Raw genomic sequence first — 72,089 nt, 5'->3', positions numbered from 1 at the left:
AAAAGCATCCACATACAAATACACACACACACACACACACACACACACACACACACACACACACACCAAAAATCAAACATATAAAAAAATAAGATTCAGAAATCTGGAAGGAATAGGAATCTACCATCAACCCCTCTTTTATAATGAAGGCAACCTCATGGGCAGTGAAGCATTTAGGGAACATTATGAAATTCAGGGTTCCTTTCAGAACATAAACAAGTGGGGTGTCTACAGTGGGAGAATCCCATAGAATCAGTAGTCTGAGAGCTGCTAAGGCTTTGATAAAGGAGTGAGGTATGGGAGTGAACACACCAGATATGCCATACTGAAAGCCACTCACAACAAGCATGCACATCACCTAGAAACTGGGCGTAGCCATTTGCTATGTAACAATCAAAGTTATACTTTCGTTTTAAAAACTTATGGATACGGGTGTTTTGCCTGCGTGTGTGTAGGTGCTCCACATGTGTGCCTGATGCTCAAATAAGTCAGAGAGGGTATGGGAATCCTTGGAACTGAAATTACAGATGGTTGGGGCTATCAGGTAGTGCTGGGAATTAAACCTAGATTGCCTGGAAGCACAGGTATCTCAGCACCTCCAATACTTTGTTCTGCATGGCTGTGTACATTGATGAAGGCAGATATAAAAGTTTGTCTTTTTAATGTAATAAAATGGGAAGCATGGTTGACCTTGGAAGAACTTGTCCAGTAGCCAAAGGGTAACCCATGCCTCTTGGTTGCTTCACCTAGAGATGAGAGGATTTTAATGTTGCCTTCCCTCACGCACGGCATCCTAAGTCTAGAGGATGACACGCTGGGTTTCATGTAATCCCAGGATGCAGAACATGTATGATCATCAAAGCGTGAGGGAACTCCTTTCCTGGCCTTCTCATCTGGAGGGCGCTCGAGGTTATCATGCACAGGCACTCAACAGATTCGTTTTACTGCCTATCCTTTCACAGACATGTTACTGCTTTGCAAAGGAAAATCCTCTTCCCTCCCTTCATACATCTCACTATGGTGACCCTAGGGGCACAAATCAAATGGATATATCGACAGCTCTTCCTATCACAGGCCACGCATGATTGTCAGAAAACAATTTCAGGTCTTCATGGGCATGCTCCATTTAACTGTGCTGGCTTTCTACTTGAAGGATTTTGTTTTCCCAGCCTCCCTGCTTATCACCAAAGCATGTGTGCCCCACGTAACTAAGACAAACAGAAGCACCAAGGGCAGCCATGGTTTATTTCTTCCTTGCAATATATGCTTGGCAGAGTTCTGTGCCCTCTCTGTCTCCGAGAATTACACACAAAGGGAGGCGGATGACACATGGATGTGTATTAATACATCCATTAGGGTTGGCATATAAGGCCAAAGTGTTTCTACAAAAAAAGTGAGACTGTCAAACCAATCATTTGCCATCAGAGACTAACCTGTTAGTTGTGCATCAAGAACATCCTCCAATCTACAGGATCTGACACCCCAAGATTTTGACAAAAGTGTAATATGTAGAAAATTAGAATGGAAGTTAATGTTCTTTTCAACCATTTCTAAGTAGATACATAAGTGCCTTTAAAAGAAAAAAATGGGCAGAAACGATGTCTTAGTCAGGGTTTCTATTCCTGCACAAACATCAGGACCAAGAAGCAAGTTGGGGAGGAAAGGGTTTATTGAGCTTACACTTCCACACTGCTGTTCATCACTAAAGGAAGTCAGGACTGGAACTCAACAGGTCAGGAAGCAGGAGCTGATGCAGAGGCCATGGAGGGATGTTTCTTACTGGCTTGCTTCCCCTGGCTTGCTCAGCCTGCTCTCTTATAGAACCCAAGAGCACCAGCCCAAAGGTGGAACCACACACAAGGGGCCCTCACCACGTGATCACTAATTGAGAAAATGCCCCACAGCTGGATCTCATGGAGGCACTTCCCCAACTATAGCTCTTTTCTCTATGATAACTCCAGCCTGTGTCAAGTTGACACACAAAATCAGCCAGTACAAACGAATCAAGCATTCTCTCTCTGTCTCTCTGTCTCTCTGTCTCTCTGTCTCTCTGTCTCTCTCTGTCTCTCTCTCTCTCTCTCTCTCTCTCTCTCTCTCTCTCTCTCTCTCTGTATGTGTTTGTACATGTGTGTTGTATATGTGGGATATGTGGGTGGTATATGCACATGTGTGCATGCATGTATGTGTGGAGGCCCAGGGTCAACACTCGGTTTCTTTCCTCTGTTGCTGTGTCTGCCTACTATTTGAGGCAGAGTCTTTCACTAAAGCTGAAATTCACAACTGAGCTGGGCTAATGTACTTCAGGGATCTGCCTGTCTTTAACTCTCCAAGGGATTACCCAAATGTCTCATCATAGCCAGCATTACACACGTGTTCTGTGCATCTGAAGTCATGCCCTAGTGCTTCTGTGGTATCCATTTCACCATCTAAGCCATCTCTTCAGTTCTCTCAAGACCTTTTAAAAAGCAATTTTTATCTTCTGAGGTTAAAGAAGTTAATTGATAAAGTTACCCTTAATCATTAATTTTAATTAGCTAAATATATCTAGCAAAAGTTAAATGGACATTAATTTTATTAAGTAAAATCTTAAGTAATTTCTATACCAATAACATAAATATATCATGTTGATATATGGTACTGCTATTTTAAATCAATAGTTGTATAAATAACTTGAAATAATACATATATTTGTATTTATTCTTGGGAATTTTATATGTGTATCAAATGAAATATGACCACATTCCGCTCTGCTGTTTCCCCCCTCCAAATCCCTGCATATTGCTTTCTCTGCCAACTTCATTATTTCTCATTCTTATCTTCCTCATCATCACGGTCTTTCTTCTTCTTCTCCTCCCCCTCCCCTTCCTTCTCCCCTCCCCCTCCTTCTCCCCTCCCCTCCCCCTCCCCTGCCCCTCCCCCTCTCCTCCCCCCTCCTTCCCCCTCCCCCTCCTCCTCCCCTTCCCCCTTCTCCCCTCCCCCTTCCCCTTCCCCCTCCCTCCCCCTTCCCCTCCTCCTCCCCTCCCCCCTCCCTCCTTCTCCCTTCCCCTCCCCTCCCCCTCCCCCTCCCCCTCTCCTCCCCCCTCCTTCCCTCTCCCCCTCCTCCCCTTCCCCCTTCTCCCCTCCCCCTCCCCCTCCCTCCTCCCCCCTCCTCCCCCTCCTTCTCCCCTCCCCCCTCCCTCCTCCTCCCCCTCCTCCCCTTCCCCCTCCTCCCCCTCCCCCTCCTCCTCTCCCCCCTCCTTCCCCTTCCCCTCCTCCCCCTCCCCCTCCTCTTTTTCCTCCCCCTTCTCCTCCCCCTCCCACTCCTCCTCTTCCTCCCCCTCCTCTTCTTCCTCCTCCTCCTCCTTCTTTGAAGGCCTATGTACAGTTAGTGCAGCCTATACATATATCGGTGTGGGATCACCCACTGGAGCATAGGGAAAGGCCACACCATGAACAACGAATGACTTCCCTCCACTAGCTTTGCTAATAGCTCCTCGGAGATGGGTGGAGCCTAGAGAGCATCCCCCACACCTATACTGTGATTTTGGCTGGATCAATCTTGTGCAGTCTGCTATGTAATTATACCTGCTATAAATATGTAGTGATAGCCATGTTGTGCTCAGAAGACAGGGTTCCAAACAATGTCTCTTCATCCTCTAGGTCTTATATATGTTCTGTTTTCTCTTCCAGAATGTTCTCTAAGCCTTAATGAAAAGGGGTATGTATAATAAAGATGTCCCATTTGGGACCAAAGAGCCTCTTATCCTTAGCATCTTGATCAGCCTTGACTAGCACTCATTGCAAAAAGAAGCCTCTGTGGCCAAGCTTGAGAGCATCCAGGTCTATGAATATAAACATAAATATTTAGAAGGCAATTTAACAACAAGATGTTAGCATAATAAGCAAAGAAGGTTCTTACCACAGGACCTGTGATTTCACCAGCCATTATTTTCAACTGGGATTCCAATATCAGTCATGAAATGCTGTCCTGTGGAACAGGCATCAAATCCAATCAGGAAGACAGTTTTTAGGAGTTGATTTTCCCCTTTCAACATATCTGCTCCTGAGATCAAACCCTTGATGGTAAGTGTCTTTACCCACTGAACTGTTTCAGCCCTTTTACATCTGGTATATAATTAAATATAAATCCTTAGTATTGTTATTTAACAGATCACCATGATTCAGCGAATATAATTTTTAAAATATTCAAGCAATTTTTGGCATCATTATGAAATAGTCATATCTACTTATTCATGTGATCACCAATCTTAGTGCAGGTCTATAAAGGGGGAAATGAGGTGAGCAGATGGTGAACTCTACTCATAAGCAAAGATTACATGAACTTGATGAATCAGAACAAAATGCATTACGATTGGCATTTCCAACAAGGATTTGCTTGAGCTTTTTACAAAATTTATAATCTGCATATGTGATCTTGCTCATTCATGTGCCACTTATGTAGGCATATTGTTAACTATAGTTTACTATTAATAAGTGCAATTTCTAACAGAGAAGAAGAATTTAAACTTTCATAGGCTAATATAATTGGATGTTTTAGAGATGTTTTATTTTTCTTGAAAATTTGATAGGGTACAGAATGAAATGTGGTCAGATCTTTCCCAGCGTTTTCCCTCCACCTCTCCCCAAATATGTCCCTCTCTTGGCCTCATGGCTTTGAGGTGGGAATAACTTACTAAGTCCATTAGTAATGACCTTATGTTGTTTAAATTATCACTTATTATTTTTATGTATTGTTTTGGGGAGCCAATATAAAATGTTCTCAAATGAAAATATATCATATTTAAATAATAGTAGAAGGAGAAGAAGGCATATTAAGGGAGAAAGGCAGTTGGGTAAAAATTCCCATTAAAAAGAATGTAGATCTGGTTTGTTTTGATTTGTTTTGTTTTTGTTTCTTTGTTTTGTTTTGTTTTGTTTTTGCTGTAGTTAGGGATAGTGGGCATCCATTCTGTATAATCTAAGTTCAATTAGGCACATTAAAAAGAATGACAACAGATTTTTATTTTAGAATATTGATGTTTCCTTTGTAATTGATTAAATTTAAAATACAATTTAGGCATTTCCTAGATAAGTAAAGGAGAGGCACAGTAGACCAAAAATAAGGGAAGGAGATGGATGTTTGAGCATAGTAATACTTACTGTTTATCACCTCTCCCAGAAAACTCTCCCTCAGATCCAAATGCTCCCTGGAGATGTGGGACAGCTAGCTTTGCAAAGATGACTGTTAAAAGCTTCCTAAGAATGCCATCCCTGCTGCAGTTGTTCCTGGAAATAATAGTATAATACAGGATTAGAATTGCAGAGAGAATCTTCAGGGAGGGACAGAGGCCCAACAGGGAAGAGTCCTTTGCTTAGTTCCAAAGCATTCACAGGTCATAAATGGGCTAACAAAGGAGAATTGTGAGGAAGGCCAGCCAGAGGAAGATGTGAGCTACTCAGTGAGTGGGGTTGAACTAGTGGGTCAGTTAGCTTTTGACTGGAGAAATTAAGCTCTTAATATTTCTAGATACTTCTGATGTAGTTTCTCTAGTGCTTTGATAGGTATGAATACACACTCAGAATATGATTAAAATTAATTTAGGAGTGGAGGCAGGAAAATAAACACCCTTAAAAAAGAAATGTATTTGTCTGTATAACTTTATCTGACTCAGAGACCTACGATCTCAGAGCTGACTGATATTAGATAGCCAGTTGATATGTTCTTCCTTGGGAAAGACCAATTCTATTCTCTCAGTATCCCCATAGTTGATCATAGTTCTTTGTCTAGGGTCAGGATCCCTTAAGCTTTCCTCCTCCCATGTTAGCATGACCACTTGTTCAGGCACTTCAGAATGTGTGTGTGTGTGTGTGTGTGTGTGTGTGTGTGTGTGTGTGTAAGAGAGAAAGAGAGAGAGAATCAGCAACTGAAAATGGCATGAAACAGAGAGGAAAGGAAGAAAAGAAAGGAAGGTGTAGATATAATGTAATATATTAAATGTGTAGATATAATGTAATAAATGTGTAGATATAATGTAATATATTAAATGTGTAGATATAATGTAATATATTAAAATTTCAAAATATTATTAAAATAAATAAAAGTGGAAAATGAAAGGATGAAAGGAAACTTATCATTTGAAACTGGGAATTGGATTCTTTAACGTTGTATTGACTCTTAATTCCTCAGATTTCTTTCAAAGTATGTAGGTTCTAGGCCTCTCCTAAAGTGTTCTCAATAGTCTTGAATAAACCTCGATCTATTTATTCTTTTTTTTTATTCCCAGGAGTTTGCTTTAAATTTTTTTCATTCATTTTTCCAGTTTAGCTTGTGTTTCAGACAACTAGGAAATTGCAAACCACAAATGCACACACACAGAGACACACAGACACACACTGACAAACACAGAGACACAGAGAGACACACAAACACACAGAAACACACACAGACACATACACATAGAAACATATAGGCACACACAGACACACAGAGAAAGACATACAGACACACTCACACACACACAGATATATGCAGAGACACAGGCACATGCAAAGAGATATGCACACACACACTCAGACACAGACACTTGTATAGACACACACAGAGACATACACACACAGAGATACACGTACTCACGCAGACATACACTCAGACACACATACATACACACACATACACACTCAGATGCACAGACACACACAGAGAGAAAAACATACAGGCATATAGACATATGCACACAGACACACACACACACACACACACACACACACACATACTTCTAGGCTATCTGTTGCAGTGCTGGCTTGCCAGAGAAGCAGAATGAGCCATGACCATATGCATTCTTGTGGGAACAGAGAAGTTGCTGCTGTTGCAACAGTTCCCTCGGCGTGTGCTGGAGAACAGTTCCCATAAAGCTATGGTGGGTGTGCTTGTTTCCCTGGGAAGCCTTCAGTGTGTAAAACACATCTTAAATCGCAATATGCTCCTCACTGCTTTAGTGCCCAAATCCAACAATTTCAAATTGCCCTAAGAAGAGCATCTTTCCTGAAATGCCTGGCTCACATTTCCATTTGTAATTGTGTCGCTCATAATGGAATGCAATGAAGTTAAGCATTAGATCTAAGGTGACCAAGAGCATCACTTTAGACCTATGTAATAACATTTAAGACCCTCCTGAATTTGTGGTTATATGTCAGTTACATAACAGACAGGGTGACCACAAGACTTAAAGAAGAATTAAGTCATTGGACCTTGGGCCCAGTAGTATAGAGGAACTGCCTCCGGGTCACCTTGTGTCTCTTCTTGGGCTTTCTTCCGTGGATGGATGGCTCTGTCTACTTAGTGAATAGCATCACTGTTACACCCAGAGTCACACTTACCATTGTCTTTGCGTACCATTTCTAATACAAGGAAAGCATAGTTCTCTATGAATCTATCCAAGAAAACGTTTCTTTTAGAGCAGTCCCACAGAAGCCCCATTCCCAATTGTCTGATCAGCATCTCACAGTTCTTATTTCACATGAGGAATACCTCAGGTGCTTTTTGAATATGCATGTCCCCAAATAAAACCACTAGGAATTGATATTTAGTAACCAGCAAACCAGACATAATAGGATGAAGTATGGTTTTATAATCAAAGAAAAATATCCAAATTAAAAAATAAGTGCATATAAAAGCTACATTTAGGATTTGTAGTTCTATGAAAATGTCCACTGGTCTTTGTGTGGCGTAGATGTGTTGCTATGATATAAAGGTGGCCAGGATAGTGTGGTTTGTGTGGAAAATATTACAAGGTTCCTATCTCTCTACGTTTCAAGTGATTGGTTCATTAGCTACTTAGATGAATTGTGCCTTTCCGCATGCTTGACCGAGAGCCAGCATCAGCTTGAAAAGAATTTTTTAGGAGACAATGGCAATATCAACCACTAAAGCATATCTCTATGTGACTTTAGCACTTTTATTTTGTATATAAGTGTTTTTGCCAGTGTGGATGTCTGTGTAGCACATGGGTTTAGTGGCCTGCGCGGCCAGAACAGGGGTCCTGAATCCCCTGGAATTGTGAGCTGCCATGTGGATGCTGGAATCTGAACCTGGGTCCTCTGCAAGTGCAGGCAGTGCTCTTAACCACAGAACCACCTTCTGAGCCCTACTTGTGCATTCTTTAAAGCTCTGATGATCAATCATATTGCTAAATGTGAGATATATTGTTTAAACTTTGTTAACAATGCAATTTAAGGCTTTCTAGTGGACTGACAGCACAGGCAAGGGAGCACTTTTGAGATCTAAGATTGCAGGACTTGGTTTGATTTCATGGACCCAGTGCTAATTCCATAAAATTCATATTATTAAAGTCAAAGAATTACTTTTTCCTCAACTGTATCAGATGCCCATTAAGTGATATGAACTGTATCAGTGGTAAGGAGGATTATCTACCCTTGGGAGCTCATGCTGTAGGAAAGAGACAGACAGAACATATACCTAGAATATAAGATGTTGAAGTACAAGTAATGAAACTGAAAGAGTAACAGAAAATGCTTTATAGATGAAGTCATAGGAAGGCAGCAGAAAGTAGATAACCCTGGGCTTAAGTGAGAATTATAGTCTGGGAGACAATCATGGAGGCAAAGTCACTGAGGAAGAAGCAAGAGCAGTGTGTTCACACTGGGGCTGGAGGGTGGATGTGGACCTACTGCAGTAGGTGGTAGACGTGAGATTGGAGTGGTAGACAGGCCGGAACCTACAGGATCTTGTGGTCCATGGCTAGGGCCTGAGTCTCTACTAATTGTGGTGAGATATTATTGGAGGACTTGGTACCTGACTGTGGTGGTAACTGGTTCTCAAAGACCTGCCTGGTCTCTTTGGTGGGTGTGGGCCATGTGGATTGCTGGGTACCTTATAAAACCTTGATCTTAGGTCGTAGAGACAGTGCACATGGTAACACATGAATGCATCTGGGATAAATGTTTAAGGCTAGGGATAGGAACTGATATTAAGAATTTATTTCAGTTATTTTTAAATAGGAAAACTTCCTTAGTGAGCCTTAGAAAGGTGTAGGGAGGGCATTGGGGAGGAGTGAAGCAAGGAAGAAGTGGTAAGGAAGGACATACAACAGACACCAGACCTGAAAGCAAGATGCCATGACATACACTGGTAACCCCAGCCCTCAGGAGGTGGAAGGAGGATTGTGAGTTTGGAGACAGCCTGGCTGACTGCAAGTTACAAGTCAGCCCAGCCAAGACCAGTTAAGACCTGGTCTTAACAAGAAAGAAGCAGGGAAGAAAGAAGGAAGGGAGGAAGTCCCAGTTTCACAATGACCGTGCAGTTCTCTTGGCCATCAGTGAATGAAATTCACTCCTCATTTCAGCTTAGGTACTGCTGCGTCTCATCTGATGGAAGATAGAGCTAAAATAAACAGACAGACAGACAGATGCAAGGGCAGAAACTGTACTTTTAATATGCAAAGGCTATGAGCACATTTATGCAAATGTAAATTTCCAAAACAAGCTTACATATGGTTATTCTTAGAGACATTGATCTCTAGCCTTCCCTATCTCTTGAAAATGGCCATTGCAAATTAATTATACTCTCGGGATGGTACAGTACTGTTGTGTCTTGCATGGGTTTGGTTTTGACCTGACAGAGGTGATGAGAAAATAAAGGCAGGACAGACACACAGATATACTTACAGAAAAGCCAAGATTTTGTGAACAATGCAGTCTTACAGAGACACACCAGCAGCAACATCCACTTTATACATTTGAATGGAAGGTTTATTGTGTACAGCTAAATGAGGGAGAGGCAGGTTTGGCTAATCTCCACAGGGGATTGCTTTCTATACAGGAGCCATCTTAGGTTGTAAACATCAGAGAAGAGGAAGCTGTGTCATACTTTTCAGCATACACTGTCAACATCTGCACAGGGATGAGGAAAAGTGTGTCCATTTCCCTGAGCCCGACACTGAGGGGGCTCTATTGTCCCTCTGGGTCTGATCATTGGGGTCCTTGAAATGGCATTGCTTATGATGATAATACACATTCATGCCCACATAGAACTCATGTAAAAGGATTATGATTAAATTAATAGCTTTTGAATTCTTGTGATACATTTTTCCAAAGGAAACAAGTAAATTTCTTTTACATTAGAGAATCTGTTACTTTGATTATTTCAAAAGGATCGCTGAGTTTCTTTTGGGTACAGTAGTCACCAGGGGCTTTATCAGCATATCTCAAGGCAATTGAGTGAGTTGTCATGATTGGGTGAAACATATATATGAGAGAGATGACTTAGAAGTTATGTAAATAGAGTCATTTAGCTTCCTCTTGGAACATAAACAGTGTTTCGATGAGAGGATTGAAGTTACTCTGGGTAAGTAGTAGTTACAGACTGCAATAAAAGGCTCTTCATTTCCCTTTCCATTTTTTTCTCTTCCCTTGGGCAGATAAACAATTTTAAAATGTTTCCTCTGTGCAGAGGATTGCTCAGAACATTCACACTGATGGGTTTATCCACCAACAATTGCCTAGGTAATTACCAATAGCCAGCACATAAGAACCAGTGACAATAATCTAAAACAATATGTAACTAAGGGTTAAAACATGTTCAACAGACTATGTTAAAAAAAATCGTAGGAAGTTATCATGTTCAACAGACTATGTTAAAAAAAATCGTAGGAAGTTATGTCTCCTTCCTGAACACAGAGCCCTCTTTTAGGACAATAAAAGGTCAAAATGACTTCGGCAGTGATTGAGAGAGTCGTAACTGATGCAGCTTCCTTGTCCTCAAACCACAGCTTCTTATTTTTTAGAGAAGTCCAAATACCTTAGCTTGACATTCAAAATATAAGCTAAAGCATGCAACACATATAAACACACACACACATGCACACACACATACACATATATGCACACATACACATATGAATATATATACATATATATGCCTAAATATAACCTGTTTGGCCAGGATAGTGTTTCTTGTTTTCTTGTGTGTATATATTTTTAGGTTTGACCATTTAACTCTGGACAACCAATTGCTGTGTATTTCCCAGGGGAAGACCATGTCTCCTGGTCCCAGCTTTCCTCAGTGCACTGGGCTCAGGCCTCACAGGCTTTTCCCTGTCCACTGTGGTGTGTCATCAGTGATGTTCTTGTTTAGCTTTCATTTGGACAGTCATGCTGGTGAGACTGCACGAGGATGCCTCTGGTTGTGCTCAGAGACAGTGTCAGGGCACACGCTCTCTCCTCTGGCTCTTACACTCTTCTGCAATGCTCCCTGAACCTTAGATCAGTAAATGATGGTTCTTCCTGTCTCTGAGGCAGACAGAGTAGTCTGTCGTGGTTCTACCATATAACATAAAGATGACAAAGAAAGGACTAAAATGAACATATATTTTTAGTAGTCCTTAGAGAGGAGGGGAATTGAGTTGGTAGTGTCAGTTATGGTAGATGTCACTATTATAATTATAAGTTGACAAGTTTTTTAAAACTGGATCATGTAATATGCCTTAGACTACTTATTAATCAAGATAAGTAAAACCAAAAGAATTTCAGGTGATTACAGCTGAAGAGGAATCTGAATGACTGAAGAACTGATCAGCTTGTACCATTTAAAATAATATATGTATAAAGTTTAATATATTGTAACAAAATACATTTCAATATTAATATAAAGAAAAGATATGATGCATGGTACTTTCATTGGCCAGACCCTATGCAGCCAAACAAAGATAGCGTAAACACCAGAATCGGCATGGTTGCAGCCTAGATTCAGCTTTTGAAACTGCCTGGCCCCTTTGTTCCAATCATATGAAATTCTTTTTATTATTATTATAATTTTCTATATTCTTTGTTTACATTATGAATGCTTTCCCCTTTGCCTGTTCCCCCCTCCCTATCTGTCTCATAAGCCCTCTTCCCTCTGCCCATTTTCCAATCACCCCCCCTCCCATTTCTCTCTCCTGGTATTCCCCTACAATGCTGGATCAAGTCTTTTCAGAACCAGGGCCCTCTCCTTCCTTCTTCTTGGGTATCATTTGATATGCTAATTTTGTCTAGAGAATCCAGAGCTTCTAGGCTAATTAATATCCACTTATCAGTAATTGCATACCATGTATATTCTTTTGTGATTGGGTTACCTCACTAAGGATAATATTTTCCAGTTCCAACCATTTGCCTAAGAATTCATGAATTCATTGTTTTTAGTTGCTGAGTAGTATTCCATTGTGTAAATATACCACATTTTCTGTATCCATTCCTCCATTGAGGGACATCTGGGTTCTTTCCAGCATCTGGCTATTATAAATAAGGCTTCTATGAACATAGTGGAGCATGTGTCCTTATTGTATTCAGGGGAATCCTCTGGGTATATGCCCAGGACAGGTATAGCAGGATCCTCTGGAAGTGTCATGTCCAATTTTCTGAGGAACCACCAGACTGATTTCCATAGTGGTTGTACCATCTTGCAATCCCACCAGCAGTGGAGGAGTGTTCCTCTTTTTCCACATCCTCACCAACACCTGCTGTCTCCTGAGTTTTTAACCTTAGCCATTCTGACTGGTGTGGGGTGAAATCTCAGGGTTGTTTTGATTTGTATTTCCCTAATGATTAATGATGTTGAACATTTCTTAAGGTGCTTCTCAGCCATCCGAAGTTCTTTGGGTAAAACTTCTATGTTTAGCTCTGTACCCCATTTTTTAAAAGGGTTATTTGGTTCTCTGGGGTCTAACTTCTTGAGTTCTTTGCATATATTGGATATTAGCCCTCTGTGGGATTTAGGGTTGGTGAAGATCCTTTCCCAATCTGTTGGTTGCCATTTTGTGCTTTTGACAGTGTCCTTTGCCTTACAGAAACTTTATAATTTTATGAGGTCCCATTTGTCAATTTTTTGATCTTAGAGCCTAAGCTATTGGTGTTCTGTTCAGGAACTTTCCCCCTGTGCCCATGTCCTCAATGGTCTTCCCCAGTTTCTTTTCTCTTAGTTTCAGTGTGTCAGGTTTTATGTGGAGGTCCTTGATCCACTTGGAGTTGAGCTTAGTACAAGAAGATAAGAATGGATCAATTCCCATTTTTCTGCGTGCTGACCTTCAGTTGAGCCAGCACCATTTGTTGAAAAGGCTATCTTTATTCCACTGGATGTTTTAAGCTCCTTTGTCGGAAGATCAAGTGACCATAGGTGGGTGGGTTCATTTCTGGGTCTTCAATTCTATTCCATTGATACACTTGCCTGTCACTGTACCAACACCATGCAGTTTTAAACACTATTGCTCTGTAGTAATGTTTGAGGTCTGGGATACTAATTCCCCCAGAAGTTCTTTTACTGTTGAGAATAGTTTTAGCTATCCTGGGTTTTTTGTCATTCCAGATGAATTTGAGAATTGCTCTTTCTAACTCTTTGAAGAACTGAGTTGAAATTTTGATGGGGATTGCATTGAATCTGTAGATCGATTTTGGCAAGATGGCCATTTTAACTATATTAATCCTGCCAATCCATGAGCATGGAAGATTTTTCCATTTTCTGAGATCTTCTTCAATTTCCTTCTTCAGAGACCTGAAGTTCTTGTCGTATAGATCTTTCACTTCTTTGGTTAGAGTCACCCCAAGGTACTTTATGTTTGTGGTTATTGTGAAGGGTGTCATTTCCCTAATTTCTTTCTCAGCCTGCTTATCCTTTAAGTATAGAAAAACTACTGATTTGCTTGAGTTGATTTTGTAGCCAGTGACTTTGCTGAAGTTGTTTATCAGCTGTAGGAGCTCTCTGGAGTTTTTTGGGTCACTTAAGTATACTATCATATCATCTACAAATAATGATAGTTTGACGTCTTCCTTTCCAATTTGTATCCCTTTGACTTCCTTATGTTGTCTAATTGCTCTAGCTAAGACTTCAATTACTATACTGAAAAGATACGGAGAGAGGGGGCAGCCTTGTCTAGTCCCTGATTTTATGGGATTGCTTCAAGTTTCTCTCCATTTAGTTTGATGTTAGCTACTGGTTTGCTGTATATTGCTTTTATTATGTTTAGGTATGGGCCTTGAATTCCTGTTCTTTCCAAAACCTTTAACATGAATGGATGCTGAATTTTATCAAATGCTTTTTCAGCATCTAATGACATGACCATGTGTTTTTTTTTTCTTTGAGTTTGTTTATGTAGTGGATTGCATTGATGGATTTCCTTATATTGACCCATCCCTGCATCCCTGGGATGAAGCCCACTTGATCATGGTGGATGATGAGTTTTCATGTGTTCTTGGATTCGGAGGGCAAGAACTTTATTGAGTATTTTTGCATCTATATTCCATAAGGGAAATTGGCCTGAAGTTCTCTTTCTTTGTTGGATCTTTGTGTGGTTTTGGTATCAGTGTAATGGTAGCTTCGTAGAACAAGTTGGGTAGTGTTCCTTCTGTTTCTATTTTGTGGAATAGTCTGAAGAGTATTGGTGTTAAGTCTTCTTTGAAGGTCTAATAGAATTTTGCACTAAATCATCTAGTCCTGTGCTTTTTTTTTTTTTTTTTTGATTGGAAGGTTTTCTATGACCCTTTCTATTTCTTTGGGGGTTATGGGACTGTTTAGATGATCTATTTAATCCTGATTTAATTTTGGTATTTGGTATGTCTAAGAAATTGTCCATTTCCTCCAGATTCTGCAGTTGTGTTGAGTACAGGCTTTTGTAGTAGGATCTGATGATTTTTTTTAATTTCCTCAGTTTCTGTTGTTGTATCTCTCTTTTCATTTCAGTTTGTTAATTTGGATACTGTCTCTGTGCCCTTTGGTTAGTCTGGCTAAGAGTTTATCTATCTTATTGATTTTTTTCAAAGAACCAGGTGCAGGTTTTGTTGATTCTTTGTATGGTTTTCTTTGTTTCTACTTGATTGATTTCAGCCCTGAGTTTGATGATTTCCTGTCTTCTCCTCCTCCTGGGTGAATTAGCTTCTTTTTGTTCCAGGGCTTTCAGTTGTGCCATTAAGCTTCTAGTGAATGCTCTCTCCAGTTTCCTTTTGGAGGCACTCAGGGCTATGAGTTTTCCTCTTAGCACTGCTTTCATTGTGCCCCATAGATTTGGGTATGTTTTGCCTTCGTTTTTTGTTAAATTCTAAAATGTCTTTGATTTCTTTCTTTATTTCTTCCTTGACCAAGTCATCATTGAGTAGAGTATTGTTCAGTTTCCATGTGTATGTGGGCTTCCTGTTGTTTTTGTTGCTATTGAAGACCACTTTTACTCAATAGTGATCTGATAGGAGGCATGGGATTAGTTTGAATTTCTTATATTTGTTGAGGTCTGTCTTGTGACAAATTATATGATCAATTTTGGAGAAGGTACCATGAGGTGCTGAGAAAAAAGGTATATTCTTTTGCTTTAGGATGAAAAGTTCTATATATATCTGTTAAGTCCAGTTGGTTCAAAGCTTCAATTAGTTTCACTGCTCCATGTTTAGTTTTTGTTTTCCTGATCTGTCCATTGAGGAAAGTGCAGTGTTGAAGTCACCCACAATTATTGTGTTAGCTGCAATGTGTGCTTTGAACTTTAGTAAAGTTTCATTTACGAATGAGGATGCCCTTGCATTTGGAGCGTAGATGTTCAGAATTGAGAGTTCTACTTGGTCGATTTTTCCTTTGACCAGCAAGAAGTGCCCTTCCATGTCTCTTTTGATGACTTTAGGTTGAAAATCAATTTTATCTGATATTAAAGTGGCTACTCTGGCTTGTTTACTGAGACCATTTGCTTGTAAAATTGTCTTCCAACCTTTTACTCTAAGGTAGTGTTTGTCTTTGACACTTAGGTGTGTTTTTTGTATGCAGCAAAATGTATGGTCCTGTTTACGTATCCAGTCTGTTAGTCTATGTCTTTTTTATTGGGGAATTGAGTCCATTAATGTTAAGAGATATTAAGGAAGAGTGATTATTGCTCCCTGTCATTCTTATGTTAATCTTATATTTGAATGGTTATCTTCTTTTGGGTTTGATGAAAGAAGGTTACTATCTTGCTTTTTCCAGGGTATAGTTTCCCTCCTTGTATTGGTGTTTTCCCCCTATTATTCTTTGTAGGACTGGGTTTGTGGAAAGATATGGTTTTGTCATGGAATATCTTAGTTTCTCCATCTATAGTGATTGAGAATTTTGCTGAGTATAGTAGTCTTGGCTGGCATTTGTGTTCTCTTAGAGTCTTCATGAGATCTGCCCAGGATCTTCTAGCTTTCATGGTCTCTGGTGAGAAGTCTGGTGTAATTCTGATAAGTCTTCCTTTATGTTACTTGGCCTTTTTCTCTTACTGCCTTTAATATTCTTTATTTGTTTAGTACATTTGGGGTTTTGATTATTATGTGACGGGAGGTATTTCTGTTCTGGTCCGGTCTGTTTGGAGTTCTGTAGGCTTCTTTTATAGTCATGGGCATCTCTCTCTTTAGATTAGGGAAGTTTTCTTCCATAATTTTGTTGAAGATATTTTCTGGCCCTTTAAGTTGTAAATTTTCACCCTCATCTATGCCTATAATCCTTAGGTTTGGCTTTCTCATTGTGTCCTGGATTTCCTGGATGTTTTGGGTTACAAGCTTTTTGTATTTTGCATTTTCTTTGATTGTTGACTCCATGGTTTCTATGGTATCTTTGGCATCTGAGATTCTTTCTTCTATCTCTTGTATTATGTTGTTGATATTTGCATCTATGGCCCCTGATTTCTTCTCAAGGTTTTCTATTTCCAAAGTTGTCTCCCTTTGCAATTTCTTAGTTGTTTCTACTTCTGTTTTTAAATCCTGAATGGTTTTGCTCAGTTTCTTCACTTGCTTGTTTGGGTTTTCCTGTAATTCTTTAAGAGATTTTTGTGTTCCTCTTTCATGACTTCTGCCTGTTGACCCAAGTTCTCCTGTATTTCTTTAAGGGATTTTTGCATTTCCTCCTTATTGGCTTCTATCTTTTGACCCATATTCTCCTGAATTTCTTTAAATTATTTTTGTGTTTCCCTTGTAAGGGCTTCTAACTTTTGATCTGTTTTCTCATGAATTTCTTTAAGAGATTTATTTATGTCCTTCATTTGTTCTTGTAACAGCATCATGACCGTTGATTTTAAATCCAAATCTTGTTTTTCTGGTGTGTTGGGGTATCCAGGACTTGCTCTTGTTGGAGAATTGGGTTCAGATGCTGCCATGTTGCCTTGATTTCTGCTAGTAATGTTCCTACATTTGTCTTTTGCCATCTGATTCTCACAGGTGTTAGTTGGTCTTGTCATTGGCTGGTGCTTCAACCTTCTGTGAGCCTGTCCTATTTCCACACCACTGGATGACTGGGTTTCCCCTGGCACAGATTGCTGATATGCTGCCCTCCTCTTATGTGCTGTTGGAATCCTTCTGTGTCTTGCTCCAAGCAATGTTATACTTGGGTTGTCTCAGTGAACCTGGTGCTGCCTGTCTGCTCTGTCATGGAGTGAAGATGGCGGAAGGGAGTCACTCCAAGTGCTGATCATGTAGGGCACAGGATCCATGACTGGCTAGCACACAGATGAACTGCCAATCTGCCCAGGTCCTGGACGCAGGCGGACCCCCCGCGGTTTGAACCCCCAGAGATCTTAAACTAGGGATATCTCAGTACCTGGTGCTGCCTATCTGCTCAGTCAGGGAGCACAGATGGTGGCAGGGAGTAACTCCAAGTGCTGATCACCACATAGGGCACAGGACCCGTGACCGGCTGGCACATAGATGAACCACTGATCTGCCCAGGTTCTGGGCACAGGCAGACAACCCCCCCCCCGGTGGTTTGTGCCCCCAGAGATCTTAAACTCCGGATATCTCAGTACCTGGTGCTGCCCGTCTGCTGCATCAGGGAGCGAAGATGGTGGTGGGGAGTCCACACGGAATTCTCTGGAAAACTTTTACAGGACTATGACATTGAGGCTATGTATTTAGTTCCCACTGCCTATAATATACCTCCTTTTTTTTTTCAAAAAGGTAAGTCCTTTGATTTTTTTTCAGACCCAAGTACCTCCTGATATAAGCTAAGAAATCATCCTCTCAGAAGTGTAGACATCAGTTAGGGAACCCTCATGAGTGAAGAATGTTTTTCTAAAGAAGACAGAAAATCATGTTGAAGAATTACACAGTCTGATAGATGAGTCAAGGAGGTAGCAGGTGTGGGTCAGAATAGAAGTGCAAAGTATTTATTTAGGGCCATTCCAGAAAAGGCTGAATCAGCACAGAAGATGAATGGGGCAAATGGGAGTTCAAGCCAGACAGATGTGACTGAGATGAATTATCAAAGTCAAACCTGAGACTTAAGACTCACAAGTACAACCATCTGAAGTGTGTGGACTTCGGTTAAGAGGAAGAACATCCAGGTGTTGGATACAAGACAAAATTGAACAAGTGTTTCCCATCTGAGAATGTAAAATGTTGTGTTTCTATCTTCCCAACCTAAGTCCTTAGTAAAGCTTCTATTAAAATGCCTAGAGTAACGTAGTAACAGAACAAGGATGCAACATTTTAGAAGTAAGCAGTATAATAACCAGTATGGTTGTAACTCAGAGATTTGACCTTAATTCTAGATCTAAGCCATTTTAGCATTTCTATAGACTTCTTCATGAGTTATTCTACTTTCCAGTGACTCAAATATAGCCAAACATGCTTTGCATGGAGGTTGCAGGCTCCAAATAGCAAGCATATTGCCTAAGAGTGCTTTCTTTCCCCAGCAATCCTACTGTCAATTCACCCAGGGCACAGCACAGCCATAGCTGGAATTGGTGAGCAGAATATAAGGCTGGTTGTCTGCTTGTCCTTGTAAAATGTAGGGTGACAAGCCAATGAGAGGTGGAGTCATGCCTGTTGTTAACACATTTGGAATTCAAGAAAGGCACAATGCAGATTTGAGCATTTGATTTGTGACACTCATAACTGTTCATTCATTTTCTAACCATAGTTCATTAAATTTAACAGTTGTATGACGCTGAGTTCACAAGCAACAACAAGGACATATTTTGTGTAATAAATTACTAGCTGCTTTAAGGAACAGAACTTATTTCACATTGTATTGTGGAATAACAATAGAAGCACTAGAGTCTGTCTTTCTACCTCCAAGGGATTTGTTTTAAAGGTTTAGATTGCAACAATAAACATCCTCTAATCTTTCTCTGTGCATGCAAGTCTACTTTCTGAAGTATCCATTGGCTTGCCTGGTAATAAACAGTAATTTATGGTATGTGACTTACATCTGTGCTTTCTCTCTAGGGCAGAAACATAATGCTCTTTGATTGTTCTAGTGGAAAGTGCTTTACAATTGTCTCACATCTAAAACAAAATATTGCTGGTATTTTAAAAGTAAACAAAGCTCTGCCCGTTGGAGCTGGGCCTGGGATAAACCTGAACTGAGAAGTGCTGGTTAGAACCAAAGGATGCCCACTTAACATTTGCTTCTTCAGCTAAATGCCACCAACATACATTTTTATAATGATTATTGCATCTTTTTCATTTAACATTATTTATATCAGAAATCAGGGGTCTTGCCTTTCTTCCACATCTCTTTTCCTATCCTAAGAGGCATCCAGGAAGATTGGTTTCATTAACTAAAAAGCATAGGATGTAAGCAGCCATTACATGCTGATAATCACAGCTTCTATTAACCCACTAAACAAAATAGGAGTGGGAAAAGCCTACTAGGTCTGAACTGATTATTTTCTTAGCGAGAGGGTTACATTTCTGCTGGTTAACACAATGCAGATTCTGATTAGCTTTCTAGCTTGATGCTTATGTAATTAGGTTATTGATCTTAGAATAATAATCTTTTTGCCAATTATTCTTCAATATGCCATTGTTTTATTTGGTCCTAAGACACCCCACACACACACACACACACAAAGGGAATCTACTGTTTGCAGCACTCTATTTTTTTCAGAATTTCCCCAAGGGTTGCATCCAGGCATATCACAGAGGGATCGTGATGCAGTAATAAGTATACACAAGGAATTATAAACTCAAAAGTACTGGAGGCTTAATATTTCTGTATTTTTTTCTTAACAGTTTACATCCAACTTTGACAGGTTGAAACCATGGTGGTTTTGCTAAGGTTCACTAAGCTGCCTGAACATCATGTATGCATCCTTACATTAAGTCTGTGTCATCAACATGCAGGTTGGTGGCTTCAGGCATACAAGAAGCCATCCCAAAACCAGGAGTTCTAAATAGTTCTTACTCTGGGGTTCTTTCCCTTGCTGCTATCAGCGATGAGCTTATAAACTGAGATGCTCAGGGTCCTCGTGTGCCTGTCCACTCCCAGCTTAGATAACCTGATTTTCCTCTTATCAAATCGGCCCCCTGGATTTTTTCCTCTGTATTTCTGTCAAATGTATGTGCAGAAACCTTTCTGCTTGCACCTTGGGGAAATCCTTTTCTCTCTGTGTGTTTTTTCTTAAGTCTGATGGTCTCTCCAAATGTCATGACTCTGTGTGAGATTTTGCTTCTGAAAAGAAAAGTCAAAAAAGAGAAGTTTCTCTGTCACAACAAATTATCCTAGTATAGACATTTAAATCTATGTCAAAACCAAGAGACTAGGTGATTAATTTTGCACTGGGATTGTGTGAAGGGATAAAACATGTCACCAAAGGGACTGTAGGCCTTGTGCATTGGGTAATTTATGATTTTGACAAATGTCCAAAGTAAAAGAAACTATGTTGAGTTGAGCTTCCTGTGTCAAGGAGAGCATGAGTGAAGAGGAAGTCAGCTTTCTGGGAGTCTTCTAGGGAACCTCGCTCCCCAGATCACATCTACACACATGACTATATAATCTTGTAGCCATCTTTCGTCCATCAACATTAGCCAATGTTCTGCCCCATAATGGCTCTATAGAGACTCGTTTTTATATGAAGAAACAAGAGCACTAGCAGTTACCATTTTGCCCTCTGTCTGCATTATATACTATTGACCTTTTTCTGAAATTCTTTTCTGGATCCACGGAAGTATTCCCTCACTATTATTCTCCAGCCTTTGCTCTCTCCCCTTTGAAATCGTTCTTGGTACCCTTTTCTTTATCTCTATCTGAATATACATCCATATGCAACTACAATCCATTCTTTTTCATCCTTTTCTCTCACAGGGTGACCTTCTCTCTTCTAAGCATTTAACTACCAGCAATCTGTTAATGACTCATTTCTGCCCAACTACCTTAATCTTGAACCCTTATATCCAAATGTGCAGAACTTCTCTCCTTGACTTTCCCACATCCCTCAATTCAAAGGGGGAGTGCTTCAACTTCTGTTCTGTCAATCTGTGCTCCTTCTCTTGGCTCCCTTTACTAATCACAGAGGTGTAATCTCCACCTCACTTCTCAGCCATAATCACCTAGGCACATCAAGATAATATCTATTCTAAGTAGTTGCTTGAATTTCTCTAGATTTATCCCCAGAACAGTTGTGCTTTTGTTTGTTCAGCCATCTCTGAGACTAGAATGACTGACTGTTGTGTTTGTCCCTGACAGCATGGGAATCTTCAGCCTTTCATTTTTTTCTTGGACCTCAGCTTCACTCTCATTGCTTGGCTTTTCCTGTCTCTTTGATTGTATAGTCTCAGGAATTTTTAGAAGAAATCTATCTTGACCATCAAGACTTCTCGGCTGTTCCTGGTGATGGATTCGCTAGACATCCAAAGTCCTACCCTATCAATTTAACATGCAAGTCAACATTGAAACTGCTCATTCTACTCGATACCCATGCAGACATAAATTTAATTTAAGCCCTAATCTTCTCTTTCCTGTATCATTTAAACACTTTCCAAGTGGTCTTTGGTCTACTGCTCTGTTACCCTCTTGGCAGTTAGAATGAGTGTTAAAACATAACACTAATCACTCCTCTGCTTAAAAGCTATCGGTGGGTATCTGCAATCGTGGTATCTCATCAGAAAAAAAATAAAAATTCATGGACTATTTAAAAGATGAGGCAGCTGGTTTTAACTCAAGAGGTACTACTAACTCAAATGAGGTCTCCAGCATTTATAGAAAGAGCTCTTTGGGGATCTGAGATGCAGGTTTGCTCACAGTTCCTGCCTCTACCCACATTTCCATTTCCATCTCCAGGAAAGCCAGAGCTCAATAATATTAAGAGCCACCAGACTCCTAAATTTCAGACACAGAAATGCACCTTTCTGAATCCCCAGGCCTTGATAGTGCCTGATGTTCAATGACATTAACTGGACAGCCACAGGATGACAGGAAGTTTTATCAAAGAGCCAAAGGTGCTTCTGTGATTGTTAAGGGCCCTGGAGGCATAGTTAAAAGAATCCTTTTATGGTTGTTCACAATATAATTCAATGCATTCCTTTTCTTAATTCCCTGTTGCAGCTATTCCCATAAAGTACTAGACAAAATAATTCCTCACCCTACTTGGTTTTTACACCTTTAAAGTATTTATAGATCATGCGTGCAGTCACACTTAGTCATCATTTAACTCAGCAGTATGCAGTCAGCTCCTACACTACTACTTCAGAAGTCTCTCTCTCTCCATAAGGGGAGAATTTTCCCTAAGTTGTTTCCCTTCTTTTATAATAAGGCTCTTAAGGTATAGCCCTACTACTTGGGATAATAAATTGCAAGACCTTTGGAGATAATGTTTTTGACTGAAAATCCTTATTTCTACTATGTTTGACACTGGCACAGATGATTCATGAGGAAGCTATCAATGCTGTGATAAACAATCTCAGTTGCCAAGGTGCTAAGGTCTAGAATCACCAGGTTTCTGGATAGGCCTGTGATGGGTTATTTCCAGTGAATTAATTGAAGTAGAAAGATCTGTGCACTGAAGATGGCACCATTTCCTGATCTAGAATTCTAGATTGTGTTAAAAGGAAAAATAATCTAAGTAAAAACATCTATTGCTCTTTTCTTCTGGCTTCTGATGTAATATGATCAACTGCTTCAGACTTCTGCCATTTTGGTTTGCCCGCAGTGATAGGCATACCCTGGAAATATGAGTCACAATAAACTCCTCCCCCCTCATGTTGCTCATGCCAGAATAGCTAACCACAGCAACAGGAAAAATAACAAAATAGCCAGTAACTTATTACTTCATTTCTGTCTTTTCTTCTTATTATCTTATTAGCCCCTGTAAAACCATCCTTAGTGTTAAACGGATTTTTTTTTAAGATTTATTTATTATTATATGTAAGTACACTGTAGCTGTCTTCAGACACCCCAGAAGAGGGCATCAGGTCTCCTTACGGATGGTTGTGAGCCACCAGGTGGTTCCTGGGATTTGAACTCAGGACCTTCGGAAAAGCAGTCAGTGCTCTTAACCACTCTCTGCATTTCTCTGACTGAATTGCAAATGAGCTTCTTTTGGACACACTAGGAACGTCATGCTAGGGGGAAGAGACATTCTTTGCATTGTTCTACATCCTTGCAAGGGATTGCTCACATCATATAACGTGATGAAAATTTGCCAAAATCCCAAATGACACTTCCATCAGGCTGTGAAAATTCTCCTTCTGGATCTCTATTACAAAAAGTCATATTTGGCTACAATCCAATAAAAAGTATCACAGTACAATTTCCAAGGCTTTCAAAACTGTACCCTTCATTTGATTCTGTGCATTCCCATGTACACTCTAGAAAAAAATGTTCATTAAGTGACTGAATGGCTTAAGTAACTGAATAGAAAACCAAGGATACAGTCCAGGAAATCTTAATAGTCCATATACATTCCTCTTCCTCCTCTCTCAGCAACCCCTCCTCACACAATCATCCAGTTATTTTCAGGCATATTTGAGAACAAAAACATTTTTTGCCAAAAAGAAAGTAAGTTTTGAGCCTAGCAACATTAAATCCCACCGAACGCTAAATTTTAGACACAAAATGTTATAACTAGTTGTTTATGGCCTACAAAGAAAATCACTATTCCAATGGAAGACTAACATTAAGATTAATCTAGTCTTGGGGCTAAGGGCTTGGTGGCTAAAGAACTAAGTTATACCCTAGTTCCTATTTAAGATGCCAGGCATTGTAGCAAGCACTAGAGAAGGGAATTCTTTGGGTTCATTGGCTAGCTAAGTTTAGTGAATTCTGGGAGTGCTGAATTCACTGAGAGACCCTATCTCAAAGAATCAAATGACGAGCAATAGAGAAAGACAAGTGATGTCAACTTCTGGTCTCCTAGTCTTGAGAGTGAAAGACATGGAGAAATGTACACTCCAAAGAAACAAGAAAGACTCTTCACACAAGAAGACAGTGAATAGGAAGAAGAGTCATGAATCTAATGGAAGCCATGGAAGGGCAGAGGGGAGAATGGTTACACCCAGAGAGAGAGAAACATGCGGCATGAGCCCATGGCCTGGCCACGTGTGCAGCCAGGTGAGTGCATGTTCTCACTGCTAGGACTGCTCTGCCACACACTGAAGTAGGACACCCCCTCCCTCCTTTTGTGGCTCAGGCCCTCCACACATGCATCTACAGCTCGAACCCAAGTGCACATCATGAGAAAAACATGTACTTTTTTCCTCTGTGGAATAAAGCAGCAAAGAGTATGCATTAAAGATGTCTAAATTTAGAACATTGAATATAGGCCCTTGACAAAGAAATCAAATTAAACCAACTCTTAGGACCTATAAATTAATGTTCCTCTAGATTAATGCATGTCACAACTCTCATCAGAGGACCTTCTGTTTGTAGTAGATGGCAGTTAACACAGAGACCCACAAGTGGTCAAGGGGCAGAAAATAAGAGACTGTGGAGTACTGACCCCTAAGTGAACTATCTATATATACTTCCTCCTCCCAAGGCTCAGGGATCATTGAAGAAGAGAAAACAGAAAGTGTAAGAGGCAGAGGTAGTGGATAACTACAAGGAAACCCTGTTTTATGCACATGGCTGGGAAGCCACACTTGCAAACTCACAGGCTGTGATACCACACACAGGCCTGTATAATCTCAAGCCAGACAAAATCCCACCAAGGGGGAAATGAACAGACCCATTCCTGTCCAAGGAGCTATTGGTAATCCACAGCTCCTGGGAGGAAGAGAGTCAGTTTTCTAGAACACAGTCCCTGGCATGTTGACTGTGCTCCAGTAGAATGTCACACATCCAAGAATGTATGAGCCACACAAGTGGGAGTCGATGGACTTAAAATCAAAAGGAACAAAAAGTCAGATAGACGAGAGGTTCTGGGGGAAGATGGGGGAGGGATAAATATAATCAAAGCACATTGTACAAAAATTTCAAAGAAATAATACAAATGAAAAACACTAGAGAATCAAAATTGAAACATAACCATTTGATAAAATGTCTATTATCCAAATATGTAAAAATCAAGGATGAAAAGAAGCTTGGGATTTTTTCTATATTCTTTAAATGTTTAATCCAACCCACATTTTTGGAGCATTGTGTCTCCACTTTAATACATATTATTTCATCTCCAGAGACATTTAAAAGCTTTCCTAAGTACAGTTTCCCCAGATCATTACATCGAGTTGTTCTATAAAGCAAGATAAGTGATTGACTCTTTCCCAGTATTCACTAAGCGATAGTTCTATCAGGATGCTGTTGTCCCAGTCTTCTGTCATTGGATCTCACTTGGGCACCAGCAAGTACAGCTTCTGACCCCTGCCTCCCCGTGCTTTGGTCTCAAACCCTCTCTTTTCACTTAATACATTCACAGGGGTGATGTCCCTGTCTTTGCTCACTGGCTACAACTATAACCTGCGGAATTCAAAATACTTATAAATTGAGGTTGCATTTCCTCTATGTACAAAATTCAAGACATAACATTTGTTATAGAACATGACAAAAAATGTCAAAGCTTGTCAATAACAAGCAACAACACTAAGTTTCAATGACCACTGACTTAGTCCTCCTCCTATACGTCACCCTAGTCTTTCTTTACAGAAGCAGTGACTGTTTAATCTCCTCATTCCACTTTAACCTTTTCTATGGTAGCATAAAAGGCATCTGTCACTCCCAACATGAAGAGATTCTAACCAGTAAACCCTTGCAGCTTCTTTAATGAGCCTGGCTGATCTTTAACCCAGGAACTAGGCAATCCATCTGTTCAAGGAAGCTCAGCGCCTGCAAATGGTTAGCTCTTGTCACAGGAGGCATTTCAACACACAGCTTCCATCTGGCCACTGCTGCTTGCTAATCTAAAAAGAGACTTAGGGATATGGGGGAGAGTGACATTTCCAGTTAACAGTAATTATTTCTAGAAACTCCCAGCTTCTTTTCACATTTCCTGCTCTTTCTGACACTTCTGCCTCCCATGGAGGGCTTCAGAAAATGAGGTTATTGGTATAATATTCGGGATATTAATAAATAAGATATTCTGCCAAACCTTGTTTTTGATCGTTCTCCTGTTTATATGTCAATTCTTCCTACTCAGTTGTTTGGTTTTTCTGCCTTAATAGTTTCTGCCTTAATAATATCCTGGTACTTTGCCCCTCTCTGGAGAACATGTGTTGAAATATAGCCTGACTATGACCCATAACTATGTTCCTTATGCTATAGATCCTTAACTAGCACCTGCTCAGATGATAGCTAACAGGTAGAGCATGGAAACCCATGATTTTCATGTCATCTTTACCCAACTTACATACAAGTTGTTGATTTCCTACTTAGTGTAGCTCAGATGGCTCTAAGTATCATGTACAGATGTACTTCATCAATGAGCCTGCCTTGCTAGCTGAATTCAGATGTAGCATTCTTCCCATGGCGGTCTCTAGCCAAATGGATAAAAGAAGTTGAAGAAACCCATCTAGGACAACTTGAACATAGTCCTGCTTATTGACAAATAATTCCTCTCCATTTTAATCTCTCCTTAGGTAGGTAAAGGTGTTCTGAAGGCAAAGGTAGTTTGGGAGACTGTCCAACTATCGAAACAGATTATAGATCAGAGCAAAGACTAGCACAGAAGAGTTCCTCCTCAGACTTGCTAGGAAAAATGGAACTCTAAACTTTGAGTTTCATTTGAAATGAGTGATGAGTTCTTCCACAAACACATACAAAGTACACAAAGTACATAGCACACTATCATGTTAATGTCTTGAAGTCCCCAAGGCCTGAGTAACCACTATATAATCAATTCTAATATTTTAAATAAAATTAGCCCTTTCCATTTTATGTCAGCTTTGTGGATCTGAACAGTGTGATAGCTAAAGAGGGGCTTTAGAGAAGCTTGTACCACAGAAAGCCTGACTTGAAGGACTCAACCTGCTAAAGATACACTGACATGTAGGGATAAGGTCTCCCCAAATCTGCAGAGCTAAAGTATAAAAGCCAGAGCCCAGTTTTGAAGAATCTGCCTTTCATATTCTTTGTGGCTATACACCTTTACTTTGAAGGCATACACCACATGTTGAGTAAAGCATCAATGCATTGTCAAATAACATCAGGAAAGCATCTTAGTGTAGGCTGTTGTCACGGTATCTTTAGCCATTGCACATGGCAGTCAGCCAGTACACAGGGCAAATGTGTTTGCCATTATTTTCTTATAAAAATATTTTTTTTCACAGAACATACATTGATCATATCCTTTCCCTTCTCCCAACCACTCTGAGTTTCTACCTACCTATCCAAGAACAAATTCATGTTCTTTTTTTCTATATACAAAATAAAAAAAACACACACACATACAACAATCAAAAAAGTCAAAACCAAAACAAAAAAAGAGACAAAAAAATTCAAAAGACACACACACAATGTGGAGTTCATTTTGCATTGGCCAATGACTCGTAGTCATAGGGTCTGACATAGAATGTGGTTTATATATCCAGACAGCCTATTGGAGAAAACTGGTTTTCCCATCCCAAAAGCTAGCAGTTGCAAATAGCTTCCCATTTAGCAGTGGAATTTTGTGTCTATAACTCCTCCTTAATGCTAGGATTTGCCTGGTTTGAGCCTACACGGGTTGTATGCATGTTACCACAGCCTCTTTGAGTTCATATATCATATATCATATATCAGTCCTGCATCATAATCTGTAGATTTGAGCTTACATAACATGGCTGCAAAGCTTGAATCTTTCTTTCTTTCTTTCTTTTTTTTTTTGGACTTTGAGTAATTTTCTAATAAGGAATGAAACTCTCAATGAAGATAATGCCTGTATATTAATAAAGAACAGTGAGGGTGGATCAGATAGGCAGATGAATAGTCTTCAGTTGATATCCACAACCTAATCTTCAGAACTGGGAATACTTTAACTTACCTGGTAAACGTAACTTTGTGGATATGATTAAGTGAAGAAGGCAGGGATAGAGGTCATCTTAGACTATTCAGCTGTCTCAGCCTAACCATGCAAGTATAATCAGAGAGCTTTTCTTGTCTGAGTTCACATCAGCTAGAGAGACAACTATGGTCAGAGAAGTGCAGTGTCACTGGCCTTTAAGACGACAGAAGTGGGCCAGAAGCCAACAAATTAAGATGGTTTCTGCAAGATGGAAAGACTGAAGACACAAGTTCTTCCCCAGAGCATCCAAAAATCGATACTGCCCATCCAACACTGCCACCCAACTGACTTAGCTTAGAGAGGCCTGCATCAGATGCATCATATACATAACTGTAGTGTTTAACAACTGAATTTTACTTGAATACGATGACAGCAATAGGAAACAGAGAGAGTATGTATTCCAAGTGACATAAATAGAAAACCTGAGCTCAGAGTCAATTCAACCACTCAACTCAGCAACTGCACTCTTGGGGCCATGGCTACATGGAAGGCTCTTTTTCTGCAAAGGTGGGGAGATGGTGATGGTTGTCACCAGTATAAACGAACAATGGTTAAATTAAGCAACCTTACTAGAGGGAAGAATTGCCTCTGGTTTAGGGCACAAAATTTTTCAGTGCTGACTTAGAAATAAGGAAGAGGTTTCTAGAGAGCAATAAAGAGGGTGAGGGGATTAGGGTGGGAGACTAGAGGACCCTGGGCTGACAGCTGCAGATCAAGGAAGAAAATACCATTGCTAGGTCTGGTTGGGCAGAGTTCCCAAACCCTGCTCTATAATAAAGTCTTCACCAATGGTCCATTCTCAGAAGCAAAGAACAAGAACCAAGTAAAGAATCCTTCTCTAAGGCCAAGTCATTCCACTCATGTTGCTTTCTTTTCTCCTGTAATTAGGTTCTTTTCTACTTTTGGTCTGAAGATTCCCTTTAATTAACAAAGTTATAGAGTGCTATTAGCTATTGTTATTGAAAGGGTCTTACCTGGCAAAATAAAATGTTGCCAACCTGACAAGGGAAGTCCTTGCATGGCTGTGGGTGCCTGGGTGGAGAGAGTCTTGGTTTGTAAAGTATAGAAGTATGAAATAGACTTCCAGATATGTGACAAGCACATGGGATCAGGCTGGAGATACATAGTTGGATCTAGGGTGCTATCAGAATCCAATAAGTAGGGGCCTCAACATAGTTTCATAACAGTCCATCAAATGGAAGTCTATCTAGTCAATAGTACCCAGACTGAGAAATAGGGTCTGCAGTAGGTTTAAGATAGGGTCAGATGCTCAGAACTGCAAAACTGATTGTGTTCAAGAAATGAAATAAATCAACATTTCTCTTATGTATTTCAGTTACTTCCATATGGGAAGTATGTCCTATGTAACTCTTAGAGTGGTGTTGAATGTTATTTTATGTCTTCCTTATAGATGAAAACTGGGGCTTAGGGAAGGTTGTGAATGTATGTTCTGCTTAATCACTTATCAAAACTGGTTAATTATTTATAACTCCTCTTCCATCCATCTCTAAGACCCTGAGCTGAGGTCAACACCATCATCTATTGCCTTGGTTACTAAATGAAATGATGTAGGAGTCTTTCTCTTATCATTTTACCAACTATTGTGTGAGGAAACATTCTGAAAAGTACTTCTGACCTTCCTGCTCTTAAACTTGTAATAGGTTTTCTACTTCATTGTCTGTAGTCAGATTTTTGAGAGTTCTGGAATTTTGGTTTCTTTTTGAAAACACATAAATATTATAAGAATTCCTTTCATTTTAATCCCAAGTGTAGGAATGTAGGACTGCTTTGGACTGTCCACAGCAGCTGACCATGATTTTCCTCGAGCTCTAGCAGAAGCATGGTTTAGGCCAGCTTCAGACAATTTCCAAGAATGTGTGATGTTTGGAATTCCAGGAACTTTTCAGAGAGTACACAAATTTGAGGACCCCAATAGGCCTGGTGGTGGCTACTTGGTCATTAAGGGAGGTTGGTTGCAGTTTGTTGGTAGCAGTAGTCAAACAAGAAACAAAAGAGAAGTTAGATTCTGTGATCTCCTCTATCATTGTTTGTCTCCTATCTAGTGTTATGGGGTAAAACGGGGGATCAAAGGTGGGAAAAAGAAGAACCAACAAAGCAGCAAAGACCAACTACATTGTTCTTGTGCTTGCCTTCCATGTGTTTCACGTCCTCTCACACCACATACACAAATGTGCACATATGGATGTATACGTGCATACCCATACCCCCCCACACATGCCTCTAGCCCTTCTAGTCCCAATACATCAACACAGGCTGGACTAAGCACCTTTCCAATGATCCCATGGTACGGGCACATCATTGCCTTTCCCACCCACTGCATCGGTGGTTCACATTCCTGTCTCCCTTTTCCACTGAAATAGAAGTTACTTGAGAGCAATGATAATGTGACTCTCATTTCAGAACCAGGTACATGGCAAACCATAAGGCTCTTTTTCTCCTCCTTGGCATATAATGAAATAGTGAGATAGTGAGAGTCATGAATAAGGTTTTAACCAAGAGGAAGGACAGGGAAGATATAAAATCGTCTGTGAAAATAAGCCCAGAAGACTTGTTGACAGACTGACAGTATTAGTGCATACAGCAAGTTTATTGAAATAGATTCTATTGTTGTTGTTGTTAATTTTACATTAGCATACAAAGTAATGTTCATCATGGAATTTTTGAGCACATGTGTTCTGATATTCCTCTAACTTACTCCCTTCCCCACCTCCCTCACCAGTGTCTCATGTTCTCTCTTCTCCCTTCTGTGTATGAAGTCCTGGTTTACATTCTATTTGTTTCCATAAGGCAATACAAATAGTGAAAATGTAGCCCTCCATTTATTTTAGTGGTCTTAGAGAGCAAGAGAATAGCACTTCTAACAACCTAAGGGACAGTCAGCAAGGAGCTAACTGATCAAGAGCAAGTCTGAGAGCCGATATTTTTAAGAACCTGAGATTCTATCTCAAGCTGAATCTGTCCTTTGACACTTCTCAACGAACCCTGCTTGGACTCTGACAATGACCATGACACCACCTGTCCAGCATAGAGTTCTGTCTGGTTGAGACAGCATGGTTCTCTGTCAGAAATGACGCTTTCTCCTCTCAGAGGATGGGTTAGGCTATGAAACAATGTGTGACTCTCCCTTCTGCATCTTTTTTCCCAGGGTTAAGGGCCTTTAAACATCAGTTGGTGTCTGAAGTTTAAAATTCATTCAACCTACAGACATATGTATCACATTTTAATTCTGTAGCTAAGCTATGTACCATTCTGAACAACTAGAACTATAGGTAAAATAATTTACATGCTTGGAGTGGGGTGACATAAATCATCTGCAACAACGGGAATTACAATTCCTTTTAGCAATAATTGTAATGGATTTTCTGATCTTATGTTTATAATACGTGATACAAACTCACACTGGTAGATTTGGAGGGAGATTTGTGTGCTGTCTGGCCCATTTGGAATGTAAGCTATGTATCATGCAGCATAAGAGGCCTTTTAATAAATGGTTATTAGGCAAACCATCACAAGATCATAACTGTCCTCCATAAAGACAGGGATTCAGAGCATCGCAGGGTCAGACGCATTTTGATGGGGCATCTGTCATCTACTTCCTTAAGAATGTAGCATCTTCTTTTCCCATTAACCCAGAGCCCTGCATCATCCCTTTCTGCTCTTTCTAGGACAAGCAGGACTTTTAGCTGAGACAGGATGGGGGTGCTTTGGGGAGGAGGTCAGCTCCACTACCTCTCTCAGTCTCTCACACTGGATTCCCAATGAGCCTATAAACATAACTTCAGAAGCAAAGCAATGCAGTTTTTACATGGAAAGTGGGGAAGGACGGAGGCAGCGGAGGATATACAGTTTGGGACACTTTGAAATCACAAATTCTCTTCCGGCTTCTTAGAGGAAGCAAGGCTGATTTAAAACTACCGCAAAAGCAGACTCTAAAACACAAGAAAAGATCCTTCTAGAAGGTGTGTCTGATTTCACAAAGGACAGTAGCATTTATGCCAAATGTAGGATTTCTGAATCAGATAAATTAGATAAAACCGAAGAGTTGGTCCATTGTGAGTTAAACCCCTCACTGCACCTTGAGTCTTTCATGCTCCTTGATCTGCTCTTGAATCATGTTTGCCTTTTAAGGTTATCCACTTTTTTAAGTTTGATTAGTTCCAACTGAATAGTGTGAGAACTGTCTCCCTCTCATTGTTCCTTAAAGACACCCTTACCCATAATCACCACCCTTTTGTCCTTTCCTTTCCCTGGCTTTAGTTGCCTGAACAATAGAAAAGACTGAATACCAATGAGTCTCTCCAGATAGCAAATGCCCAGCGGGGCCCCGTGCAGTAGCCTCAGTGTGGCTTGCTCTAGACCCACAAGCTTCCCTGTCCTTCCCACCCTCCCAAAACACCTCATATTCTTACTTTCACCCACTGGCCTCCACGGACCATTCAAATCTTGTTAATAATCTGTTCAGTTCCTGCTAATCTTTGCCTGCTAATGCCAAAAACAGTATGAAGGAGGGTCCTAAACTTCCAGAGCCTTCACCGAGGTGAATTTGTGCTGAGAGGACCTAGTGGAGTACCATGCAGCCCACCTGTCTCCTCCCACTGCGATGTATGGGTGTGCTGGGAGCAGGGGCTTGGTTTGGGCATTTGATCTTTCCAGCCAGCAGCTCCTGCCCCTTGTCCTTTGATTGCTGTCCAGTGGTACTAAAAACCTAATTGAAACTGTTTCAAAATGAGGAAGCAGTCGGGAGGTGGTGGTACACACCCATAATCCCAGCACTCTGGGAGGCAGAGGCAGGAGGATTTCTGAGTTCGAGGCTAGTCTAGTCTACAGAGTGAGTTCCAGGACAGCCAGGGCTATACAAAGAAACCCTGTCTCGAAAAAACCAAATCCAAAAAACCAAAACAACAACAACAAAACAAAAAACAAAAGAAATGAGGCAAGGTAACGTGGTCCACAGCAAAGCTTTTCTCTTCTGTGGATGGGCAGACATCTTTCCTCTCTGTCTCAGCTCATGTGAAAAAATCTTCAGACATACATATTTAAAGGACCATGGTACCTATGAGTCCTCACAGGCCTTAGTTGCAAACAAAGCAAAAACAGGGAAAAAATCGCCCTGATGCCAGCAAGCTAAGTTTCTATTTCAAAGCTCCTGCTCCACATGATATGGAAATATAAATCTTCTAGCTGTCTTTCTAAAGAATGTATTTAATGGGTTGTTAGTGGGTGTGCACGGTGTAGAGCCTGACTTTGAAAGAAATAATGGGGAAACAACTATGGAATCTGATTTCACACCTCATTTGTAGTTTGTATTTAATTGTCTATTTCAGTAGAAACACAAGGACCCATAAAAATAATATTTAATCTAGCACCCTTGGATCAGTAAGCTAACTTATCTTGCAAAGTTCCTTGGTATATAGCCAAGACAGTTACCAACTGTTTACAGACACATGCTATATAGTGAATACTGCACATATTGTGTGTATATAGTATATGTATATGGTCATATACAGTTGAAGGAAGGAAAAGACAAAAAGATATTTTTAAAAGAGGGGCAAATAATGAAACTCACAACTGTTATGGAGATTGTTTTCTTAACCTGGGGTCAGTCACTGTAATGTGACTATGTAGATTTTTTTTATTGTAGCATAAGTTCTCTCTGTGCTAATGTCTTCAGTAACACATTGAATGCCTAGCATACTGTGAGTGTAGGGAATCATACAGCTAGGTCACCACCTACAGTAAGCATTGGGGTCTTCCAGAGGTGAACTATGAAAGGATGTGCTTTGGAATTGGAAAACCAAGTACAGGTGCAGGCACCACGACATCTTCATGACCACTCTTAGGCAATTGTGTGACCTTGCTCATTACACTGAGCCTTGGTTTCTTTTGTCAAAACTTCATTTCTCCAAGCTATTAAGGGGACATAGTAAGGAAAAATGTCAGGATTTATGGCACATAGGTCAGACAAAGTTCCAACAAATTATGATTTTATGTATAGTCTACATTAGTGAGTCTCCTTGCTTCCTGATGAAATTGACAGTGTAAAAGGCTACATTTGTTCCTTCAAAACACTCTAAGAATGAAGCTTTGTTCCTTTGCAATTGTGTATCTAGAGTTTGGAACTGGCCTTAGAAACATAAGAACTATAAGGAATATGAATTCTCAACTGTGGGTTCTGGGGCTGTCCTTATAAATGTCCCTTAAATCTAAAAGCAGTTCTCACATACCTGCATAAAGTCATGATATCTGGTGATGGTGACACAAGCAGGCTTTCCGCAGGCTTTCCACAGCTGTAGGGCTGTGTGTCTGCTCACCATCCCCGGGTTCATTATGGTACAACAAGCAGATCAACTGAATGACCCTTTTCCACAGCACAGAACATGAGGAAAAGAGCAGAATGAAATGGAGATTTATATGTTGAACTGGCTGGTCTCATGTGTCAACCTGACACAAAGGAAGGAGCCTCAGTTAAGAAAACGCCTCCATGAAATCAAGCTGTAGGCATTTCCTCAACTAGTGATCAGTCAGGGAGGGCCTAGCCCATGCTGGGTGATCACCTCCCCTGGGCTGATGATAGTCCTGGATTCTGTGAGAAATTAGACCAAACAAGTCAGGGAAGCAAGCCAGTAAGCAGATCGCCTCCACGGCCTCTGCATCAGCTCCTGCCTCCTTCCTGCCCCGTGTGAGCTCCCATCCCGACTTCCACTGTGATGAAGATGAACAGCATTTTTTCTCCCAACTTGCTTTTCGGCCATGGCGGTTTCATCACAGCAGTAGAAACCCTAAGACTTATGTTTCGAGATCCAGTAGCCTGAAGGGCCAGCCTTCTGCATATCAAACGTATTTAACCATAGGAAATATGACAGCCATATACATCTAAAAACATATTTTTAAGACAAGAATATGTTTTCTTTGTTCTTACAGTAAATCTCAGTTATTTCAAATCTGGAAAAGTGACACAGAATGACTTTTCAGATGTATGAGATGCAACTAAGCAAATGTAAAATTGAACACGATTCATTAAAGTTTAAAGCTTAAGAGGTTTGTACATTTTAGAGTGATATTTTGGTCCCAGTCTTTTCATTCTACATTTTGATTTAATATATAGTGAAAATCCTAAGCTGATTTATTTATTTTGCAAAATTTTAACTAAAATATAATTGTACCATTTACTCCTCCATTTCTTCTCTTGAATCACCCTTATTCTCCTGTAATTCTTAAATTAATGGCCTCTTTTTTAATGAATATAGACATATGTGCATAAATATATAAATTGAACCTGTTGGACCCATACAGTGTTCCTCATATGTATGTGATTTCAGGGATGATCAATTTATATTGGATAAACAATTAGGAACCCCTCCCTGGGGAAGATCAATTTTCCCTTTTTCAGCAACCATTAGTTGCCGGAAGTTCTTTGTCTAAAGATGAGGACCCGTGTGACCTGCCTCCATGTGAGCAAGGCTACTGCCACCTTTGCTTGGGTCTTGTTTAGGCAGGGACACTGTTGAGAGATCATGGAGGCAACCTTCTACCCTTCCATGGAGACACAGTCTCACAGCACACATCTCGATCCTCTGGCTCTTACAATCTTTCTCCCCCACTTCTTCACACTTCCCGGAGCCTTAGGTGAAGAGATGTGCTGCCTGTATCAGCTGTGGCCGAGCATCCCACCCAAATATGTCTATGTCGGCAAGCTGTGCTCCATGATTTTGTTTTGTTTTATTTTATTTTATTTTTCTTTTAAGACACATGAAGTAGGGTAGGGGAAGGTATAGGAAAGGATCTGAGAAGAAATGGGGAGGAGATGAATATGAGCAAAATATATGACATGAGATTCTTGAATAATAAATAAAAATTGCATCTTTTTTTTAAAAAAAGTATGTGTGTGTATGTGTGTATGTGTGTGGGGGGTGTCTCTGGGTGTGTGTGTGTCTGGGTGTCTGGGTGTGTGTGTTTGGAAGTCATAGGAATCCATGAAGGACATTGCCATCAAAATTTTATATCTAAAATTGTGGAACAATGGGAGGAAGTGGTGAAATTAGGAAATGAAAATGCAGCCTCTTTAATAGTCTTTTGTATCTGTCTGTTACAATATATAACTTTCTTGATTTCTGGATTCCTGTGTCTATGTTGAAACTCAGCTGTTTATATTTCAACAATTTATGCTTGGTGTGCACTGGATGGTATGGGTACCACAGAGATATTGGTAAGAGATCCGAGCCTCCTGAAGCTTACAGAAGGCCAGGAGTGTTTAACAACAGATATGACCAGTCATCTAGATGGTCGACTTTGGGCCCACAAAGGTATCAACAAGATGTCAATTCCACTGGGATCCTCCAAGGAATGGTATGACTGGCTCATGTGGTAGACTTATTTTTAGCTTTTGAGAATTCTCCACACCAATCTCTAGAAACTGCCCCAGTTTGAAATTCTACCAACAGTGAAGGAGGGCTCCCCTTTCCCTACACACTCTCCAGCATTTCTTACTCATTTTTGCTGTTTGGAATAGTAAGACAAAATCTCAAAGTTGTTTTGATTTCCATTTCCCTAATTACTAGGGACAATGAACTTTTTAAAAGATATTTCTCAGACACTTCTTTCTTCTTTCAAAAACATTCCCATTGCAACAGCGATGGTTTCTATAAACTTTCCCATTGTTTCCCTGCCATGATAGTTTCAACCCTCAAATCATCAGTTAAAATTATTCTTTTCTCAAGTTATATCTTGAGAAAAGACTTTTTTTTTAAATCACAGTGAGAGGAAAATCAATACAATTACATTGCTCAAAGCCCGACAATTTAAATTGTCATCTCACCCCACCTCCCTGAAATCGTCACAGAAATATCCAGAATAATATTTGACTGAACATCTGGATACCATTGCCCAGCTAAGCGGACACAAAATTAGCTATCACAGAAATTACTTCTTGCCCCTCTGAGAAGAACAAAGGGTGGGAGAAGGCAATCACGGGTCAGTGTGACTGGAAGTGACAAGTGATCAAGGATGAAGGACAGTCTGCAGGCTTTGTGGGAAAGGACACTGTTGAAGGACATGCCTTGTCACTACAGGTCATGTGAAGGAAAGCAGTAGAAGATGATCCTGTCAAAGACAGAAATGAAAAGCTGCAATTGCGGAGGGGGTTGAATTTTCTCCTAAAAACCACTGTGAATCCTTGGGGACTTTAGCAAAACATATCCTGGTCATCTACGTGTGTTAAGAAGGTCACGCTGACCTCTGTTCTCACAAAACAGCATAAAATTGCCAGCTCTATTGAAACCTGTGAAAATGACTTAAGGCCCTTAGAGAAAAGAGAGAACACTGGAATACAGACAGGATCATTTTTATGATTTATTTTTCAAAAAGGAAGAAATTATTACAGATTTTCCTTTAAAACTACTTGTAAAAGAAGTTAGAGTTGGCCTTGATACCCCCGTGGCTTTTTTCAATTAAACATTTCATAATGAAGAATAAACTCTCTTCCAAAAAATGTCCTTATCTTCAAAACAGTATGAAAGAAAGCCTCCCAGAATTTCCCAGATTTCTCCTTGCTTTCTCCCTCACTGGGCTATATATATATATATATATATATATACATATACATATACACATACACATACACATACACATACACATACACATACACATATACATATACAGTCTTGCTATAGACCTTGACCTTTTCAATAGACTGTAGGGCATGATACACTTGCTAATTGAAGCATTTTTAATAGACTCGAATGAAGCTAGTGGACCCAATCCTAGCCTTGTGTGTATGTACACACACACACACACACATTCACACTTGTATACCTACTCATTCTTGTTTGGAGGCATTCTGGGAAATAATTGTTGAGTTAGAATCCAAAAGAAAACAGATGTTTTATACATATTCAAACAAATTTATTTTTAAAGAAGCTTTTTTTTTTCTGAGCTCAGGGAAAGCATAGATTTGTATTTCTTTCTTTCTTGGGAGGCTTTTCTTCCTGTTTGAATAATACTGGCATTTTTCCAATTGCTGCTAATAGTATGTTGGAAAGCTCTCTGTTGGTTTTCTTTCTCGGCTATGATTTGCTCTACTGGTGGGATCTGTATGCAGAGGCTAGCCCTATAGGGACACAGTGCTCTTCTTAGAAGTGTGAACCCTCCCTCTTTTATGCTCCACAACCAAGCTTCCCCACATCACGTAGGTCTGCTTTGCTTACACAGGCTTCAGTGATGCATCACAATATTTTAATGTAGAATCCAGCACAGTGTACAGTATTTATTATAGAATTAACAATAATACTAGGTACAGCATTGATGTCAGAGTGTAGGCCAGGAAGGCCCTCCATCCCTTGGCAGCATTATTACTCAAAAAGATTATCTTAAAAACCTATTCAGATTACATTTATGGATGATTCTTAGAAGTAAAAATCAAAACCAAGTAACCAGGAGAAACACTATGGCGTCTCCCTGAGAGGAGGGTGAGAAGGAGAGGCAGTTTACTTTGAAGTCCGTTCATCTCCACATTCGTGCTCCTCGTGGCCAGCTGGCCCTTTGCCGCCTCCACCCTCAGTGTGCTCAGCTCCTCAGCCGCCATCTCCTCCACAGAGCTCTGCAGGTCTCCCCACTTCTGTTTGGGTTGGTTTGTTTTTATTATGAATTATAAATTTACTTTTCATCCTGATCAGACCTTCCCCTGCTATCTCTCCTCCCAATGCCTGTCTCTGTCTCCCCTCCCCCCTCCTGGCCCCTCTTCCCTTTCTCCTCAGAGAAAGGGAGGCCTTCCATGGATAGCAACCAGCCTTGTCCATATCAAGTTGCACTAAGACTAAACACATCTTCTCCTGTTAGGCTAGAAGAGGCAGCGAGTTAGGTGAAAGGGCTCCAAAGGCAGGCAACAGAGTCAGAGCCAGCCCCCTGCTCGCACTGTTAGAGGAGTCCTGCTTGGAGACCCAGTGGTGTATCTGTAGGCGGAGGGTCTCTCCCTACCTCTAACCCTGAGTAACTTTTGTTTAGGGAGGGCTCTGCCGTGCTGTGCCTCTTAGCAAGTTACTTATTCTCCCATGCCTCGATATCCCAGAGCAGAGTTAGTAGTTGTAAGAACCGCAGACCCTGATTCCACAGCTGCATCAAAGTTCCATAAGAGACTAGTGAAAAAGACCTGAGGTCCTCCGCCATGCCTGTGTGGAAGACGGACAAGCAGCTCAGGTTGGTCAGAACTATGGACAGCTCTTAGCAAGCTGAGCAATGCTGGTAAAAGACACTTCCTTCTAATTGCTTAGGGTTCCCTGTACTTTCAAGGAGGCCAGAGCATCGCCATGCATGATGCTGAGGTGTTTAGGTCTCCTGATACGACTGAGAAGCAACCAAGGGTTCTGTAAATCCAATGTAGACTTCCTGGAGGTCAAGTAGAGGGGGGAAGTATATCTTTCCCTTCTCAGAACAAATTCAGCTCTTGAACATCGCTATGAAGCCTACACTCCACCTATAATTTATCCCTTTTATGAAATTTGCATACAAGTATTGGAATATTTTAGAAGCATAAGGTTTTTAATCTAATTGCAATGTCATGAGTCCAATGAATAAAATGGCTATCTACCAATTTTCATCTTTTTTAGTCTCTTTTCAAATCACAACTTTTATTATCTAGAAATACAAAGTAGAAATAAAACACCCATTTCATCTCCTTCTCTTGCTTTTCCTTCACTGTGTAGCTGCTGTGAGCACTCCTCTGTGCTCCAGCTTCCTCTGTAGATGGGGGTAAGAATGGTATATGTATTTATAGTGTTACTTTAAAGATTTGGTGGGTTAATACTCCCAATGTACTTTGACTGCTACTTCATTAAATATTAATCTATGTAGGGTTTTGATTATTTATATGTAACATTTCTTTGTTTAAGAAGCCTTCTCACTCTGCCAGCTCAGTACAGTGCTTTTTTTCTTTAATCATGTTGTTTTGATACTGAATCTAAAATAAGAACAGGATCGTGTTTTATAGATGTTTTTGCAATATAATTTCCCAAGAGGAACAACATTTTACATTCTGAGAGTTTACAGCATTTGAATTGAAGCCAGCGTCTGGCCTTTGGGATAGAAGACAGCCACAGAAAATCTACTAAAAACACAAAGACATGTGTTCTCTCTTGCTGTTCTGCCCTTTTTAAAAGTTATAAAATATTTAATGTCTTCAGCCTGAGTAGCATTAAGTCCTTTTGTCATTCCACATGGGAGAAGATGACTTGGAAGCACACCACTTCTTAATCTCTGAGCAACTTTAGAAAAGTTTCTCATTCTAGGCCTCCTGATTGGGTAGAAAATCTCCTCTGGCCCCAGTGCACTTAGGAGTACAAGTCTAGAAGTCCTAAAGCTACCTAGTCTTAATTCTCCTTTTCAGTCAAACTTTCCATCAGCTTGATCATGTCATAACCCTTGGCAGCCTTGAGGCAGCCTACAAATTAAAAGCCCAGAACACTGAAACCATTGCACACTCCAAATGCAGGCAAGTCCATTCTGCTGTGCTTGCGTCTGCTGCCACTGCATGCTGAGGAGTAATCACCAGAGCTTAGCTCCCCAAGCCCATGGGAACCCTCATTTGCAGAAATTGATATTTGGCTGGACTATGGAGTCTGGTGCTGGCTGTGTTTGAGCAAAGTGGTGCTGACTTACTCTCTCCTTCTGGACTCTATCCCAAAGCCCTTCACAGACGACACTGCAATTCCCCATGGTGTGGCATTCTCTGGCTGAAAACAATTACTCTGTAACAAATTTCTGAGTCTTTGCATGCTACTATACTGCCTGTTAATCTTATATCGCTTTGTCACTTTCACCTTAACTACAGTTCAATATTTTGAGAGTGAAGGCTGGTTTTGTTTGACTTTTCTTTTGCTGTTTATTTGTTTATTTGCATCCCAAATGCTGTCTCCATACCCCCTCGGAGAGCCCCTCCCCCACCCAATCCTCTTCTCTGAGAAGGTGAGCTGCCCTCTTCGAATACCCCACCCCCACCCTGTCTCTTCAGGATTGGGTGCATCCTCTCCCACTGAGGCCAGACAAGGCAGCCCTGTTGGGGAATGGGTTCCAGTCAGGTTACAGCTTTAGGGACTGGAGCCCCAGCTCCAGTTGTTGGGGCACCCACATGGAAAATGAGCTGCATGTCTGTTACAAGGTTAGCTGACTGTTCATCTTCCTGGGCAGTTCCTAACCCCTTCAGGGCCTTCAGTCCTTCACCCAACTCTTCCATAACAGTCCCTGACCTCCATCCAATGTTTGGCTGTGGGTCTCTACACCTGTGTCAGTCAGCTGCTGGGTAGAGCCTTTCAGTTACACTAGGTTCCTGTCTTCAAGCAAAACACAGTATCAATACTTACAGGGATTAGTGCTTGACCATGGGATGGGTCTCAAGTTGGGTCAGTTATTGGTTGGCCATTCCTTCAGTTTCTGCTTCATCTTTGTCCCTGCATTTCTTTTACACAAGGCAAATTTTGGGTTGAAAGTTATGTGGGTGGATTGGTGTCCTTATCCCTCCACTGAAGGTTCCTGCCTGGCTATAGGAGGTGACCTCTTCAGGTTTCCATGTCCCCACTGCTAGGCATCTTGGCTAAGGTCACCTGCATTGAGTTCTGGGAGCCTCCCCAATCCCAGGTCTCTGGAACTTCCTAGAGATTCCTCCCACCCTGGCAACTACATATTTCCACTCATTCTCCTCATCCTCTGGGCCTCTCTCCCGTCTCTCTGGACACCTGATTCTGCCCTGTAGTCCCTTCCTCCTCCCCTCTTCTCCTAGTTCCCAGTCTCTCTCTGCCTCCTTTGACTATTTTATTTTTCCTCCTTCTAAGTGAGATTCAAGCACCCTTGCTTGGGCCTTCCTTTCTGTTTAACTTTTTTGGGTCTGTGCGGTGTATTGTGCATTCTTGGGTTTTATTTGGTTGGTTTTGTTTTGTTTTTGTTTTGGAGGGGGAACTTTAGATATTTTTTTTCTAATTTGACTTGATTCATTCTAACTGGATTTCTAGCTAGAAATATGATTGGAGGAGCCTTGGGATGTGTTTCTTCCTTCTGAACATAGCATTGTGTATACAAAACAATCAATATAAATCAATTCAGCTACTGCTGGAAAATGGATGTTTGTCTGCTCCTAAAATTCATATCTTGCAACCCTAACCCCTAATGTATGATTATCAGGTTTCTTCAGAGATAGAGCTAACAAGTTAGACAGTAGATAGACATAAAAACAAAGGAGGAAGAAAAGAAAGAAAGAAGAGGGTAGGGTAGAGGAAGGGAAGGGTAGGTAGGGTAGGGGACAGGAAGGGAAGGGAACTTATTAGGTAATTGTTCATGATTATGGGCATCTCACTGCAGTCTATCTACCAGCTAGAGAACAGGAAAATTTCTGACATGACTTATTCTGCATCCAAAGACCTTGAAACCTAGGAACCAAAGAAAGTAAAATCAGTCCAAGGATAAAAAGCCCAAGAGAACAAGGATGTGAATGTCATAGGCCAAATAGTGATGTCTAAGAGTAGGATGATACAGTGTCTGAGACGTGGGAAGAGAGAGGAGGACAGAATGGACTCCTCTTTCCACTTGGACAGTGGGTGACTGGATGGTTCACAGCCACACTGAGGGTGTCTGACCTGAAATTTCCTCTAGAGATACTCCAACAACTACACCCAGAAGCATGCTTTATTCAGTAGGTACTCTTTGGTCCAGACAAGTTGACATCTAAAATTAGTCCCAGGAGGTGACTAGGTTATGGGCGTGGAGCCCTTTTGAACTGGATTACTACCCTTACCAGAGACTCCAGAAAGCCTCTGCAGGCCTTTTTTCACTAAAGGACATATCAAGAGACTGATATATAATAACCATGATGCTGGGGTTACCTTACACCAAATCTGCCAGTATCTTAATCTTCTACTCTCCAGGTTTCATTTTTTATAAGCCATTCAGTCCATAGGATTCTGCCATAGCAGCTTGAAAAAAAAAAATCAAAGGTAGATGAGTGAATGATAAAATGTTTTTTTTTTTTTTTTTTTTTTTTTTTTTAGTGAAGAAATTTATATGTGGGTGTTAAGAAAATGGAATTACATTGACAGGTTTACTGCCTGGTTTTATGGGTCAACTTGACACAGCTATAGTTATCAGAAAGGAAGGTGCCTCAGTTGAGGAAATGCCTCCATGAGATCCAGCTATAAGGCATTTTCTCCATTAGTGATCAGTGTGGAAGGTCCTAACCCGTTGGGGGTGGTGCCATGCCTGGGCTGGATGTCCTGGGTTCTATAAGAAAGCAGGCTGAGCACATAATCAGACACATAATCAGATCCCCTCCATGGCCTCTGCCTCAGTTCTGGCCTCCAGGTTCTAGCCCTGTTTGGGTTCCTGCTCCTACCTCCTCCTAGGGTAGACTATGATCTGGAATGTGAGCTGAATAAATCCTTTCTTCCACAACTTGCTTTTTGGTCATGATGTCTCATCACAGCAATAGAAACCATAACTAAGACACTGGTCTTCGAGCCACAGAAAATGTTCAGTTATAACGACAACAAATGAATTTGCTTATGTGTCAGGCATACTAAACTCTTAATATATAATATTTTATTTGATCCTTTAAAAACATTATGATGTGACTACTTTTATTTTATAATAGAGAATACTGAATGGTAGGTATTAACTCATCTAAGATAGCATACCTTATAAGATCAGGATTCATAATTACATTAAAATATATATCCACACCACTATCTTATGGGTTCCCAACTGATGCTCAAAGATTTGAGTTATAGCCACAACTTTGCTTATTATGCTGTCAGCTCAGTGATTCTTGAGGAAGTAGAATTCTTCTGTGGACTATAATACCTGCCACTACAGCCAGCAAATAGGAACAGAAAGAATTCAACTTGATTTCATTCAGTTTAACAAATATTTATTGAGGCCCTGTGACTAGTATGATCTAAAGCTGACTATTGCAAAGGATACAAGGTTAAGTGAATAATATAATAAATTGACCTGGAGAACTCATAGAATCTGAACTAAATAAAAGTTGAGTCTTTATATGAGAAGGAAACAAAACAGGCAGGTTTGGATGTAGAGGTTTGGATGTAGAGGTTTGGATGTAGAGGTTTAGATGTAGAGGTTTGGATGTAGAGGTTTAGATGTCGAGGTTTGGATGTAGAGGTTTGGATGTAGAGGTTTGGATGTAGAGGTTTGGATGTAGAGGTTTGGATGTAGAGGTTTGGATGTAGAGGTTTAGATGTAGAGGTTTGGATGTAGAGGTTTGGATGTAGAGGTTTGGATGTAGAGGTTTGGATGTAGAGGTTTGGATGTAGAGGTTTGGATGTAGAGGTTTGGATGTAGAGGTTTGGATGTAGAGGTTTGGATGTAGAGGTTTGGCTGTAGAGTCCGGAGCCCTCTGCGTCATCATCTGGCTGAGGTTCATGGTAGTTGAAGCACCAAGGATGGATGGATACCTAGTCAGCTGCAGAAAGTGTGAAGAAGCTGAGAATAGACATTAATACTGATTTCAAAGCTACAGACCTTTGCTGGGGTGTCTGGTTCTGAGACTTAAGAGTAGCACTCCAAGACACTAGTCATGGCTCTGGGTCAAAAGCATTCCAGGGTTCCCTGAAGTGCAGCAGCCCGGGGAAGGGAACAGAAGGGCAGATGCTGACTGCATATGGCTGACCTGGGTATTACTCCATCAGCACTGACTTTGCACTTGCGATGATGAAATGTGGACAGGTGACTGTCCATGGTGGACTCCTGGGGCCCCGGAATGCTACGTAACCACATGAGGTTTGCATTCATCTGAAAAGTTGTCTGCAAATGACCCAATTTGTTGCTAATAGAAAACACTGACATAAATAGTATTGACCAGTAGTCTTGAGAAAGGTACAGATCTTTGAAATCATTTAAACTTTCAAACACATGAGATGGCAGACACATTGAAAAACATTAAGTCCTGTGGAGATACTTTAGTCAGTGCAGTGGGTCATAGATATTTTGAAAGAAACTGAAGACCTTCAGACAATCATCCACTTGAATCCACTTTGAATTAAGAAATGTGTTTCCCACTGGCGAAGCCCACTGGAAGATCAAACGTAAATAGTCCTGTGACTAAGATCACACCATCGTCCACCCTTGTCTCTGCTGCTCCATACATCTGGCAAAATAACAATAACAGTAATAATAATAATAACAATAATAACAATAATTCTCAAGACAAACTACTTATGTTTAGAAATTGAGCTGTTAAAATAAATATTTATGGATTTATTTTTAATACTAGGAAAGAAACAGGAAAATGGTGGGTTTTGAGGTGAGAACCACAGGTGACTCATGCTGCTAAGACTGGTAGTGTGGAGAAGTCTGTAACACAGGCAGAGTCTCATCCTATCTTCCCATGACTCGGCTCATTTCATGGGGAGTCAAACCTTTCTTTCCCAAAGATGGATCTGATGCATTTGTGTTACTTTTTAATGAAGATTAATTGCATTTCTTAAAGATGCAAAGTCTGAGTAAATGCTACCTAAGCTGATTCAGTCCTTCCGAGCTATTTCTCTGTCTATCCAAGCACCAAAGGAACATATTATTTCTTTCTCAGAGGAAAGCATCCAATCTTTAGCTGTTTTGCACAGGGATTTATAAGGAGAAATGATACAACCTTTCAAATGAACCAAAATGATTCTCACTCACCTTCCGTTAGGATTTTTTTTTCTTTAAGAAATGAATGTGGCTAATTCTTAGATCCTCTCTATTCCTGGTGATTGTTCTAAGTCTCCTCCAACTTGATTTCATTTGCATAGCTTCTTCAGTGTAACTATAATTTTTATGCAAAACAGTCAGCTTTATATCAGGCTAGGTTTGTTGATGATGTCCTTTTTCACTCACATGACTTTTAGGAAAGCAAGTTTCCAAAGCAATTTCTACCAGGCGAGAGACCGCCCATCCTTTAAATGATCCTGCTTTCTTTATCAGTGAACTCAGAGATTAATTCCCACTAATTGTATCTAAAAGGATGCATGTGCCAAGGATGATGTTTATCATAAAGACCTTTGGATCCCACAAACATTGGCCGTTGTCAGGAAATGTTTCTAAGTTAATGAGAGTAATCTCCTCCTCCTCCTCTTCCTCTTCCTCCTTTTCCTCTTCCTTCTCCTATTTCTCTTCCCCCTCCATCTCTCTGTGTGTCTCTCTCTGTCTCAGTCTATCTTTCTGTCTCTGTCTCTCTCTGTCTCTTTATCTCTGTCTCTGTCACTCTGTGTGTGTGTGTGTGTCTGTGTGTGTGTGTGTGTGTGTGTGTGTGCAATCTTTCATTATGTAGTCCTGACTAGCCTGAGACACATTATGTAGCCCAGGCTTTGAACTCACAGAAATCTCCCTGCCCCTGCCTTCCCAGTTGTGGGATTACAGGCGTGTGCCCTTAAGTCCCACAGCTTTTTATTGGAGAATCTTTCTTTAGAAGGTGCTAGGCAGCTTTCATTCGCCTCATTATACCCACATAGTCTGAGATGTACACATTTTTATATTCTTCTCTTTTAATATAGTGGAATCCCCAAAGCAGGTGTGTTAGCCCACTGTGATGTCAAATGAACATCTGGGTGAGCTCTAAGGCCAAAACCAATACCTGATAAGGACACAGGTGTTCTTCTGCTCACAAAGCTCATTAATCCATTTCCTCTTTGTGGAGGCAGTTCCCTTTTAGGTGGTATGAGGCTGTTTTCACTGAATTTTGTGTTTTAAATGGGTGAATTTATGATCTGCTGATTATATATCAATAAAATGGATGTACAAACGAAAGGAAGCAATACAGATACTTTGTTGGGCATACAACCCACCGTGATGAGGAGATGAAGAAAGGAAATAAGGATAAGGAATGTCTCTCGATATTTGTTCGTGGTGTTTACGGTGACTGAGCTCAGCCTTGTACCTGCTGTTTCTGGTCCTGCCGTGTTCTGTAAAGCTCACACCTTCAGCACAGACTAACAAGCCCTGTGCTGAACACAGGCTCTCACAGCACCACTGCCCTGTGTGCCTCCCTCATCTGGAATCCTTCCCCTCTGGCACTCACAGCTTTAGTCTTCAGTCAAGTTGCAAAGCTATGGCTTTCCTAGGAGCTGTGCTTGGCCATTCTATAGGTTTAATGGTCACAGCTGGACCTGAGAGGACACTCTAATTCCTTTCTTAGAATTACCCTCCTCTTCCACCAGATCTTATTACGGACCTTCAAGGAACCTTGGAGACAAGCATTGACAATATGACTCTTAAGTATCCAAGTGTTACCTGGGGAGGTTGTCAGATTCTCCCAATGTAGGCTCCATGTGGAGAAACCAGCTTGCTAATCATGAGAGTGGAATTCCCAGGGTGAGTCTGACATGAGTCCTGATTAGGCATCTTTTATCACCTGCAGTGCCCACCCTCTTCTGCTAAAGTACTTGTGTTACATTCATTTCTCTCCCCAAACTGTGATCTGCTTGAAGGCAGACATCACACTCTTGTCTTTATCGAATCCTAGAACTGTGATCTTATGGTAGCTTCACAATATTTACAGACGAGAGGGGGGTGGCTTCCACTGAGAAGGCAAAGCTGTTGGACAGTAACCAGGCGTACATGGTGGTCACTGGGGCTCAGAGCATCCTGCTGCCAGCTTACTCCTCTCTCTGTTATTCTGAAACAAATCATCCAGCCTCATCCTGAAGCTTTCCTGTATCCGTTCTGCTTCACTCTCTGTCCACAGGAAGATTCATACTGACCATTTGTCTGCTCTCCAATTCTCTGCTTGTGACATAATGAAGATGTTTATCTTCCCCAAATTCGCTGGTAACATTCCTCTCAGAATAAATCAGCATTTATACCCCAAAGTATAAATGACTTTATACTTTGTCATCTAATGATCTTTAAAAACAATAAGTACAACATGGAATATTGATAATAACGGCTAGTATTTTTAGATGTGTCAAACACAATGCTTAGTGGTCTATATTATTTACTTCTAAAAGAAAACCCTAGAGAGTAAATGCTGAAGTTCATTACCCTGTGTACACAATACAAAACTGGACCTTAGTAAACTGAGCCATTTGTTCCAAACCACACATCCTGTTAAGTAACAGAAATAAAATTCAAATTCATCTCTTTTTGTTACCACAGACTATGTTCTCAGCCACTGTGCCAAACTACCACCTCTTCCTTCCCCTAATAGTCTTGATTATCTTCAAAACAAGCCATGGAATCACAAATATTTGATATAACAGAGATATGATTCACTGTGTTTTGGAACACTAGTCATATGAAAATGTTAATTTCTTCCAAATGCAGTTGCTCTTACATATTTTAAAGTACAGGGTTGAGTTAAGTTAGACAGTTTCTATATTGGGAAATCTGTAATTCCACCAGGCATTGGGCAAGTCTGGGGTTGGTGAAATGAAATTTCTCATTAGAGTAAAAAGGCAATCAATATTCATTGATAGACAGAAGGTTTCTCTCTTCCACTCTTTGCCTGATCTTTTCAGGCCTGACATAATCTCAGAAGCCCTTTGTGATGAGCCCATAATTTCTCTAACTACGCCTTGTGTGTCAGCCTTCCATTGGTTGATATGTGTATGTGAGCACTGAACTCAAAAGAATGATTTTGTGCAGGAGAACTTAAGAAGCTCAACTAATGGGCTGAAGAAATGGGTCTGTGATTAAGAGCATCCACTTCCAAGACCTGGGTTTGATTCTAGCACCAACATGGTGGCTAACAACCATTTGTAGCTCCAGTTATAAGGGGATCCAGCACTCCCTTCTGGACTTCATGAGTACTGCATGCATGTGGTATGAGGACATACATGCAGTCAAAACAGTCACATACAAAATAAAATCACATGAATCTAACAAAACACAAACAAAAATGTTCAACTGTGAATGTCCTCAGTGATATTTCTGTCTACTCAACCAAATGTGCTTCCAAACACATCTTGGGCTTCACGGGACAATGGCAGCTGTGCTGTGGTACCTTCAGGTTCTATAAGGAAACAGGCAGATGCTCTATCAGAAGCAAATTTGTTTCTGGTACCTGCTCCCTGTTCCTCTTAGAACATGTGCCTAGCAGCCATCTTGGTGATTGCCAGTTCCCTCCAAACAGCAATTCCAAGCAAGTTCTATGTTGGCTTTGTATGTCCTCACGTACACAGAGGCACGGCATCCTAATAACGCTGCTTTCCCACTTACTGGTCGCTCTGGAACATTGGCTGTTCTCATCTCGTGAAGATGAGGATGCTTTCACATTATTTAGACATCCTGCTCTTAGTGTGCATTCACCTGGTGAAAAGCCATTTGAGAGAACTCAGCGGATGTGAGCAGGAGAGCCTAAATTAGATGCTAATTTGATTATATTTTACACTTTGCTTAAATTTCTTTTGCCTCAATATTAAAAAGCTCTTGTAACCTTTTCAGCCACTTCACCCTCAATGGTTTATGATGTCAATGATTCATAATTCTCAAAACCCATTTTACATGATGTCCCCAAGTGTCTAATTTAGACTATATAATGAAAAGAGCATCAAAATTAAAAATATTTTATTTTATGCAGTCGAGAGATCAAAAATGACATCTCCATTAAACCAAACTGTCTCTTCTGTGTCTTCACCCTGTGCTTGGTGGCTGAGAGTGAGGCAGGGGATGAACTCAGCGCCTCACCCACAGCCTGTTGTTCCTTCTGGAAGGTCTACACCCCGCAGCTCTTCCCCTCTCCTCACTCAGTAGCAGGGACTTTCTGGCAAGTGCTTCCCAAGATTTTCAGGAGTGTATCAGTTAATGAAAGGAATCCAATCCATGTATTTAAAGACTCCGCCTATAAGAAAAATCTCTTCTGAATGGAAACAAAAAGCAAAACCATTCCCCTAGTCTATTCATCAGCACTGTACCCAGAAGAAGTATTGTGTAGGGCAGTCCCACCCCTAGCACCCTGTAGGAGTTTGCAGACCACCAAGTTTTCTTGAAGGTAGTCATGCTCACTTACAGACATTCTCCAAACCCTAAGATAAGAACTACTCTGATCCTTTTGGTAGATATTCTTCTAGCTACTAGTTTGCCTTCACATGAAATTGCCACATTAATAATTCGGTTCCCTTAAAAATATGTGCCATTTTAATTTGAAAAGAACAAAGTTACCATATCAAAAAAAAGTGTGGTAGTATTGTAAAATATTTTCTTTCATTCTCTTGCAGTTTAATCTTTTTTTAAATATTATTTTTTAAAAAATAACTCACAACTAGAATTTTAAGCTGACCTGTAGTCAGTCTTTTGGAAATGTAACTTTGGCTTAAAAGAGAGATATGGATTTATGTTAGACAAATGACCAAGTCTTTTTTAGCTCAAAATAAGTAATACTCTGTTCAAAAAGAATAAGAATTTGATATGTTCTTGGCCTTAATTAGGTGTGTTTGACAGTTTTGTGCTACGGTGACTAAACATCTAAGATAGTCAAGTTAAAAAGCAAGGAGTTTTTTGTGCACTCGTGATTTCATAGACTTCAGCCCATGATCACTCACGTGGCCTTGCTACTTTTTGCCTGTGATACCGCAGGAATTGTGGTGGCTCTGCATGGAATCAAAATCTATTCTTTGTGCCTATGCTTCTCTGAAGGGAAACAGAGAAGGAGTGGATCTGGGGGAGAGGGTTTTGGGGACAGGGACTGGGAAGAGAAGGGGGAGAGGAAACTGAGGTCAGGATGAAATACACCAGAGAACAATTTTTAAAAAGTTGACTACCTAACTAATAAAAAGCACTTCAGTATCTCTATTAAATTTCAGTTTCTTAGAGGAAATCCCCTAGTCTTTAGGAAACCCCTGAAGCTGCCTGGTGGTGTTTCCAGTTTGCAAACAGGAAAGTTTCAGGAGCTTCTTTAAAAAAACAAAAACAAAAAACTGTCCTTTTGGGCCAATTAAGAAGCAAAGGAATTGGGGCCCTTCAAGAACACATCTCCAGTAACCTAACTTCTAGGCTCCAGTTCCTAGGATTCCAGCACCTACCAATGAAGTCACAGGCTCATGACAAACCTTCAACACAGGCCTTTGGGAGGCAGGCCTGAACCCCATAGCTGTGATATGCCTAAAATCAATCCTTTGGAGGACCTTCTTCCCTTCAAACACTGGGAACATTCCTAATAACCTCCAGATGCTTTCGTATAACCCAACTTCCTAAATCACTTTTGAAATTTCTATCTCTGTGAGCAGTTGTCATCTACTATGCTATATATTTATTTACTCACTGGTTTTGCAAAGGAGAAAGGGGCTCTGCACTCTGAGTTAACTAGTGATCACTACTAGTATACACCTGAGTTAACTAGTGATCCCTACTAGTATACACCTGAGTTAAGTAGTGATCACTACTAGTATACACCTGAGTTAACTAATGATCACTACTAGTATACACCTGAGTTAACTAGTGATCACTACTAGTATACACCTGAGTTAACTAATGATCACTACTAGTATACACCTGAGTTAACTAGTGATCACTACTAGTATACACCTGAGTTAACTAGTGATCACTACTAGTATACACTTGCCTACACTGCTTTGCTTTTAAGGGCCAGTCCTCAGTGCAGATTAAAACACATCAGCGTTTACCAGGCTATGAGTAACATTGAATCCTAGGCTAGAGGGGTATTTCCATTCACTCCTGTTAACTGAGACAAAAGCATTGTCACATTCGTATTACCAGGCCTTAGGCTCCTGTAGCATTAACCAGCTCCCCTTTGTATAAAAGATTAGGGCTGTCCAGCCATGGTTTTTGCCCCATTGTAAGATTTATCTGGAATTAAGTAGTTATTTTACTTGCACTGCATTTACCTTAATAATCTCCGCATTTGTCACAGTTGACAGTTACTTCCCCTTAAAGGAGGCAGTAAAGGGAGGACTAGAGGACGTTTCTGTAAAGCCAACCCATTCAGAGAAGAAACATGAGATGATTTTTAAAATCACTACTTAATGGCACACATATACTGACCTTAGGAAACAGAGGAATAAATGGAGTATCGACTCGGATGAGGTCATTTCCCCTGGAACTTGGATCGTTGTAATTTCGTGTTCGCACCTGTGTTCACAGCTCATCCGTCCCTAAGCGATCAATCCTTTCCTCCCAACAAATCTGGCCGGATCGAGGGCTAGGCAAGCGCCTCTTACTATGCCAGCCTCTCTTTCTAAGTGGCCTTTGCTGCTCGCCCAGGGTTATGTGGAGACATTCCTCTGCTGTCCCAGCACCCTGTCTGTGCTCCTCACGGGCTGCGGCTCGCTCCACCACAGGCCTCATGTTGCTCTTCCCTTTATATTTTCTCTTTTGTCTTCAAACATAAGAAAGCTTCAATTTTTTGTGTCAGTGAAGACAGCACCCATCCTCACAACAGCACGGACTGGAACACAGACAGAAGTAGAAGGATTGGTGTGCTGGATAAAAGATTACTGTGTGGAAACTACTTACTGCTAGGTCAGACCTTGTGACTGTGTCCAAGCAGTACAAGCAGATGTAAGAAATCAGTGACCAAAAATAAGGTCCAAATGAAGAAATTGTGGAAGTTGCCAATGATACAAGTGTCCTGCCAAGTGAGCCTAATTGTATCCAGCATTGATGATAGGCAACTTATGGAAGCCCAAGCAAGAGGGACGGCTCAATCGTCAGTGCAGAATGCCACTACTCCAACTCTAACTGAAAAGACAGTGTCCCATCACTCAATCAGCACACATCCTAATGTGCTCAGCTCTACTAAGGAGCAGGGACAGGGATCGGAACAGATTGTGACAGCAAAGAAACAAAATTGCCTTAAAGATCTACTTAGCATACAGTTATAAAGTATATCTAGCTCCTTTTTATTCAGAGAAAGCCTCCTACGTGTTAAAGGTTTATCTGTATGTTTTTATGTATATGAATGTGTTCTTGCACTAGGTTATGTGCACCATGTGAATATAGCAATCCATGGAGGCCAGAAAAGGGCATTGGGTTCCTTGGAACTGGAGCTATAGCAAACAGGGCTCAGAGCACCTCTTTAGTGGAGATTTTAAGGAGCGCACAAGAAAAACTTAGGTGATGTCCAACAGAAGAAAAATAAAATGGAAAGTCCTGGAAGAACTTGAGAATGACAAGCGCACAGTGTATCAAAATCCTTACTTTTTTCCTGAAAAGCAGGGGCACACCTAAATACTCTGAAATAGTATATGATAAAACATCTTTTTGACACCATAAATTGTATTTTACTTAAGAGATACAGTGGTTTGGTTTTTTCCCTCCACTTCTTACAAACCTTTTAAGGTTTTGTCATGAGTAATGTTTTTCATATGTTGTTTTTAAAGCAAGAAAGGCAGACCTGGGGTTAAAGGAAAGGGGCAGTGGAAAGCCCCACAGAAATCATGACACTTCATACAACAAGGAGGAGCAAGAAATGGTCCTTGGGATTGTGATCATAAAACAACCTTTGAGAAATTCACAAGGAAATAGTCACTGCATTGGTGTGTGAGTCGCCTCACAAATGCCTGCTGCATTAATAAATCAGCCATGTATTTCTCTCAGAGTGGAAATGCAGCACCTGTAACAGGAGACTTCTCTTTACAGTGAGAAGTTAATGTTGGTCCAGCCACTGTGCTCCTGTAATCGCAACTACCGGGGAAGGTAAAACAGTAGGACCACACATTGCAGGGCAGCCTGGGCAACCTAGTAAGAACCAGTCTCCAAACTGAAATAGAAGACCAATAGAATGAGCATAGGGTCCCCACTGGAGCAGCCAGAGAAAGTACCTGAGGAGCTGAAGAGGATTGCAGCCCCATAGGAGGAACAACAATATGAACCACCCAGTACCCCCAGAGCTCCCAGGGATTAAACCACCAACCAGAGTACACATGGAGAGACCCATGGCTCCAGGTGCATATGTAGCAGAGGATGACCATTTCAGACATCAATGAGAGGAAAGGCTATTGGTCCTGTGAAGGCTCAATGTCCCAGAATAAGGGAATGCAAGTCAGGAAATTGGAGAGGGGGTAAACAGGGGGAGGAGGGATGGGATGGGGGGTTTTGGGAGGGGTAACTTGGAAAAGGGACCATTTGAAATGTAAATCAAGCAAATATCTACTAAAAAAAGTCTTTAAAAAAGAAACGGTGGAATACAAAATAAAAAAGATTTCTAGGACTTCAGTTCAGCACCAGAGCACTTGCACTGCTTCACAGACACCAAGCTCTCCAACCCTAGTATCCAGGTAAATAAGTAAATAATAGAAGTTGGAAGTAGTTTGCAGGTTAACAATTGAAAATTTGGAGGGACCTTAAAGGGAGCCATTTTTCTCAGACTATTAAATCAGAAACCTGAGCTTAGAAAGACTGCGTCTGCCCTGATTACCCAGTGAACCAGGACTAGATATCAAGATTCCAAGCTTTCAAACATCGCTCATTCCCTGGCCCACCTCTCCCCCTCCCTGGCTCTCATGGAATTCTCTTTGGGTGTTTTGCACAAAGTCTAGTTACTCCAGAAAGAATGGATGTCAAAGGGAAATGTGAAGGTTACTTAAAAGATGTAATGACAGAAATTGAATATGACTAGTTAAATTATTCCAACCAGAAATTTTACTGCAAGTGTTATGTGCAAGTTGTATACATTATTAACAAATAAGCTTATTTTTAATGTGTGAAAAGCAAGTAGGTAGATCGCTGACAATGCCCTAAGAGCTAGCTTTGAGGAAATAGACTCAGGCAGGCTGCAGAGTGGGCTCCTTTCAAGGATGAAGAGAAAACTTGCCTCTCTCCTCTGCTTTCCCAAATGGTTTGTTTGTTTGTTTGTTTACTTTCTTGAGACAAGGTCTAACTATATAGCTCTGGGCTCATCCTCACTACATAAGACCAAGCTGGCCACAAACTTGCCTCTCAAGTGTAACATTACTGAATTGAGTCTCCACCCTGTATCCCTGCTGGTTTCTGGAAAGGCATGTTCGTGTGCCCAGGGCATCTGTGTAGAAGGCACTGAAGGGAGCAATCCTTTGGGTAGAGCAATTAGGGAATTTGTCTTACAGCTGCGGCTGCAAACATGTTTGTATTCCCTCAGTTCATTTTAAGTGGTTTGGAGAGAGAATTGATCATGGATATAGGTGATCCTGCATCCTTATTACCCCTCATAGTCACTGGAGGTGATCAATAAAGGTTAGACTCACCCACCTCAGTACCATAGCGAGCACAGGTCTTCCTCTGTATTCTTTATTCTGTTGGAGATGGTGTTGTTTTTGCCATGGCCAGCACTGCTTCACAGACTTTGTGCCTTCAATTAGCGGTCTCACATATTTACATCTTGCCCTTGGGTTTTAAAAGAAAGGGATTAGTTCCAAAATCTCCACCCCACTCTCACCAATGGACAGGTCATTGAAACAGAAACTAAACAGAGACACAGTGAAACTAAGAGAGGTTATGAACCAAATGGATTTCACAGATATCTACAGAACAGTTCCCCCTAAAACAAAAGAATACACCTTCTTCTCAGCACCTCATAGTATCTTCTTCAAAACTGACCATATAATTGGTCACAAAGTCTCTGAAGTCATCAGTCCTGTCTGCCATGGCTCTCTGAGATCTTTCCAAATGTATTAAACTTCCTGCCAGTCCCACATGGGGTCCTTGTCCACAAAGAATCTTTCCCCAGAGGTTCTGTTTATACCTTTCTCGGGCTTTCCAATGAATCTCATAATCATAAAATACTTCAAAATCCAAAGAACCCAGATAGCCTCAGCTTTCCTGCATTGCAAAAAATGCATCCAATCTTCCTTTGATTTATATGCTGGATAAACTTTACTGAATACCAAATATAAATCAGGCACTGCAATTCTACAGATATAAAGACTCCATTCTTTCCCTTGAGAAAGAGACATACAGTGGTCTGGAGAGACTCCAGTTCGACAGTTAAGAGCATGTATTATTCTTGCAGAGGACCCAAGTTTGATTTCCAAGCAACCACATAGGGCAGTTCACAACTGTTACTCCAGCTCCAGGGTATCTGACACTCTTTCTTGGCTCCCATAGGCACTGCACACAATGCACAAACCCACATTCAGACACACATATTCATATAATTCAAAAGAGAGAGAAAAGAGAGGGAGGGTTGGAGAGGATGGGGGGAGGCTCAGTTAATAAAGTGCTTTCGACACAACCATGAGGATCTGAGTTTAGATTCCCAACACCTTTGTAAAAGCTGGCCTCAGAAGCTTGTCTCTGTAACTCTAGCACCAAGAAGAGGACAGACAGGTGGATCCGCAGAGCTCACTGACCAAACAGTACAGCCAATTTATATGCATATGTATCATTAATATTATAATTATAATATGAAAAGGAAGATACTTATTAAGCAGGGAACTGTGATGACTGTATTAAACAGATAACGAAGATGCTGTGCACGAGGAGAAGCACAGTTCTTGTTTGGGGATGTTAAGAGAAATGGGCAGGAACATGACTAAATCTCAAGAAAAATTTCCTAAGAAAAGTCAATCATTAAAAGATTAAGAAACAACTAGACAGGAAACAAATTATGACAAACATACCCAGGCAGAAGTACAAACATTAGCAAGGGCCTGGATGCAAGAGCTGGGCAAGAGCATGCAGAAAAATTCAAATGGTTCCATGCTTGAAGCATGCAACGTTAGGAGGAGTGGGAGGCCATTCCTGGGGAGTTAGAGGATGGGGGTACATCAGACAGTGCTAGGAGGAGGGGGAGGCCATTCCTGGGGAGGATGGGGATACAATAGACAGTGCTAGGAAGGGTGGGAGGACATCACTGGAGAGTTAGAGAATGGGGGTGCATCAGACTGTGGTCTATGCAAAGCATGTTCTCTAAAGAATGGAGAGTGTGTTGTTATTTGCAAAGCTGGAAGTTAGGAAAATTACAAATATAAATACCAGCTATAAAAGAGGCTGTGGATACCATCTACAAATAATAACCAAAAATGTTATACAGGTCTGAACTGGACTCGGGAGAAAGATAATTGAGAAATACATAAAAATCAAGGAAAATGTTGTGATTAACTGGCCTTGTGGTATATGAGAAAGAGGCAGGAGCCAGATTTGCACGAGACATCTCATATGAAGATTGATGCATGGGCATTAATGGAGCTATACAAGAAGGATAATGAGTTTGGTTGGGTCTGAAAGCAGGGAATACTCAAACATAGACGTGTAGCCCTCAATCAGGAATGCAGACAAGTTAAAGCAAGAGCAAAGGCCTGGGAACTACACACAGTCGAAGAACAAATAAAATAATATCCAGAGAGTGGGGAAGGGAGGGAGAGAAGCAGGAAGGGGAGAAGAAAAAAGCAATGGAAAAGGAAGGTTTATCAAAGTGTGGTAGGTTTTAATCCCAGCACACTGGAGGCAAATTTAGGAATATCATTGCAGGCTTTGGCTAGCCTGGGCTAAACAGGGGGTTCCAGGTCAACCAAAGCTATATGGAGAAACTCTATTTCACAAAAAAGAAAAAAGGAAGAAAGGAAGAAAGAGAGAGAGGGAGACAGACATAGAGAGACACAGAGAGAGAGAGAGAAAGAAAGAAAGAAAGAAAGAAAGAAAGAAAGAAAGAAAGAAAGAAAGAAAGAAAGAAAGAGAAAGAAAGAGAGAGAGAAAGAAAGAAAAAGAAAACAAGAGGTTGAAAGAGAATGAGAGAAGCAGTTGGGGAATGGAAGCATCATTACCAGTTTTAAGTCCTAGAGGGAGGTTCAACATTTTGAAGAACTGAAGACTAGCCATTAGATTGTGTCAGCCAACGTCAAGAGGTTGCTAGTAGGATGGGTCAGAGAACAAGTACAACCCAATTAGCAATGGGCAGAATCCGCATGTCTAGCTGAAAGACAGAGGTGGGTATGAATTTGGAATAAAGGTAAAAGATGAAGAATGATAGCTAGAGGAAAGCTAGAGGGAAAGGGTTCAAAGGGCAGAGCAGTTTAAGATAGAGAGGCAGTTAGGAAAACACAGCTCTAGAAGTTAAGCAAGGTGACAAGGGGCACAGAGAGACAGACATGATCCACAAAAGTCCCCGAAACTAAAATAGTTGTGTGAAGAGTGGTTAGCTACAGGAAAATGTAAAACGAATGTGGAGGACAGGAAATAGTAAATTGCATGGGATTGTGTCTAGTGTCCCTTCATGTTGAGTGTGTCAGAGACTCTAAGTGAGGCAGAAGAATAACGGAAATGACTGGAGAGAGTGGAGGAGGGAGGTAGTGGCACTGACCACTGACCGGGAGGAACTTCTCGGCAAAATTCTGGTCACTTGTGATCTTGCAAGTAGATTAAGAAATGAAAGACCGTCACTTCCGGAGGACACTGGGTATATCCACTCCTGGGCCAGAGGATATACCCAGAGGATTCCCCAGCATGTAATAAGGACACATGCTCCACTATGTTCATAGCAACCCTATTTATAATAGCCAGAAGCTGGAAAGAACCCAGATGTCCCTCAATGGAGGAATGGATACAGAAAATGTGGTATATTTACACAATGGAGTACTATTCAACCATTAGAAACAATGAATTCATGAAATTCTTAGACAAATGGATGGAGCTGGAGAACATCATACTAAGTGAGGTAACCCAGTCTCAAAAGATCAATCATGGTATGCATTCACTAATAAGTGGATATTAGCCTAGAAAATTGGAATACGCAAAACATAATCCACACATCAAATGATGTCCAAGAGAACGGAGGAGTGGCCCCTGGTTCTGGAAAGATTCAGTGTAGCAGTGTAGGGCAATACCAGAACAGGGAAGTGGGAAGGGGTGGATGGGGGAACAGGGGGAGGGAAGAGGGCTTATGGAACTTTCGGGGAGTGGGGAGCCAGAAAAGGGGAAATCATTTGAAATGTAAATAAAAAATATATCAAATAAAAAAAAAGAAACTGATAGAAAGTCAGGCTTATTGTTATGTTATTTTCCAAAACCTGCTCCCAGTTACCAATGACAAGAAGTCAGTGAGGAGGCAAAGGTCTACCAGTCCAGCATCTTTATTCTGACCCCTCCTTCTTTCTCATTTTCTCCCGAGTCCCTCATTTCTGGGTCTAAATTTGGTCTGTGATTCTAACTCCATGTGATAGAACAATAAGAGCTTAAGCCTCTTTTGTTCCAGTGCCAATTCTATTTTAACCGGTGTCAAAGAAAGCACTTGAGCTCTAACCGCGAAAGAAGACTCCAATGTCTGTGTCTGGGAAGCTGTTGACATGGGCAGCACACAGGCCTTCCCTCCTGGAGGCAGGAAGTAATCAGAGATGAAAGAGGAAGATGCTTCCAAGGTACTGGGTCAGATCACAACATGGAAGAAGGAAAAGCACATGGCTTGAACACTCCCTTTTCTTGAGATTATTTTAAACATATATACACACCATCCTGCTGATTCTGTAGTATGGTCCTCAGCCAGGATCAAAAACATGTCTCCCTGTAGGGCAGGTCTCTTTAAGCCAGAATTTATATATATGTATGTGTACGTGTACGTGTACGTATATGTATGTATGTGTATGTATATGTATGTATGTGTATGTATATGTGTATGTGTATGTGTATGTATATGTATGTATGTGTATGTATATGCATATGAATATGTGTATGTATGTCTATGTCTATGTCTATGTCTATGTCTATGTCTATGTCTATGTCTATGTATATGTATATATGTACTCATACATATATGCATGTGTATATGTATATGATGTGTATGTATTCCTATACTGACTCAGTATAAGATTCTTTACTACTTGAATCTTTGAAGAAAAAAAAGTTCCCTCATAGTCCTGGAGAAGGGGGTCACTTGTGGAGCACTTGGTCTGGAAAACCCATAAATGCAGGTTATATTCTCTTTAGTTTGTGAACTTCTCCTTAAAACATTTTTTTATTCGTTTTGAAATTTTCATACATATATGTGTACTTTAATCATATCACCACCCCTTACTTCCTCCAGGACATCGTATAAACTCAGGTCTCCTATAATATTCATTCATTCATTCATTCATTTATCTGTTTATTTAAACTGAGCTCAATCAGTCTTTCCCAGATGTGTATGGGCATTGGGTCACCGGTGAGACATGGAGAACCTTCCAGAGCTACACTCCTAAAGAGATTTCTATTTCTCCCAAGCTGCAATGCCCTACTCCTCAGCTAGGGGTACAGCCTTGGCAGCCCCTCCCCTATCCACTCTGGAAAATGTAACCGGCGTGACTTTGTGGGGGTCTTACAATGGTAACTACAGCTTAAGTGTGTGCTCCAGCTGGGTTGTGTCAGAGGACACATTTCACGGTGTTCTTCCCCACCCATCAGCTCCTCCCATCTTTCATGGTGTTGTTTCCTGAGCCCAAGTTCACTGAGTCCTACCTACAGCGAGACACTCAGACACTTGATCTCTGCACTTGGACCAGTAATGTGTCTCCTGCAATAGGAAGTTTATCTGACCAAAATTGGGATCAGCACAAATCTATGGGTGTAAACAAAGGCGATTTGACATCATGACCATTTGGGAAAGCAATATCAATAGGTTTTCCCATGGGGCCTTAATTCCCTTGCCACGGTTTCTGGCCATGTTTACAGTATGAAGCACGGATTCCCTGCTGTGGTGTAAGCCTCTGTGCCAATCAAGAGAGCAGTTGGTTGCTGCCATAAACAGTTCTGCCACTGATACACCAGTGGATACATCATACATGACAAATGAGTGCCGTGACACACAGGGTCCAGTGTTGAATTGATTGTATTGACAGTATTGTTGAATTGACAGTATTGATATATTCCCACCAATAGCTTGTAGAGCACCTTCCAGCACTATAAAAGCTAGCCAGTGGGGAATGATATTTAAGATTGATTTCTCTGTATCCTACAACCAAAATGTGTGCTGTGTTCAGCAGTAGGGTCTTAATTATGGCTGACAACCAAGAGCAGTGGCAGTCAACAACTTCTGTCATTCAACAGAAGTTCGTGAACACCTAGCATATACCCTGGCTCACAGCCAGTCACGGGGACGCAGTTACAGAAAGTGACCCCTCATCGCAGCAGCTTGTGGTGGTCTCTGTCACAGGAGGCTACTTTTGCCTAAGTCAGGCTAGGGTGGCAGCAGAAGGTGGGGACAGTGCCACCCTCAGGGTTCTGCTTTGAAGAGCTCATTCATGCTTGGGGATTTAAACAGTTCAGAGCCACGAGTCATAAGCACCTGACTAATATTCTCCAGGAGCAATTAGTAGCTCCTGCAGCCCAGAAATAGCAATGAAAATAAATGTAACAGTTCAAGGTTTCTTTGTACTTAGAACTACTTATGCAAATTAGATTTTCTCAGTTTGTTTCAGCTGGCAAAAAATACCCACAGAACCTAGGAATTATTTTGATTTTCAACATACCACTGATGGAAACTTTAAGGTCAGCCGTATAATCTCTATGTTCCTCAGTTTCAGTTTCCCTAATACGGAAATCTGAAGAAATCTGAAGTATACCAGAATTCCCACTCTTATATCTAAGATTGCATCTCCTCCCTGACCCTCTCCTCTGCAGCAGGCTGTCTGACCATGAGCTCACATGCCTGAGTCCATCCTCTGCAGTGGGCTGCCTGACCATGTCCTCTGCCCTGGGCTGTCAGACCATGCACTCACATGCCTGACTCTGTCCCCTGCGGTGTCCTGCTGGACTGTCTCATTGGGGGTGGGCTGCTTTCACACCCTACATACTCTGTATCTTGTCTCATAACTCAGTCACTTTGTGCTAATCACTTCCTACCACTTTTCCTGAAGTCATGCCAAGTTGTTTTTTCTTAATCTCCTTTTGACATTGAAAGTTCTAGCTTCTGCTTAGAGTAATCTTGCTTTGAGAGAAAAATAAGCATTCTTCTGCTGTGTGAAGAGACTTGGGGCCACTGTGTTTTACTATAAGATTACATGCAATTTGTTTTCTATCAAGGTTCTCAAATATCTTAACCTTTTCAATGGATTTCCGTCTGTCCGGTAATTGCAAATTGAATTATCTGGTCCCCCTGCCCTAGAAGCTAGTGTTGCCTGCTGTGTTATTAAGCTCCTGTTGAAAGACAAACTATAATAAAAATTTAAATTAAGGGTTTTTATACTGCTTTGGCTGTGCTAGAAATTTTTCTTAGTACATTTCTGAATGATAACTTTTTTTTAGTAGTGAAAATGAATTCTCTACCCTGAATAGATTGTGACCAGTAATGGGCAATTTTTGTGAGTATAAGGTGAGGAAAATTTTCCACGTGAGTGTGTCCTTCTGGGAGATTTAGAAGAGTGAATAAGGAGTGGTCAGGCCAGGGAAACGGTGTTCCCTCATCTGCAAGTGACCAAAGAGCCCCGTCAGGGAGACATGGGGATCACATATGTGGTTATGTAAGGCCGTCAATTACATCATGTGCTTCTGCTTAGACCAAGTTCTTGTCCTGAAACGGCATTTGATGAGATTTGAGGTGTGTTGGCCCCTGACACACTGAATATCTTAAGCTGAAAAGAGTTGAGAAGTGAGTGTTGAGAGCTGAGTGCTAAGAAGGACTCTCTGACCTTCCCCTGGAGCAGACGCTCCTGTGAGAGGTGTTAGGCTCATCCTCAGAGGAAAGGGGCGATCTAACCAGGCTTGAGAGAGTGCTGAGAGGAATCTGAACAAACCAGCCTCATTAAATCTCCCCCAGGCAGAAGCCTCAGCTCCTACACTCACTTCAGACCATACTTTTCCATTCCTGGAGTCTAGTGTAAAGAAATGCTGAGGTACAGCTCTTTCCCAAGGCCTTCACCTGCTCGTTGTGTTAGTCAGCTCTCCACAATTTAATACATCAAAGAGAATCATCTGAGGAAGAGGAAAAGATTTGCTTTGGCTCCTAACTTCAACAGTGTTAGTTCATGGTTATGTGACCATGTTTCTTCAGGACTGGGGCTACATATACCATGGTGAGATAGCCACGGGACAGAGAGAGTGAGGGGTGGGCACCAGGGTTCCAAGAGTTTTTTCAAGGATGTGTCACCAATGACCAAACTTCCTTTCCCTGGCCCCATCTCCTAAATGTCCCACCATCTCTGTGGGCTAGAGACCAAGCCTTTCATGGGTGGGCCTTTGGGAACTTTTAAGATCCAACTCTAAGATTTATGAAGGCTCCTGGGTCAAATAAAGCTTATATGAACTATATTTATGTATTATTTTATTTTAGTCTTCAAGCAAGAAATGTAGACACAAACCATATATTTTCTTGGCCAACACATTTAATCACTAAAAATCATTACCATTGGCTTTTTATTTGAAGAACCTATTTTTATTAGAAGTCTGACTTCTTATCAAAGATAGACTATTTCATGTGAATCTTTCCTTTGAAAGGGTCTTTCGGACAGTCTGAGGATGTTCTTTTGAAGTCCCTTTGAGGGCAGAGCAAGGCTCAGTTTTGGATCTCTGCATGATTTCCTATGTAAAAGATCATCTATATTTTAAAGGATTCACACTAAAACTGCAGGATATCTTAGCTCTCCCCTGGTTCCAATCTACTTTTTGAGGGAAAAGGGAAAGAGCATAGGGTTCAGTAGCTCTCACCCTAGTCACCAGGCTGGACCAGAAGGCCTCGATTCTGTGTTGATTTGTCTTACACAACATCACGTATGTGACAGAACATCAGGAACACACAATTGTCTGCCCGAGCCAACCAGGGCATTCTATCTGGTTCTATATCTGAAATAGAAGCACTTGGCACTTACAATGTCTACTTCATAATAACTTTAGAAAGAGCTGTTGAATTTCATTCAGCAAATGCTTATCAAACACACACTCTGCACCGAGAATTGTGTCTGATACCTTGTTTAGTCTCATTAAATAATGCTAAAACATGTATTTGATTTTAATCAATGGTTTGTCTCAGCATCTTATTAAAAACCCACAAAAGCTTACAAGAAACCTTTCTTCAGTACATTTTTTATTTAACTTGCTTTGATATCAATAATCGAAATCTATAGTATCTATAATTGTTGCGAGGCTTAATAGGGCAGGTAGGATAGAAGAAAGCTTTTACCATTTTACCCACGAACTACCAGTATGTGAAAGTGAGTCTCCCTACAGCCAGGGGATCAGCGCTGGAACAGAGATATTCATACTCGGGGGTAGACTGAGGAAATTTAACTTTGCTTTTATAACATGTTCATATAATATACATGTGTGCAGGTGTGTGTGTGTGTGTGTGTGTGTATGTGTGTGTTCTCCCTGAACAGAATGGATGATTATTTCACATGAAGGGCTTAAACCTGTAAATAGTTTCTCTTAGTGTCCCACTGATATTCACTGGTTGGACAGAAGTTTTCTTGTCTCATACGCTCTATCTGCTAGGGCCAGAGAGCTGCCTCAGAGGTTAAGAGTCATCTTAACTCTTAACTCTTCTGGAGGACTGGGGTTCAATCCCCAGCATTCACATGGTGGCTTCCAACCATCTGTAACTCCAGTTCCAGGAGAATCAACACCCTCTTCTGGCCTCCTCCAACCCTGCAAGCTCATGACACACAGACATACATGAAGGAAAAATACTCATACACCTCAAATAATAAAACTTTAAAAGCTGATACTTTCTATACCTGTCAATGATCAAGCAAGAGATGGAGTTTCTTCATAACCTGAGGTATGTTGAGCTTCAGCTTAAATGGTCACAATCTGGCAGTCTCTGTATCTAAAAGCAGCCCTCTGCCTGTCTGCCCAAGGTCCCTAATGACTTGTCTTTAATCAATGCTTAGTGTTCCCACAGTCAGACAGGCTCCCCTGTGGTTCTTCAACCACAGAAAAGTGAGAAAAATATATTTGGGTCTGTTTCTCTGTGGAGGAAAAACTAAACTCTAGATGGAAATTCTGTCAGTCCATCATCATTTATTATATAGATTATATTATATAGACTATCAGGGAAATTGTGTCACTGATAAAGAAATATGATAGAGGACATTATTTAAGATAGTTTTTTCCAAGCCACTTACATTGGTTGTTTTTTGTCCAATGTGTCAAGAAAAAGTTATGGGCCACTAGCATTTCTAGAAAAGAGGTTTTGGGACCTGTGATTTGTGTTTTATAATCCAGAGTTATAGACTCATTCGCAAAGGCTCCCTGAAGCGTGGGTGACTCCCAGAAAGCCTCCCCTCCCCCACCGAGTTGCCCTTGATGGGCGTGATTCAGCTGGAGTCTTCATCGGTCTCCATCCACCCCGTGAGGATTTGAGCACTGGATTTCCTGTCTGGAAAGGACAGGCTTAGCCTGCTGATGCCAGGCCCTACTTAATGCTTTCCAACAACTAGGAGCTCCTGCCCTCACCAGGTTCTAAGCAAGCATTCTGGAGCCCAATGAAGCCTCTGAAAAATATGTCTGGGCATGAAAAGGTCTTACTGATATTTGACTGTATCATTCCACCTCAGATTATATCCAGCATTCTGGCCAGCTGTTATACTCCTAATCTTGCTTCAGCTTTCCTGATATCTGGTCCTCAGCATTGCTACCCCATGCAGCTCTCCAGGGTGTGGGAGCTGCTGTTTGCCAGTAACCACCCTCTTCACCTAGCAGGGACTACTCTGGACTTTATCTCTCTCACTGTGGATTCTAGTCTAAAATGACTGAGATTTGCTATGTGGACACATCAGCAGAAAATGTCAGAGTCAAACGTGTTACAGTTCCATGGTATCCAGAATGACCAGCATAAGGCAATTCTTGGATACTTATGTGACTAGTTTGTTGAGTCTTCCAAATTAACTTCCCATTTCTTTGTGCATTGTCATGATCTTACTAAGTATTTGAAAATACTAAATAGTGCATTTCTGAAGGATTTGAGAAACCTAGCTGACTCAATCACACCACTGATCTCAGGTCACAGTTACCAGCATATAGCTTGGCCATGTCCCATTTCCAAAAGACCCTGCTAAATCAGCTCATGAGTCAAGGTTAGCCATTGCTGTCAACACTGGGCCTTCATACAGATTGATGTCTGTATTTTACAGATAGCTGCATCTATTCAGATATCAATAACATAAACATAATTAGAACTCTAAGCAGAAAACTGAATCCAACCCATCATAATATTCTTCCATTCAATTCAGTGAATATTTACTAGTTACCTTTCAAGTAAAGGGACCTCTACAAGCCCTTTGCGCACAGTGAGTTAAAGCTGACTTCCAGCCCTGACTGTGTAACAGGCTTGGAGCAGGAGCTGATTGAAAAGTTTACATACTCAAAAGTCAACTCCATAATAAGGCATCAAATTGTTATTGGTAGATTTCTGTAATATAAATGTAAGACCTTTCAATGTTCGGTACTAAATTGGAAAGGTGAGGTGGCCAACAGTTCCTGGCAAAGAACTTGGGGAAATTTCAGAAATTAAAATATAAAGTCATTTTTAGGCAAAACAAGTTCTACAAATAACAAACTCCTTTCAGTTGACAATTCAGTTCCTTCTTGAGCTCTGATATATGGACATTATTGATAACTATTTGTGAAGGCCCGGGGGTACAGTCTACTTATCACAAGTGTCAACTGAAGACCACATGCTAGCCTTTGCTCTTCCAGGCATTTCATAATGAAAATTTTCAGACACAAGAAAAGATGAGAGACTGTGCCTAGGTGCCAACCATCTAGATTGCTGTGCCTAGGTTCCAACCATCTAGATTGCTGTGCCTATGTGCTGACCATCTAGGTGGCTGTGCCTATGTGCGGACCATCTAGATTGCAGATTGACAAGTTTGTGTTTCATCATATAGCTGGTCTCTATCCATCCATCAATCTATCTTATTTTTTTTTACATATGTCAAAGTGAGTTGCAGGGACACAGTGACATTCAGCATACATAAAAGTAACTGGAGCTCAACATTCCATTTTATATATAATGTATGAATTTTAAGCATCCCAGCTAATGAGTCTTATATGTACCTATACTACACATACCTCAGTACCACAAAATGCTATCACTTTTCTTATTTTTTTGCACAAGTTAATTTGGCATGATATAAAACTTTGTATTAATTGAATATTATTCCTTTGGATAAAGCTTCCTTCTTTTAGCATGTGTATGAGATTTATCCTAGTTGATGCATATACAGTAATTCTTTTTATCTCTGGGTAGCAATCAATGAATAAATGTACCTGGTTTATTAATCCATTATTTTGTTCATGGACATGTAGGTTATATCTGATTTATAATTTAATAGATAATGTTATTTTTGCTTCTTATGAATATATTTTATTTCCTTGAGATACAAAGCTAAAACACAGGGTCACAAAGTAGGTTTATGTTTAGTTTTAGAAGAAATTGTTAGAATATTTTCCAAGGTGGTTGAACAATTTTACAGTCCTATTGGGAACATCAACATCTTATTTGTTTCATATCTCTGACAAAATTTTGTTTTCCATTCTTTTTTTAAATTCAGCTATTCTGAAAATAAGAAAAATCCCCACAATATCTCTCCATGAGGTTTCCTCTTAAATCTCCAAATGCTAACAGTACCAAATGCTTTTTCATATATTTATTGCCCATAATACATAGTCTTCTATACAGTTTTGTTCAAATATTTTGCATGTTTTTATTGATTAAAAATCTTCTCGCTGGGCTGTGGTGGCGCACGCCTTTAATCCCAGCACTCGGAAGGCAGAGACAGGCAGATTTCTGAGTTCAAGGCCAGCCTGGGCCTTACAGAGACACCCTGTCTCAAAAAACCAAAAAAAAAATCTTCTAAGCAGATTTTTAAATATATTCTGAACATGAGATCTTTGTCAGATATGTTTTATAAATGTTTCATCTCATTGGTTTTTGTTTACTAATTGGGTGACCATACGCTTCATTGTCTTTATATTATAATGGGATGAATGTAACTTTTGAATTTTGATTATTAACTTACCAAATATTTAACTTACATATTAATTTATGTATCCTACTTTATGGTTATGAAGCTTTTACCCATAGTCTTCTCTAGTACCTTTATAGTTTCATCTCCTGCATTGCATCTGTGAATCTCAAGATAATTTTTCTACATAGTGAATTTGCTTTTTCTATATAGATATTAGATGCTGTTTTCCTGTCAAAAACAACAACCAAGTAAGTGTGGATCCATTCCCAGGCTTTCTATTCTGTTCTTTGATATAACTGTATTTTTAAAAGAAGAAAGATTTATGTATTTTTATTCTACGTGTATGAGTGTTTTACCTGCATATAAATCTGTGAGCCAGGAGTGTGAATGCCCATGGAGGACAGAAGAGGGAGTTGTATCCCCTGGAACCAGAGTTATAGACTGTTGTTAGCTGACATGTAGGTGCAGGGAACTGAACCTGGGCCCTCTGCAAGAACAGTCAGTTCCCTTAGCCATTGAGCCATCTCTCCAGTTCTGGCTGTCTACTCTTATGCCAGGAGCAATGGTCTTTCCTAATGTAGCATGATTAACAAAGTCAGTTGCTGAAGGCCTTTAAGTTCCTTAGTTATTTTTAGATGCTTTTTCTTTCTACATAAAATTTTAAATAATCTTGTTCATTTTTACCAAAGAAATAATTGAGGGCATCATTATCCAAATTGCATAGAATATGTGACCAATGTCAGAAAATATGGCAACTATACCAAGCCTTTCCCAATCAAGAACCTGGAACTCTCTCCATTTCTTTAGTGGTTTTTCATTTCTCTAGCAATATTGTGAGAGATCTGTATTATTCTGTGAAGTATATCGCTCTCTGTAAATCATTTCTAAAGTCTATCAAGTATAGTTTGTGCTGTCCAAACAGTCTTTGATGTGTAGCCTTCATTGCATTCAACTTGCCTGGGCTCACAACTTTAAAGAAAACTGACTGCTACTCACCCAGTAGCTATCAACTACCAATAATCCCTTAGCTGGAAGTAGGATAGTATGCAACTTCCCCGCCGCATGCATACTGGAATTTTGTCTAACCTGAGCCTACACAGATTTTGTACATACTGTCTGAACTGCTATGGAATCATATGTGCAACTGCTCCATGCATTTGAGCAATTAAATATAAATGACAGATCACGCAATCTTTCAGCAAAGCTGTGGCATAGTTTTATTCCTTACACAAGCAATTAACTAAAAGACCATAAAAAGTCCCTCTCTAGGGATACAAAATTCTGTTTTTATTTAGCATATTGAAAAACAAATAACCTAATAAAGACACAGACACACACACACCATACCACACCACACCACACCACACACACACACACACACACACCCTGTGAGTTCTTAACATAGTATGTTAGGTAAATACAAGCAATATATTTTCTTAAGAAAAAAATGTTCATATTACTACTTCAAAGGGAGTAGTAGTACCCAAAAGTTATCAAAATAAAGGAATCATTACGGAGTCAACTCACAGTTGATAGTGGGACACAAAGTAAGTAGAGATCAGTACAGGAGCCACTGAGCTTGAGTAAGGCGAGCCTGTCACAGTGCTGAGCAGGACAGCAACTGTGGCTCTTGGCGAACGGATGGTGCTTCTTTTTTGGAAGCACTTGTTTTGGTTACTTATACATGGAAATCTCGTGTGCACATGTGAGGGACATGCTCTGATTCACCTTGTCTCCTCTGCAGTGTGAGCCCTGGGGCTCTCCGTCGTGATCAACACTTTCTCCTGCTTCCTGTCCTCTGTCTTTACCCTCCTCCCAACCCCTAGTCTTCCTTTCCTCCTGCTCTCTGCCCTCCGTGTCACCATCTAGCACAGCTTTTCTTGGTATCTGGGAATCTCAACAGGTGTCACTTCATCTGGAGAGGTGGATAATACCAAAAGGAGCCTTGTAACTTAAGCCTTTGATGCTTCAAAGGAAAAAGTTAATATTTATCAAAAGCAAGCACCACACATCCTTCTCCTCAGCAATTTTATCTGATCACTATATTCTAAATTGTTCCAGCTAATAAGGAAAGTAAGACAAATCAACCCCCTCATTCTATCCTCATATTTCCATTCTCTACTCCCTTCCCTAGCTCCCAGCATTGTCCCATATCTTTGTCAAAGAGAATGGGAGCCTTTGCATGGTGTAGCTTGGGAAGAATATGTTGTTCTACACTTTATTTGTTGATAACTCTTCTTACCTTAGAGACATTATATTTTCCCCCAGAGACAAATGTTTACCAAGCTCTGGAAATACACAGGCTCTACAGAATTGAAGTTATTAAACCAAGACTGTATGGGAATGTAGAGGAATGTTCTGCTTGTAATTCTCAGGAAAATACCTTAGAATGAACTTTTGAAAGCTCAAAAAATTTACTTAGAATCTTACAGGGAAATAATAAGCATTTTAAAATCTGATCTCCAAGGTTTTCATTTATCTGTTAGATCTTGTTGCTGAAAGATAGGTAATGTATAAATTCTTCAAGCTGCCAAAGTCTGTATCTTCCAGTGCTTTGCAAATTAATCAAATCACCATAAAGTTACCGCAGACGGTGAGAAGAATTAAGTACATTCAAAGCTTCTATGATAATAATTACAGATGAAGAGGGTCAGTCAGCTGAGACTTAACTGGAAGTGAATAGATTAAGGGTCTGAACTAAGATATCAGTGTGCATAAACTGTGAAGAAAGTGAACCATGAACATAAAATTCATTTACATTCATTTAGAAGGAAGAAATAATAGAAAGTATGTAGAAATTAGAGTGTAGGGAAAACTTAAGGATCAGGCAATTCTGGTAGAATAAAGGGGAAGAGATAGGGAGGACTGGGAAGGCAGGTGAAGAAAAATAGGGCCTTCTATATTCTCTTGTTCACCAAGTCTCTTGTTCAGGATAAAAGCAGCCATTGTGACTCATGGGTGATTACGCACACAAGTTTCTTCTCCCCAGTGCAATATGCAATATGCAATATGAAAACATTCTGTTTCTTCCCCTATAGTTTTAAATGAGGAGAAAATGCAGGCTATCAATTTTGTTTCTTCCTCAAAAAAAAAAGATGGACTATACAGAGCATTTAAAAAATTAGGAAGCTGGGCTGACTTAAAGTAAAGTATGATTTTTCTATTATCAGTTCTCCTAAAGTTAGAAAGGTCTGGGTGGTTTTCTTTTAATGAAGATACTTTAGGTGTCTTTTCATGATTTCCAATGGGTGAAGGCGTCATTTGTACTTCTTGACTACCAGACACATTTTCACAAAAGCCAGCTGTAACAGGCAGTTTACTAATTTTAAAAATGAACTCATTGGCTCTGTAAACAGATGTGTGTGTTCTCTGTGAAACACTAGCAAAGGTTTTATAAAACTTTTCCTAACCAAGCATAATAGAATAATTCTTAGGTGCCCCATAGTTAACTCTTAATGGTAAAAAGCAAAGACAGTTCTCGGCACATGAACCATTGCAGCAACCCTTCAAAATGTATCGGTTGAAAAATCATGTCCCATTATTTTCCATCTCAGAGACTTAAATAGAAATCTTCCATGAATGAGTGTGAACTAGACAAATAAATTAACCCTTTTTGATGTCATTAGATGTCAAGAGATGAACAGTTTGAATTATTCATGTGTTTGACCGCCCCGTGAACTTGTGTTTAGCACATTGTGGTTGGGACTTGAGTCACAGAAATGAAGGTTTTCGTATGGATCCTGCAGCTATCAGAGAGGGCCAGTGTTTGGCAATTTCACATTCTGGCTACATTTTGATAGTTGCAAGGAGGCTTATGATGGGAGGGTTGACAAAGAAGACCCCTAGTGGTCTCCTGTTCCATCAGCACACCACACAGCAGCTAAGACACGAAACCGGTAGCTGCTTTCCACAGGGCACGGCATACAAGTCTGAGGATGATTCTGTATATTACTCTGTTACTCAGCAATTCAAAACCATCACATCCTGATGATGGATTCTTTGATTAACATGTGCTGGATAGTTTTATGTCAACTTTATACAAACTAGTGGCATCTGAGCGAAGGGAACCTCAGTTGAGGGGATGCTTCTATAAGATCTGACTATAAGGCATTATCTTAATTGGTAATTAATGGGGGAGGGCCAATTCAAATGTGGG

This window comes from Apodemus sylvaticus, chromosome 2 (genome assembly GCF_947179515.1).
Source record: "Apodemus sylvaticus chromosome 2, mApoSyl1.1, whole genome shotgun sequence".
In the NCBI taxonomy this organism is placed as follows: domain Eukaryota; kingdom Metazoa; phylum Chordata; class Mammalia; order Rodentia; family Muridae; genus Apodemus; species Apodemus sylvaticus.
The sequence above is the reverse complement of the archived record's forward strand: the minus strand, read 5'-3'. Positions refer to the sequence as shown.